Source organism: Somniosus microcephalus, chromosome 7 (assembly GCF_052327205.1).
Source record: "Somniosus microcephalus isolate GS21.2 chromosome 7, FLI_Smic_1.0, whole genome shotgun sequence".
Lineage (NCBI taxonomy): Eukaryota > Metazoa > Chordata > Chondrichthyes > Squaliformes > Somniosidae > Somniosus > Somniosus microcephalus.
The window spans coordinates 145114435-145186523 of NC_140993.1; positions in this window are offsets into that span (position 1 = coordinate 145114435).

The window sequence follows — 72089 nt, forward strand, 5'->3', positions numbered from 1 at the left end:
GCTGGACGGCTGACCATGGAGTTCCACAGGGCGTTCTGGGATGTCTTGGGGGGCGACTACACGCGGGTCCTGGGGGAAAGTCTGGCGACCGGGGAGATGCCTCTCTCGTGGCGCAGGGCGGTCATTGTCCTGCTGCCTAAGAGGGGCGATCTCCGCCTACTTAAGAACTGGCACCCGGTCTCCCTCCTCAGCACGGACTATAACATTTTTGCCAGGGCCATGTCTGCTCGCCTTGGCACTGTGCTGGCCCACATGATCCACCCCGACCAGTCCTACATGGTCCCGGGCCGGAGCATCCATGACAACATCCATCTGGTCCGGGACCTGGTCCACCATTCCCCGAGGGCTGGTCTGTCGGTCGCCTTCCTTTCCCTGGATCAGGAGAAGGCGTTCGACAGGGTGGATCACGAGTATCTCTCCGGGACTCTGCGTGCATTCAGGTTCGGGACGCATTTCGTCGCCCGGATCCGACTTCTGTACGTCGCCACGGTGTGTCTGATTAAAGTTAATGGGTCTTTGACAGCGCCCCTTCGCTTCGGGAGGGGGGTGCATCAGGGATGCCCCATGTCCGGTAAGTTATACGCCGTTTGCGTGGAGCCTTTCTTGCGGCTCTTGCAGAAGAGGTTGATGGGACTGGCTCTGCAAGGGCCGGGCGTGGAGGTGGTCCTCTCGGCTTACGCCGATGACGTGCTCCTCGTGGTCACGGATCCCATCGACTTATGGAGGATGCGGGAATGCCAGCAGATTTACTCGGACGCATCCTCCGCCAAGATCAACTGGGAGAAATGTTCCGGACTCCTGGTGGGTCAGTGGCGGGTGGACTCCCTGCCAGAGGAGTTCAGGCCCTTCGCCTGGAGTACCACGCACCTCCTCTATTTGGGAGTATACCTTAGCCCTGCCGAGGATGCCTGGCCGGCGAACTGGCAACAGCTGGAGGCCAAAGTCACCGCTCGGCTAGGTCGCTGGACAGGACTGCTCCGAGTGTTGTCCTACAGGTGTGGAGCGCTGGTCATAAACCAGCTGGTGGCCGCCATGTTGTGGTGCCGGTTGGTCACTTTGATCCCTCCCCCTGCGTTTGTCGCCAAGATGCAGAAGAAGCTCATCAACTTCTTCTGGGACAAAAGGAAGCACTGGGTGTCTGCCGCGGTTCTGTGTCTGCCGCTTAGGAAGGGCGGTCAGGCGCTGGTGTGCCTTCGCCCCCAGGCTGCGACTTTCCATCTTCAGATGCTGCAGAGATACCTGTACGTCGAGAATCCTCCTAGATGGTGTGGGCTGGCGACGTATTTCTTCCGCCAGCTGCACGGCCTCAACTACGACACGCAACTCCTGTTTGTGAAAGTGGGCGGTTCGCATGCCTGCCTGTGGGAGCTGCCTGTCTTCTACCAGGAACTGCTATGGGTTTCGAATGATGTCGCTTCCAGGCGGAGCACTCCCCTGTCAAGAGTGGCGGCTGTCCTTCGGGAGCCGCTGCTCAGGAATCAGCACCTCCATGACTGTGGGTTCGGGTGGCTGGCGGAGCGCAGAGCTGTGCCTGGCAAGGTGACTAGAGTCAGGGACCTGCTCGATGGTGGGGGAGCGGGCTGGATGGCACTGGAGGAGCTGGCGCAGCGCCTGTCTTGGGCCGACGTCCGGCTCGCGGTCAAAGCCATCGAGTCGCTGAAATTGGCACTGGGCCCCGACTCCACTAGGTCTATCGAGGAGGCTCAAGCACGTGGGGCGATCCCGCCCGAACTGACCCCCGTTCGGACGGAGTTCCTCATCGGTGCCCGGCCCCGAAGTCCCTCTCAGGAACCGGGGCCTCACAACTTGACCCGTCTCAGGGAAATACCCTCCGTGCTTTTTCATTCCGCACGGAGGTGTTTCCTGTACGGGCTGCTCCTGCACACTCTCCACTTTACCATCTTCGCCTGCCATCCGGACACGCCTTGGCGTGCCATCTTGCCGCCCAGCGGAGGCGGAGGTCCCCAATGGAGGGCTCTCTACGCGGGAGTCCTCCCTTGTTCTATTGGGGACTTGGCCTGGAGGGTGTTGTACGGAGCAGTCCCGTGCAATATGGTTTTAAATAGGTTCACGGACTCCCAGGCCGCCTGCCTTTTCTGCGGCCTGGAGGAGTCCGTGTTTCACGTTTATATGGTGCGTGAGAGGTTGCAGCCCCTCTTTCACTACTTGAAGGGGCTGCTCCTCGATTTTTGGCTGCACTTCAGTCCCACGCTCCTGATCTTTGGTCACCCGGTGCGGAGGGGAATGGGCAGATCAGAGGGCCTCCTCATAGGACTGCTCCTGGGCCTGGCCAAAAAAGCCATCAATTGGTCCAGGCAGCGGGCGGTCGAGGGGCTCAATCGGCCCGATTGCCTGCCTCTCTTCCGCGGCCATGTTCGCGCCCGGGTGGCCCTGGAGATGGAGCACGCGACGTCCGCCGGCACGCTTGAGGCATTCCGCGACCGGTGGGTGCCGCGGGGACTGGAGTGCATTATCAATTCGGAGAACCAAATTTTAAGTTGATTTGTTAAGTTTTATTTAATGTTTTATTAATTTACAGTCTTTTTTTAAACACCCCATCAAAAAGAGTACACTCAAAGGGTGGACAGATCTCAGGTGCAGTCTAATTGCAAGTCATGATTGCCACAAGCTTTTTTCAGTAATTAAAGGGGAGGCTCATTGATGATGCAGCACCTCATTCTCAGCATTGCTGGCTGTGCAGCTGCCTCAGCAAGCAAAAGCAGAACAAAGAAAAGGAGCCGGAGGACTGAAGCAGCTGTACTCATGGCAGATCCACGCCCCAGGGAGAGAGCCCGCAGATTCTGCAATGAAGCATTGGAGGCATTGGTTTTCGCTGTGGAGAGATGGAGGGCAGTGCTCTACCCGGCAAGTGGCAGGAGGTCCTCACCACTAATCTTCCACACCATGTGACGCGAGGTAGTGCAGCACGTCTCAGGCAGCACTGTGGTCCACAGGACCCAAACACAGTGTAGGAAGAAATTTAATGACCTCACTCGGGTGGTCAGGGTGAGTCAATGCTTCAACAAATGCTACATACCACCATCTGTATCACATTCTTCACACACTGCCCAAAGCACCACAACCCCAGCACTCACCCACCAACAATCTCTGCCTACCGACACTCACAACCACATTTCACATCTTGCACACAATCACAGCTATTCAACTATGGCAGGCGCATCACCCAAACACATTGCTCCACACTCACTCACACACTTTCCTTTCTCTTGCAGGCCAAGGTGGCTCACAACAGGAGGGAGCAGGAGTGCACAGGCGGGGGACAAGCCGACACACAACCATTGTCTGCACTGGAGATTATTGGCCGGCAGGTGGTGGGCGCCGTGGCCACTGGCAAAATTGACCCCCTTGGGGACAATAATGGTATGTTCATCCCTACTCCTTCTTCTCAAATCCTGCTTCCCCCTGATATACCTATCAATTCATTCCATGAAAAGCGACGAGTTAAGATAGTAACTATAGGTTTTTATTGGCTAAATAACAGAGCCCACCCTCGTGGGTGATCGGTTCCAACAAGGAAGAATACTAGCCAATCAGTCACCTTTATACCTGGGCAAGCAGGCGGAGCCATGGGCGGAGTCAGCTGAGGTATGCCTAGGTATAACAGCGTGCGTGGCAAGAGGCAACCTTGTGTAGTGATAACAACAGTGTAAACAGTGATAACAACAGTGTAACAATAGTGAACGGTTGTGAACGATAACAGTGGTTTACCACACCCCTCACCCCACAAGTGTTTTGCACTTTCCAGCTAATCATGCTGTATGCATGCATTTCTCCCTTCCTGCCCCCTTCCCCTCACCTTAACCCAAATCTTGTGCCTTTATGCTTTCAGATAATGAGCAAGTACTTGAGCAGCCTGTCCGTGAGGGCACCATAGAGAGTGAGGCGGGAGAAGAGGAGGAGGAAGAACACACCGCATCACTGCATGTCTCACCCACAGACACCAGCTCAGATACTGGCACTACGCATTCTTTAGAGGCTAGTATAGTAGCGGGATCTGCACAGGATGAGGCACTGGGGATGAGTGGGCTGCAGCAAGGCCAGGAGGAAAGGATAGCTTGAGGGCCAGCTCCCCGGAGGGCGAGTTCACACGCAATTTCTGCTGCACAGGACTTAAATAAGAACCTTGATAGGGAAGCCTTTAGAAGAAGGGTAATGGGCATGCACACGGAGATGATAGGTGCAGTGGCAACGGTACCCGAAAGCCTGTCAGCAATGGTAAGGAGCATGGAGGAGTCCGCCTCTAACATTGCACAAGACTCTGCGCACACCATGGAGACCATCATTTCCAGTCTGCAAAGGATGGTAGATTCCCAGAGAGACCGTGGCGACCCAGACTTGATGCCGTGTGTGATGGGCGATCTGGCAGTTTCCATTGCAGCACAGGCAGAAGTGACGCAATGTCTTAGTGCTGTAATGCAGTCTATGGTTGGTGGCATCCAATCTCAGACTGCTCTCATGCAGTCTCAGCTTGATGCCACGCAAGCTCTGATTACTGCCATCATGGCTGGGTCTACCACCGTTGACCAGGGCTTTTGTGGTATCGCAGCAGGACAGTAATCTGTGCTGCAACAGACTGCTGGGGATGCTGAGATGCTGTCCCTGGGGAGTGGCAGTGGAGCAGGAACCTGCTGTCCTCTCTCAGGATGATAACATTTCTGCTCCCACCACTGCCACTCCACCATTGCCCTTGTCGTCGCCTGTCATCCAGCCAGCCCAGACTGCTGCCGCCCATGCTGAGGTGGTGCAGACTATAGCTGGGCCTTCCAGGCCCAGAGCTGGTCAAGGCATCCTGCAAGGCCATCTGAAGTCTCCCGCATGGACACTCAGCAGCCTTCCACTAGCCCTGCTGCAGCCAATGGGCCAACACATCATAGGAGCGATAGCAAAATACTGCAGATGCTGGATATCCAAAATAACAACAGAAAATGCTGGAAAAACTCAACAGGCCAGGCAACATCCGTGGAGAGAAAATAGAGTCAACGTTTCGGGTGAAAACCCTTTGTCAAGACTGAAGAAGCACAGGAAATGAAATAGATTAAAAGACCAGTGGGGGCTGGGAGAGAACAAAAGAGAAGTGAAGAGACATTAAGAGGTATTCAAAACGAGAGGAGATGGTGATCGGACTAGTGGAGACAAAAGACGGCTCTAGATTAGGTGTGAAATGCGCTGACAGAATGGGAGACAGCTGCCATGTGGGAGAGAAAAAAAAAAGGAGGGGTGAAAGGCCAAAACAAAGGTGTGGATAAAAAACATAAATAAAAATGTAATAGGGGCCGAGGTCATCATAGGAGCACTAGGGTAGGCAAAGGCACAGTAATGAGAGGCACTAAGGGATTGCACGAAGGTGACTAGTTAATGGGCTGGATATTCCGATCCTTACGGGTGGGTATGCGCTGTGTACCCACCCGTAGGGACATTGGAAATGCCGGTTTCAGGCATGCACAGTGCATGCGCTGGAAACCAACATTTCCGATCTGTCAAGAAAGCTCTTGACAGATCCTCCAGCTGCCCGGGAGAAGGGCCTCTGCGGGTGGAGAGTTCTGCTTTTTGGAGACCCTCCACCCGCAGAAAACACTTACAATTCTTGCGCCTGGTAAAAGCAGGCATAAGGCCTGCTTTTACCAGGATAAGAGTTGAAAAAAGTGAAAAAAAAATTTCCACTGATTTATCATTTAAAAATACTTTAAAAAAAGGTAAGTTTATTTTAGCCCTGTTAAAAATGTTAATTATTTTTTCCAAAAAATTAAATTTTTGTTTAAATTAGTTAATTTATATGATTTCAAGTCATTTTAAAAATATGATGTTTTTAAAAAAATTATTTGAAGTTTTGCTATGTTTTGGGGGCGATCTCCATTCATATATTTGATAGGTCTTCCTGTCAAATGTATGAAGGGAGATTCCCTTCTCTGTTTGGCTTGCAATGGCCCACATGATCCCAGGGATGCTGCGAACTACCTGCGCCTCTGGGATACGTGGGCCCTGCGCACCGGCAGTTTGGAGAGGCCCAGCAGTGGAACTGTGCGCCTCCCAGGAGTCCTCAGGTAAGGGCACAGATTTTTCCACATCGCAGCCCTCCGCCCACGGGAGGCCTGCGATCGGAATATCTGGGCCAATATTTTTGGTGTAAATATGTGTTCACTGGTTTTTGATAAATTTATTAATTCAGGTTGGGTTCTTTTGTCATGTGTTTCATTTCAGCTTTGTGCTGTGATATGGCCTGCGACAGCAATGGGGACCTGGGGTTTAATTCATTCGAACCGCAGTCTGAAGAGGCGTCACGGACTGCCCTTCCAGAAGACTGATTGAATGGCTGCCTCCTCCCTCACTCCTGTTCCTCCTCCTCCTCGTCTGCCTCGTCATCCTCCTTGTCTTCCTCTTCCTCTACGTCCTCCTCCTCCTCCTCCTCCTCTCCCTCTTCCTCCTCCTGAGTTGGTCTCGCAATCCCTGGTGTCAAGGGCTGGGCCCTCATGATGGCCAAGTCGTGGAGCATGGAGCAGACCACCACAAAATGGGACACCCGCTCCGGCGAGTACTGAAGGGTTCCTCCTGAGCGGTCAAGGCAGCGGAACCATTGCTTTAGCACCCCGATGGTCTGCTCGATGATGTTCCTGGTGGCAGCATGGCTCTCATTATATGAGTGCTGGGCAGGAGTGTTGGGGTTACGGAGGGGAGTCATGAGCCAGGTGGAGAGCGGATAGCCCTTGTCTCCGACCAGCCAGTCGTGAGCTTGATGTGGTGGCTGGAAGAGTGCTGGCACACCGATCTGGCACAGGATAAAGGCATTGTGGCTGCTGCCAGGATAGCGGGCATTCACATTGAGGATTTGCTGTCTGTGGTCGCACACCAACTGCACATTAAGTGAGTGGTAGCCTTTGCGGTTACAGATGATCTCAGGATTGTTATGCGATGCCTGCAAAGCCATGTGGGTGCAATCAATGGCACCCTGCACCATGGGGAATCCTGCTATCCTGGCAAAGCCACATGCATGCTCGATACCTGGATCTCTTTGGTGATGGGGAAGGAAATGTAATTCCTTCTCCTACTTGTAAAGAGCCTCTGTGACCTCCTGGATGCAGTGATGGACAGCGAACTGCAAGATGTTAGCTACGTCTCCTGTTGCAAACTGGAAGGATCCACTGGTGAAGAAATTGAGGGTGACGGTGACCTTGACTGCCACTGGGAGAACCATGGTCACCCTGGTCTGAGGCTGGAGGTCTGGTTGCAGGAGGTGGCAGAGTTCTGTGACCACCTCCTTGGTGAAGCGGAGCCTTCCAATACACTGTTTCTCGCTTAATTGGAGGTAGGAGAAGTGCTCTCGGAATACCTTCGGAGGGTAAGGCCTCCTGTTGAGAGCCTTGATGGCCCTCCTCCTCCCTCTGGGCACATGTTCCAGTCTTTCTTGCTACTTCAGCTCCCTCCTCCATAGATCCTGGAGGGCGAGGTCAACTGACAGTACAGCCCCCATTAATGTTACCAAGTGTAGCAGTTTGATTCATATTGAAGAATAAATGTAACTACTTTTAGTTGCCACAACACTCCTGATACAAAGGAACCTTGAAATTACTGAATGAAACTGTTGATGTATGTGTAACTGCCAAGAAACCACTGAAACTGCACTAGACTGACAGCTGCGAGTCATTACTGACGATCCCTTTAAATAACATCCCTGGAGCTGGCTTCCTGCTGCTTCCTGCCAGCTCGCCCTGTCGCTGTTTAGCCAGGCACTAGGGTAGGTGGCAACAATCAATTTAGCAGATTGGGCGGCCAGTGAGTATTGGATTTGCCTCACCCCGGCGATACTGCTCTAGCGCCCCATTAGCGCTGTCTGCTGGCGCTAATGTGAGGTGCTAAACGGATGGATTTTTCCCCCAAAGTTCTTCAGGTCTCAGTGAGGAAGTGTTTTTGTTAGACATTCCGGCCTAGAAATTCAGTTGCGTTCGCCAGCCGTTAACGCCATAAGAGGGGTAGATTTCCAGCGCTAGGCACTTAGCGCCCGGGCACAGAACGAACTGTGCCTACGCCCAACTTCAGTTGTCATTTAGCGCCGGCGCAAAGTGTTTGCGCCCGCTCAGCTGCGCGCGCAGCTTATGACGTCATTTCGTCGTGCAACGCTGTTTGTGCGCCCCAAACCAGAAATTCAGTGGCGCCCGCCCAATGTGGGCGTGGCGCTGTTAAGAACTGTGAAGTGGAACGCAACAGAGGCCCTGCGGGCCTCGGGGAGCGCTAATTAAAGGGCACTTACACTGACCTATAAAGCCCAGCCATTTTGCTGCAATGACTTTAGTGCTTTGGATTTCTGGACAGAGACCAAGGAACAGAGCTTACTGATTTGGGACAACATAGGAGAGGTATTTTTGGCTTCTGGCCAGAGCTTGGAAATTTGATTCATTGTGATTTCACTGTTTGCAAGTTTATTATGGGGGCTGTATGGGGTGGCAACCCTCAGTTGCAGCATTATGTGCGAAGGGCTCGCAGACGCTGTGTGAGAGGGCCAGCCATGCCTAGACACAGAGGGGCCATCAGGCGTCGGCAACGTAGGCCTTACCCACTCAGGGAATACCGGCAGCAGGTGTCCTATCTCACCATGACTGCCGCGCAGTGTGTTAAGAGGCTGCGCTTCAGAAGGGAGGTGGTTGCAGAGATCTGCCAGCTGCTTCACCGAGATCTGCGTCCGCAGCTGATGTGCAGGACTTCTCTCTCGGTGGAAGTGAAGGTCACGGTGGCTCTGAACTTTTATGCAAGCGGCTCCTTCCAAGCCGCTGCTGGGGACATAGCGAACATCTTCCAGTTCGCCGCGCATCGCTGTATCCGGCAGGTCACCGATGCCCTTTTCGCGAGGAGACACCAATTCATCTCCTTCCCCATGACCCTAGAGAGGCAGGAGCAGCATGCAGTCGGATTTGGCAGGATCGCGGACTTCCCCATGGTGCAGGGCGCCATTGACTGCACGCATGTGGCTATGCGGGCACCTATCGACAATGCTGAGGATTACCGCAACCGGAAGGGCTACCATTCCCTCAATGTACAGCTGGTGTGTGACCACAGGCAGCGCATCCTAGCTGTCAATGCCCGCTTTCCAGGAAGCAGCCACGATGCATTTATCCTGCGCCAGACTACTGTGGCTGACATGTTCCAGGCACAGCCTCCACCAAGGGGATGGCTTATTGGGGACAAGGGCTACCCTTTGTGTACATGGCTCATGACCCCGCTCCGCGCGCCCAGGACCCCTGCGGAGGAGGCATACAACGAAAGCCATCAAGCCACAAGGAACATCATAGAGCAAACGATTGGCGTCCTCAAGCAACGGTTCCGCTGCCTGGATCGCTCCGGCGGATCTCTACAGTATTCGCCGGATAGAGTCTCCCAGTTCGTCGTCGTTTGCTGCATGCTGCACAACCTGGCTATCCGCAGGACTCAGGCACTGCCACCTGACGTAGCACCACCACCTCAGGAGGACGCGCAGGAGGACCACGAGGAGGAGGAAGAGGAGGAGGAGTACCAGGCCAGGAGGGTGCCACAAGGTCCAAGGGCCGTCCGCCGGCGGCTTATTGAACAACACTTCTAGGCCCCCTGTCAGGGAATGGCTTGTGGCAATGAACGCACCTGAATGCAGCCGCTCCGCAAGCCCTCAGCCGCTTAACGCAACAACCACTGGAAACATGACACCTGGACAAGCTGAATAAATAAAAAGCTTTATTTAACAAACTCAGGGCCCCTCCCACATGAAACAGAAAAACAGACAACACCCCCCAAAAAACTGTGAAAAGATTATCTCACTCCCACAACCTGGGGAGGAATAACAAAACTTGCCCATCCAATTGGCCTTCCTCCTCGGCCTTACCAAAAGAAGCCCCCCCCACAACAGAACACAAACACCCCCATATAAAAAACCATTGGCCTTCATCCTCGGCCTTACCAAAAGAAGGCCCCCCCACAACACAAACACCCCCATATAAAAAACACCGTTGCCACCATACTCTACTGGGTGTGCCGAGAGGGCGAGTCCTTGTGCAGCCTTGTGCGGCCCCTGCCCGACCTGTTGCTCCGCCTCAACCTGGGCCCTGTGGGTGTTGCAAGGCTGGGGGAAGGCTCCTGAGGGGCAGAATGCGTGACGGCAGATGCCCTTGGGGGTCGGCCTAGACGAGGTCCGGCCCTGGAGGGGCCGGCTGCTGACCGCTGCAGCTGTGGCTGCGCAGCATCAGTCTCTGCAGCAGCTCGTCGCACCTTGGCTGGGGGAGTTGCAGTGGCGGCTGCAGCAATGGGGGCAAGCTGGCTGATGGCACATGCTCGCTGTTCGCCAGAGACACTGGCACTCGGCCGGGCTGGCAGTGCAGCAAGCGCAGCAATCTGGTGGAGGCCAGACCGCTGTGCTGCAGCAGGGCGGCGGGTGCCCTGGCGATGCTTCCGCGACACAGCGAGTGTGGCAGAAGTGAGTGCCCGAACTGCCCTGGTCTGTGCCCGCATCAGATCAGTGAGTGTCTGCACGGCACCACTCATGAACTCGCGACTCGCGTCCTGCGCTGCTGCGAGTTGGTGGACACCCCTGTCCTGCGCTGCCGCGAGTTGGTGGACACCCCTGTCCTGTGCTGCCGCGAGTTGCTCGACAACCCTGTCCTGTGCTGCCGCGAGTTGGTCAACACCCCTGGCGTGTGCTGCCGCGAGTTGCTCAACACCCCTGGCCTGTGATTCCCCGAAAGCGGCCACACTATGAGCCAGGGACTCAATGGCCTGAGGCAACTGTTCCACAACCCCCATGAACTCCTTGTGGCGCCGCTCCGAATCCGCCGACATTTGATCAAGGAGGCGCACCTCCTGGGCGAGGTCCGTCTCCGGACTGGAGGCCGGACTCCCCCTCTGGGGAGAAGGCCACCGTTCTGCCCGACCCTTCCCGCGTGCCTGGACGGCACTGGGCCCAGGAGCTACACCCCCCTGCAACACTTCCCCCTGGCTCTCCTCCAGGCAAGACGTGTCCCCTCCATTGCCATCCCCTGGCGCAGATGATGCTTCCCCCGATGTGCCGCCTTCCTGTTGGTCCTCGTCGTGCTCCTCTTCCGAGGGTCTGGCACTCTCTGCTTCAGGGACCTCCTCCTCACCAGCTGAAAGCAGGAAGGCACAAGAGTAGCTTTAGAGTGAGGACAGGGCGTCAGCGAGGGAGGCATGAGTGGTGGCATTCAGCGCATTGGTCGGACAGTGGCAAAGGATGTAGATCTGATGCGCTAGGGGAACGAGAGAGATCCAAACGGTCATGTCCTTACCATTGGGTCGCAGCACAGGGTCGGCATCTCCAATGGCAACAGGGCCAACCACCCGGCCACGCATGAGTCGAGCCACGCTCTCCTCCAGCTCACTGAGCTCCTGGAACTGGGCACGGCCTCCCCCGGTGACATTCTGGCTCTTCAAATTCTGGGCCATCTTGGCCTGCAAGAGAAAGGACGGCCTCTAAGTACATTGTGGTGGCCTGTTGTTGTGTGCACTGCCTGCCATGGTGGAATAGCTTGGCCAGTGTGGTGGCCTGTTGTTGTGTGCACTGCCTCCCATGGTGGAATAGCTTGGCCAGTGTGGTGGCCTGTTGTTGTGTGCACTGCCTCCCATGGTGGAATAGCTTGGCCAGTGTGGTGCCCTGTTGTTGTGTGCACTGCCTCCCATGGTCGAATAGCTTGGCCAGTGTGTTAAGTGCAGAAAGTGCTATTGAGGATCATGCCAGTGCCATAGCTGCGGGAGGAGGGCTGGCCATTAGGCCTTTGAGGTCCCTTTGCCCATAATGTGAGGTGCACATGCAAGGATGAGGAGGACACTGGAAAGGGTACTCACCTTGACCATCCGAGTGAGGTCGTTGTACTTCTTGCGGCATTGGTCACCAGTCCTGGGGACATCGCTGTTGACTGACACCCTGTGGGCGATTTTCCTCCAGGCTCTCCTGTACTGCCTCCTGGGAGCCTTCTTGCCACTGTCCGGGCACAAGATCTCTTTGTACCTTTCCAACCCCCTAACCAGCACCCTCAAAGCATGCTGGGAGAAGCGCTGCGCTCGTTCACGGGCCTTCTCCATGGCTTCAGGCGCTATTTGGGTCCACCAGCAGTGTTCAGGCCTAGCTGCAGGGCTCCACTATCCAGGGCGTGGCTGCAGACAAAGTCGACCCTTCCCCCTTTAAGAGCTGGCCGGCGTCAGGGTGTCTGCTGTCAATCAAAACATCACTGCACCTGCGCTGCGCCCGGCCTCGGCGTTATCAGTCCGCACCGCCGGCTCAGCGCCTAAAGATAGGAGTGCAACGCCAGTTTCAGCGCTCGCCCAAACTCTTGGCCAGATCTACTGAATTTCGGCGAAGTGACCTGCAGTTTCCGGCGGGCGCTAACTTTAGCGACCGCCCGACTTTACCGCCCCAAAAGTGGCTATACTGAATTTCTAGGCCTCCGTGTGTGCTTGCCTTCTTACAGTTGACTAAAAAGACAGTTTGAGGCAACGTGTTATCAACCTTTCTGACAAAAAGGCCAGTCTTTCACAGCTGAGCTTTCAAGAGATAATTACAGGTGAGGAAGGCTATTTGGCCAATTGTAGTTCATCCATCCAGAAAGTCCCTATCGCGGCCATTGCAGCAATTATTTCTTTAATGATTCCAGGGGCTAAAAATTGAGTAGCGCCTCAATTGGGGCACTAACTTCGCTGGGGCGCTAAAAGTAGCGCCCTGGAAAAATTAGCGTCCTCGCGCCAGAAATTGAGTGGTTGCGCCCCAAGAGGGAAGTGAGGTGCTACTGGAAGCGTCCCGCATCCCTCTTGGGGCGCTGTGAGTCAATATTGCAGCGTTATGTGCCGCAGCACCACACACTGCGGCACGTCACGCCGCGGTATTGCAGGCCTTCCTCCCCTTCTTAAAGGGGAGGGGCCTTGTACAGCGCGACCTAGTGCCCAGCTGGGCCCCCAGGGATCGGGAGTGCAGGCAAAAGAGCCCGGCACTCAAGAGAAGTGCCGGGCTCCTGGAGCGCAGCCACTACTCCGCGGGGGTGTGGGGGGCATTTCAGGAGGTCTGGGACGGGAGCGCAGGCAGGTGCTGGCAGGCGGCCAGCAACAAAAATGGCCGCCCGCACCTTGCCTTTAAATTGCGCCTCCCCAGCCGCAGGTACGCCACCTTGACCCCGTCGGACATAGCGTCCGGCGGTAAGTCAGGGGACACTCCCGAAGATTGTGGCCGGGGCGTGAGCAGGGCACTGCACACACCAATGATGTCATCACCAGAGGCGCAGCGCCGCAGGGCGCTACCGGTTAGCGCCACCACTAACCTCCCGCTGAATTTTGCAGGAGGCGTGGGCAGTGCCGCGCCCAGGCACTAGTTGGTTTGCGTCCCGTTAGCGCCCTCTTAAGGCACTAACGGGAGGCGCAACCAACTGAATTTTTCCTCCCAGAAGTCCATTCCATGTATTGATCACTCTGTGTGTAAAGAAAAATTTCTTGACATCAGTTCTAAATTTACTCTTTACTTATTTGAACCTGGGACTTCTTGTCCTACTCTCAAAATTTAGTTTGAAGTAATTTTACGGATTTATCTTTAGTTATACCATTACAATACTCTATAAAATTATCTTTCAGACACCTCCTTTCTAGGCTGGAAAGCCCTAGATTTCCTCATAACTCAGACATCTAAGACTGCTTTGTTGCTTTTCTCTGCACTGTCTTTGTTGTTTGAATGTCTCCTCTGACTCTCAGTGACCAGCTCTAGACATGGTAAGATGTGGTCTTACCATGGCACTGTACAGTTTATATAGTTTGAGGAAGCCTTGCTCTGATTTTTACTGTACTGTTTGGCTATATTTCAACATCTGTTGATTGCTGCTTGTGCATTGGTTGGACATGTTAAATATTGGGGGGGGGGGGGAATTAGGTGCTGCCTCTTTTGGAGCGTTAATGTCGCCGGGGTGCTAATTTTAGCACCCCGAAAAAGTTTGCGCCCCTCTGCCATAAATTCAGTAGTAGCACCCCAAGCAGGAGGTCAAGTGCTACTGGAAAGCACTCCCCCTCCTGCTTGGGGCGCTACTACTGAAGATTGCGGTGCTACGTGCAATGGGGGCACTAACAAGAGGCGCAGACCAATTTTTCCCCCTGAATCTACTAAGACTCCTAAGTCACTTTCAACTTTGTCCTTAGCTATTTCAACACCATTCATAGACTACATCTGCAACTCATTTTTCCATCCTATTTTCAGTAATTGACATTTTTTGCTTAAAATTTTACCTGTAATTGCTCTGCACCTTTACATATTTTGTCCAACTCATTCTGTAATTTCTGAGCTGCGTCTTCAGATTCCACTGATCCTCCTAATTTGGTATCATCTGCAAATCTAATCAATTTGTATTCAGTTTCTGCATCCAAGTTATTATTGATATAAATTAGAAACAGTAGTAGTCCCAGCATTGATCCCTGGGGCATTCCACTTAGTACTTCCCCTCCACCCCAACATAACTCTTCTAGCAAGTAGTCATTTTCAACCATCAGTTGCTTTCTTATCCAGGGGTTCTACTCTGGTGGTGTTGTCCTTTGTTGGACAGGAGCTCACTGTTGGTTACCCTATAATTGCCATGGAATTTCAGGATCATGCAGAGGCATCGTATGTGCTATCTGTAATGAGCTTCTTTAGTCTGCTAAAAACAAAGTTAGACTTTTTAATATGAAGAGATAGATCATGATCAATTGTGGTGTCACTAGAAAGTGTTCTACTGAAGTATGTGAAATTCTGCAATAAGTTCAACTATGTGTTATTGGCTGTTGTTATCAGATCATGATACTGATAACAGGTGCTGTCTGGTATATAACTTTGATTTTCTTCAGATTGATGATAAGTCCTTGTGGTTTTGCTTTGGGTGCAAACTGGTGTATGATGATGAAGATGAGGTTCTGTGTGAATAAGAGGGGCACAATTGCGAGCAAAAGGGAGTTCATGGCCAATTCTTCCTTGACTTTCATCTCCAAGTTTGCAGACGACAGAAAGCTGGGTGGGTGTGTGTGCTGTGAGGAGGATGCCGAGAAACTCCAGTATGATTTGGACAGGTTTGGTGATTTGGCAGATGCAGTATAATGTGGATAAATGCGAGGTTACCCACTTTGGTGGCAAAAACAGGAAGGCAGATTATTATCTGAATGGCAATAGATTAGGAGAATGGGAAGTGCAATGAGACCTGGGTGTCCTTGTGCACCAGTCGCTGAAGGTAAGCATGCAGGTGCAGCAGGCGGTTAAGAAAGCAAATGCTATGTTGGCCTTCGTAGCGAGAGGGTTTGAGTACAGGAACAAGGATGTCTTGCTGCAGTTGTACAGGGCCTTGGTGAGACCACATCTTGAGTGTTGTGTGCAGTTTTGGTCACCTTATCTGAGGAAGGATGTTCTTGCCATGAAAGGAGTTCAGCGAAGATTCACCAGGCTGATACCTGGGATGGCAGGAATGACGTATGAGGAGAGATTGGATCGATTGGGCTTGTACTCGCTGGAGTTTAGAAGAATGAGAGGGGATCTCATCGAAACTTATAAAATTCTAACAGGACTAGACAGACTTGATGCTGGAAGGATGTTCCCGATGGTCGGGGAGTCCAGAACCAGGGGTCACAGTCTAAGGATAAGGGGTAGGCCATTTAGGACAGAAATTAGGAGGAATTTCTTCACCCAGAGAGTGGTGAACCTGTGGAATTCTCTACCACAGAAGGCCAACCAGTTCTCTATCCAAGTCAGTACCTTGCCCCCAATCCCATGTGCCTTAACTTTACACGCTAATCTCTTATGCGGGACCTTATCGAAAGCCTTCTGAAAGTCCAAATACACCACATCCACTGGTTCTCCCTTATCTATTTTACCAGTTACATCCTCAAAAAATTCCAGTAGATTAGTCAAGCACGATTTACCCTTTGTAAATCCATGTCGACTTTGTCCGATCCTGTCACTGTTTTCCAAGTGCTCTGCTATTACATCTTTTATAATGGCCTATTCCTGCTCCTATCTTCTATGTTTCTATGTTACCAGAAACTGGCAGGTGCCTGAAGTATATATATGTGTATCTATGACCATGATGTCATTGGGACCCCAATTCTAGTTCAACTGGGTGGGACAGAACCAACCCGCTCAGTAAAACCTTGCAGGAGTGGCCTCAGGAACTGACTGATGCAACTGCAAGAACTATTTAAAGGGACACTCACCTGCAGTCATTTGGCTCATACGATCTCTGTGCGTTTGTAATTACTGGATTGCCAAGGCATTTCCGAGTCTGGAGATTGCTTCTTTTTGACTTGATTAATTCACACTGACTAAATATTTCCAGCTTATCATGGATGTAATTTTTGCTTCTTTATTCTGGGTGGAGGAACTGTTGGAGGAAGAGGATCAGCCGCAGCATCAGGCTCAGCTGGAGAGGGGGCTGCTCCTAGAAGGCCTTACTCTCCTGGACATCTCAGAGGAGCAGTGTGTCAGGAGGCTGTGCTTCTCCAGGCAGGCTGTTACAGACTTGTGCAGCCTGCTGCCTGTGGGATCAGTATGTCTTGCTTTGCCAGCAGCTGTCAAAGTCAACAATGCCCTGAATGTTTTTGCCTCAGATTCCTTCTAGGCTGCTATAGAAGACATCATCCAAATTTCTCAGTCTGCAGTGCACAGCTACATTAAGCAGGTAACCAATGTCCTCTTAACCAAAGCCAATCAATATATTAATTTCCCATTGGGTGGCAACAACCAGAATGAGAGAGCTGTGGTATTTGTAGCAATGGCTGGCTTTCCTCGTGTACAGGGCATCATTGACTGTACACATGTAGCTATCAGGCCACCAGAAGACGATCCAGGAGCTTTTCTCAACAGGAGGGCTATCTTTCCATCAAGGTTCAACATGGAGTGTGACCACCGCCAATCGCTCATGCAAGTCTGTGCTAGGTCTGTTGGCAGGGCAGCGAGTATACTGAGAAAACAGTTTGGGCTGTTAAGCAGGTTTGCAACAATTCAACAGTTTCTTGAATATTTGTATGCTTCAACATGTGACTGAGTGGAGAGATCTGCAGGAATTAAGTGAAGAGTAGAGTGCACGGCTAGCTCGCAGCCTGATCAGACCAAAGACAGATTTAAGACATAGAAATACCACTATACTGTACAGTGCATTTTCTTTGTTGCTGAAAAGCCACAAAATAATTTAATTCCTTGTAGGCTGTTTTGTTTAATGAATTAAATTATTTATGAAATCCAGTGCAGGACACTATTAAAAAACAGTGGGCTAGAAATTCATGTACTTACCACCACTCCGTAGCACCATGAAATGGCGAGAAAATGGTGCCGCCGCTCTTTTGCCAGCTGGTGGCAGGTCCCATAGCGGCCGCCATTTTCCTCCTTCTCTTTGCACTGCCGGTAACTGGCAGAGCCAAGAAAAAATAAATGGGGGCATGATGACGTCAATCGGCTGTGCAACGCCGACTAAACGTCACCACTCCGAACTTCGGCCGTTAATCTGGTGCGCAAGCAGGCTGACAGTGGTAATGTCAGCACCTCTTAAAAGGACACACACATCTTTCAGGTAAGTTTGGATTTAAGCTTTTGGACATTTTATTTTATTGAAGTAGTGGCTTGCTGCAATAGATGTTAAAAAATTTTAAGTGTGTAGGGAGTGCTGCTGGATGCTTGCAAGGCCTCAGATGGTAAAGGAAGACCTCTGAGAAGACAGAAAATGCTGCAAATACTCAGCAGGTCAGGCAACATCTGTGGAGAGAGAAATAGAGTTCAGGTCTCAGGTCGAGATGCTGTCTGACCAGCTGAATAATTCCTGCATTTTATGCTGTAATTTCAGATTTACAGCATCCAGTAGCAGAGGGAAGAGGAAGAGACAGAAAAGGAAGAAGCTGTTTTTTGAGGTTCAGAATGGAATTCAGCTTTCAGAGCTGAATAATCACACTTGGGACTTCTTTTTAACGTTAATTTTTTTGAAAGGCATCAAGGGCTGAAAACTGCATTTTTTCACAGCATTTTAATTTGTATTAGTTCTCAGTGCATTGTCCCTTTAATTCATAGCCCTTTTAATTGCCCACAATTCCTTCCGAGTGCCACAGCCTCACTCCCAGAAGCTGTGTGAAGCTCGAACGCCATTTTAGGATGGGAACTTCGTCTCGGAGGTCTCCACTAATCAAATCAAATCAAATCAAATCAAATCAACTTTTATTGTCATTGTTAGTGCACAAGTGCAGTACAACGAAATGTAGGCTTGCGGCTCCCGAGAGTGTACATTTAGATTAAGACATTTAAACATTCAACATACATTTGGCTTGTAATACATTAACATAAACATAACCATAATAAAGTGCATTGGCAGATGTGCAGGCTTTAGAGTTTATTTGTGGAGTTCAGTAGGATGACAGCCCTGGGAAAGAAGCTGTTCCTAAATCTGGTCGTACGGGTGTGAATGCATCTGTAGCGTCTCCCAGATGGCAGGAGGGTGAACAGACTGTGGCTGGGGTGGGTAGGGTCTTTGATGATGGACCGTGACCTCCGTAAACAGCGTTTCTGGTATATGTGCTCTATGGTCGGTAGCCGGGTGCCGGTAATGCGTTGGGCAGTTTTGACTACCCGCTGCAGGGCTTTCCGGTCACAGTAGCTACAGCTGCCATACCATACTGTGATACAGTTCGTCAGGATGCTCTCTATTGTGCAGCGGTAAAAGTTAGAGAGGATCAGGGGTGACAGGTTACATCCCTTCAGCCTCCTTAGGAAATATAGGCGCTGCTGGGCCTTCTTCACCAGAGAGGAGGTATTGAGGGACCAGGAGAGGCATTACACGGAAGGCTAGTGCTGCGCCACCAATCTCCAGCCCTCCAGACGAATTTATTCACAGCGTTGCGGCCATTTTCTGTGGCCGTTAACTCCAGTTGCCGGTGACACCAGCAACTTTCATGGTGAACACGAATTTCTAGGCCAAAGTGCCCTTCTTCCCAGTAAAATCACAAAAACATCATGGTAATTACACAGGAGAATGTAATTTTTTTAGTTCCCATTTTTTCTTTTACTTGAATTGCAAGATTTGAGATTTTATTTGGGTTTTTTATGTTGAGAGTTTGTGACCAAGGCCCTCTTATGGTTCAGTGAGTTCATTCAGTGAGTGTCTCAGTCAGCAATTGGAATGCATTGCTGGACAGAGTTATCGAGCTGTGAACCCTGGTATCATTGAAGAAACAGTTACATGCAGCAATGAGTGTAGGGTCTTTCCTGATGGATGAATTAAGATGGACCGAAAGGATTTCCTAATCTGTAAGTATCTTGTAATCATATAGACCAGGTCCGATTTATCTCATCACAGTTCTGGGTAGTACGGATGCCACAATAAGCTTTAGATACCTCAGGTTAGGGATAAGAAAAGTGGCCAGGGATCCTACTTGCTATCTAAGAACCCTGTTGGATGTGTGTATCTATTGACATTGGGTGAAGACAGGGTTGCGCTTGGCTGTTATGCTCCTGCAGTCCAATAGCCTGTTGGCACTAACTCTCAAGGTTTATACATGGAAATGATGACCACCAGGCAAGATAGTGAAGGGGTACTGGCATTCATGAAATTGTGTCCCAGCAAGGCATCAACATCTTCAGGAGTGGAGGGGAATGGGGAGACAAGAATTGGCAGAGGAAATTGGCGTGAAATTTCTTTTTTTTAAAAAGACGATTTGCAGGCAGTGGAACGAAGTGGCACCATAGAGAGGTAGGGCATGAATTTGCGTCTGTAGTTCCACTCGCTGTGATCTTATCATTACAACTGAGTTGGCTGGGGTGGCATTCATTGAAGGTCAAGTATTTTCCCAAAAGAAGTAAGTGAAAATTGTTGGGCGAGTCACCCTGAATTGTTCTTGAGTGATGTCTGATAGCTAGTTTCAGAGCAACATTTACAGAGGCCCAGGAACAAATTGGCTGTTCTCTCTGCCAGCTGAACTGTGATGGATAGCGCACAAATACTTAAAGAAAGGGTAAAAATAGCTATAAAAAAAAGTGTAATGAATAATTAGGGCTTGAATAATCACATTAACATTGAGTTCCAATATTAATAAGGTACATTGTCCTCTAAAGTTATTTTGGTCATGTTGCCTTTCCTTCAAAAGTCGTTTAAACTGAATACAGGAAACTACTAAAAAATCTGGAATCAAAGGTCAATCATAAATACAGAGAAGCTGGAAAATGGTACTGCCGCTCCAATGCTTCCATTATTCTTCAAACTTGCTGGAAATGCAACGCTCTGAAAAAGATTTACTCTTGAATAGAGTGGCACCAGCGGCTGATGGAACCAATACCAACCCAAAGGAAATAAATGCATAGCAGGAAAATTACCTCATGTCACCATAACAACCAGCTGCCATGTTTTCCACTACAATTCCCACTATTCGCACTACAAATTCTCAAAACAGTGGTGTGACTGAGTTGATGCAATCCTGCCAGTAGAGGGCCTCGTTGATTTTAATACTGTAAAACTGGAATGTGAATCATATCGCTACAGGGGCGGGGGGGGGGGGTGTCACAAGCTGTTTTTTAAAATGAGGGTGATAAGCATTTGGAAATCCTCTGTTGTACGCACAGTATGAGGTTTTCTGTGGGTTTGGTATGCACTGTCTTCCAAGCAGTGCCAACATTTGTTAGATCTATCTCTGGCATCAAACAACTGTGAGAATTTCTAATTGTTATCTGTAGTAAATAATTGATAACATTGTTAGAGAAAATGTTTTTTTATTGTCACTCAGTTTTCAAGGACTTCAAATGTTTGTAGTCTTGTAGCTGTAGGTAATTTAATCTGCAGGCATTTCCGTCACACATTTAATATTCATTTTGTAGTATTCTGCATTTTTTTTTCACAGTGATAAATAAATTCTGCATTTAAAAATAAATCTGTATACTGGCTTAATTATTGAAAGATTGAATAATAGCTGCACCCCCACCATGTACGTATATCTTGTGTCCATCTGTTCATCTCAGTAGCAGCAAATGATGGATAATTAACTCAATGGCTTTGTCTTTCCCTTGCTAAATGTCCGACACCTTTTTATTTTCAGAGCGAGAAAGAAATGAATGATGCTTCATAACTGAGCAAGAAGCTGGTACAAAGCTATTAACATCAAAACAGGCACAACAGACGCACTGGACTTGCGAAGGAAATGCATTAAGTGCTATACATACTGAAGGAAACTGGAGGGTGACTATGGACAATAGCAGCCTGAGTCTTGCTGAGCATTGCTCACAAAGCCCCAAGGTCAAGGTCAATAAGCATTACAGACGAAGCTCTTCAAATCAATTAGCAGCTGTTTGGCTATTTCTGATAAAAGTTGATGACAAAGGAAACATAGGACAGAATTTAGGAAGAGAATTTCTTAGGTAGTAGTGCAAATTCACAGTGTATTACCTTTAGATATATTGGGGGTGAATTTCCTCTCCCAACCCCCACTGGGCAAGTGAATAGTACAGGACCTTGAGGTGCTCTGCACTTGCAATGGGAGAAGGATGCATAATGTTCCTGGCCCAGGCCACTTACAGTCTTGAACAATGTTCCCTCTAATTTTGTTTGGGCCCGCGCGGCCCCTTTAACGGGCTGTGCGGGCCATTCAAAATTCTACACATGCGTGTTTTTTTCTATTTTAAGCCAGCTCACCGACTGCATGGGACCTACAGACACTCTGTGACCATGTGGCCGCACAGCTTAAAGGGGATGTTGGTGTTGATGCAGGCCTGCCCCTTGGCATCCCAAGGATACATAAATGCAACTTATGAGTGTGATTCAAAGGATGGCCCATCAAAGCTCAACGTATTAGTACCCAGACTCTTCTTTTCAAGCATCCTGCCTCATTTTGAACAGCTTGGCTCAGTTAGTGCTGCCTCTGAGTCAGAAAGTTGTGGGTTCAAACCCCTCTCCAGGACTTAAGCACATAACATACTCTTAACACTTCACTGCAATACTGAGGAAGTGCTGCATTGTTGGAGGTGCAGTCTTTTGGATGAGATGTTAAACTGAGACATAAAGGCCTAGACATCAGAGAGTGCAAAAAGCCTGCTGGTGTCACCACTGTAGTGTATGTGCCTTTAAGAGCCCCATGTGTACTGTAATGCCGGTAATGGCCACTCGGGCTATATAAGCCTGTATATTGTGTTGTATCAGTTAGTTCCCCTCCAGATTTTGTTTAGTAAACACCTATGAAACCAACTCCTGTCTTCAGTGTCTCTATCAACACACAGACACAACAACCACGGGCCGGAGTTAACGGCCGCCAAAAATAATGGCGCTGGCAGGACCAGGATATTGGCTCGGGTTGCTAATTAACATTAGCCCAGTGCTTAACTTACTGTGCAAGGTCATTTTTGTAGCGGTAGTCCTGGAAGGAGGCCCAATATAGTGTGGCCGTAGCGTCATTGCAGCAAGAACAGCCTTCTCTTAAAGCAAAGCTGTCATTTCAGAAAGCAGTGCCGTCCCTTAAAGGGAAACTGCCTTCTAAAATGAAAAGAAAAATTTAAAAATTGGCAGCTTTTAGCCTTTACAAGTCAACTGCCTTCTGAAAAAAAAACTAGCATTAAAAAGAATTCCCAAATAGGAGTTTTAAAGCTGAATTGCCTTCCGTACCTCAAAAAATGGGAAAAGTGCTTCAGCACTAACACAAATGGCTTTGCAAGCCAGGGAAGGAGCACCGAGGGTCTTGGATGCTGCACTCCAGCTTTGTGAAGGGGGGTCAATAGTGCAAGAGAGGTCCTCTACCCCCAGGGACCAGGGGCCCTCCAGAAAGAATGATGTGGGACCAGATTACCGAGGCCATCACTGCCAGTAGTGTCATCCCCACGATCTGGCTCCAGTACCCAAAGAAGCTTCATGACCTCAGACCAGTGGTCAAGGTCAGTGAATGCATCTTCAAAAGCCGCCTCCTACCAACTGCACCACTAGCCTCACACACTTCTCCATGCATGACTCCCGCCCTCTACCCCGCCAATCACTCGCCTACCAACAATCTGTCCCAAACACGAGGCACACCTTACATTTCTAGCTTCGCCTCACCCCCCCCTGGAGGAGATGGTGCTGGCCATTCTTGGCAGGGGCATTGCTGAGCCTTTGGCCAGCAGCGGGGCTGAAAGGATACAAGATGCTTGTATCCTCATACATTATCCTCCTTCTCGCATGCACCTGTTACTTTCCCACCCTCCCCTCACCACAACTCCACCCTTGTGCCTTCCTCATTTCACACCCAAGAAATGCAGCCTGCCCAGCCAGTGGTTGACCAAGAAGAGAGAGAGGACAGTGAAGCAGAAAAAGAAGAAGAGAAGAAGAAAGTTTGTCACTCGATGTCACACTCCCAGCCACCAGCTCTTCAAGGTCAACCAGAAAGGCCATCTGCAGTGTCCCCCACTGAAAGTCAGCAGCCTTCCACCAGCCATGCTGCAGCCGCTGGGGTAGCACTGCGTGACATCAGTAGGATAGGCAAAGGCACACACAAGACAGTCACTAAGGGAATGCACAAGGGTGATGAATTGATTTCTTGATATCATATTGGATGGATAGATGTATAAAGTTGGATTGGAAAGTTTGTTTTGTGGTGGCTTTTATTTCAGCATTGTGGCCAAGAGGACGTTGTGATGGTCAATAACAGAGGGAAGGTAAGGTGTCGGACAAATATTGAGAGGGGAATTGGGGTTGTGTAGAATTCGCAAAATTGAACATTGTCCTATAAGGGTCTATTGGCAGAATTGGCCTCAACTTTTAAAAACTGTTTTAAAAGAAGCCCAGAAAAAGGGGCACACAAAATGGCCGCCAGACCCCGTGACCAGCTTTTGGGACACTTTAAAATGGTTCCTGCAGTCCCCAGACAGCTTTTGTGGATTCAGCCCACAGTAGGTTCTGGAAGGCAGTTTCAGGGAAAACGAAACCAGACAGAGCCCCATACATATAGATTGGATGCAGATCCGATCAGATCGGCCTGTAGATAAAGGCCATCTAAATGTTTACCCAGACAAAGGGGAACAGATTCAAGTTCGAAGAGGGACATTAAAGACAATACAGGGTCATTCCAGATCAGAGATGGCAGTTACCGGCCATCCCGAAGATACTTTAAAAACAAAGACTACCCCGCTGTGCTACAAGCCCGCCAAAAGTTAAACAAAGACTAACCTTGATTTGGCAGGAGATAAGGGCCTCCATGGAAAAGTATAACTGGAGTCCCGGGGTAGCCATCGGTAGCTTTTGGGAGCTTTTGCAGCTTTTGGAGCTTGGTGGAGAGCTTTGGCAGCGTTCGCAGTTTTCGGTACGCTTCTTAGCCTTGGGAAGGCTTGACATTGGAGAAGGTGGTTTGAAGAAGAAGACGAGACCCGGGGTAGTCATCGGGAGATCATCGACAAAAACCCCAGGCCATTGACGAGAAGAAGAGAAGACGAAACGCCTTACAGCGACGTGTGTAGGAGTACAGAGAAAAATGAGCTGCGGGCGAAATTATGGTCAGAGCGTCTTGCTGAAGAGAGAGACACCATCAGCCTGGACAGCCCGCTGCACCTACAGTCCACTGACCACGTGGAGACAGGACGCCTGAGGGGACCAAAACGCAGACTTCAAAACCTCTATGTTTCTAACTGGGATTGGTGAGCATGTTTCTGGCCCCTCATAATCTAATCTAGCTAGGCTTAGGGGGTGGGCATTTTGGGTATAATTTAACAATGAGTTGTTGTCCCTCGATGTGCCGTGTGTTTCCCTATTTCAGGATGAACCTTGTAAAACATAATGGGCTAGATTTTCAGTTGCTTGCGCCAGCAGTTAGCGCCTTAAGAGAAGTGATTTTCGGGCGCTATGCGTGTAGCGCCTGGGCGCAGCGCAGTTTGTGCCCCGCCCCAAATTAAGTTGCCCGTTAGCGCTGGCGCAAAGTTTAGCGGCCGCCCGGATGCGCGCGCAGAAAATGACGTCACATCCTCGTGCAACGCCCTTTGGCCGCCCCGAATCCAAACTTCAGTCGGACCGCCCCATTGTGCGGCTGGCGTCCAGAGCGTTTGTAAAATGGAACGCAACACACCCTGGGGAGCGCAAATTAAAGGGCACTCGTTCAAAAGGGACTCTGCATGTGTTGTGTGGAAGTAAGCAGGGTGTTGTTGTGAACGGTCCATTTATGTTTCCGGCCACCAATAATTATTATTATTCCTCCTCCTCCTCCTCCTCCTCCTCCTCCTCCTCCTCCTCCTCCTCCTCCTCCTCCTCATCCTCCTCCTCCTCCTCCTCCTCCTCCTCCTCCTCCTCCTCCTCCTCCTCCTCCTCCTCCTCCTCCTCCACCTCCTCGTTCCCCCCAGACTTTGCATTTGAAAAAAATACATGCACCCTTCCCCTTTAAGAGCTCACTGGCACCAGAGTGTCTGCCGTGCGCTGCGCCCAAGCTCGGGTGTTGCGCTCTCCACCGCCGGCTTAGCGCCTAAAGATACTAGTGGAACGCCTCTTTTAGCGCTCCTCCAACCTCTTAGGGCGAAGCCACTGAATTTCCGGCAACGGGGCGCTACTTTGGGGCGGGCGATAACTTCGGGCGGGCGCTAAGCTTAGCGCCCCAAAACTGTCTATACTGAAAATCTAGCCCCATATGCCTGTAGATATGTTGGTTAGTACTGTATAGAGGATTGGGAAAACTTAAAAAGACAGCAAAAAATAACAAAAAGATTAATTAAGAAAGGGAAGATAGATTATGAAAGTAAATTAGCAAAAAATACAAAAACAGATAGTAAGAGTTTTTATAGTTATATAAAAAGAAAAAGGGTGGCTAAAGTAAATGTTGGTCCCTTAGAGGATGAGGCCGGGAAATTAATGGTGGGAAATATGGAGATGGCAAAAACACTGAATGAATACTTTGTATCAGTCTTTACAGTAGAGGACACTAAGAATATCCCAACACTGGACAAACAGGGGGCTATGGGGGGGAGGAGCTAAACATGATCAAAATCACTAAGGAAGTGGTACTCGGTAAAATAATGGGACTCAAGGCGAATAAATCACCTGGACCTGATGGCTTACATCCTAGGGTCTTGAGGGAAGAGGCGGTAGGGATTGTGGATGCATTGGTAATAATTTTCCAAAACTCCTGGACTCGGCAAAGGTCCCGGCAGACTGGAAAACTGCTAATGTAACACCCTTATTTAAAAAGGGCAGTAGACAGAAGGCTGGAAACTATAGACCGGTTAGCCTAACATCTGTGGTAGGTAAAATTTTGGAGTCCATTATTAAGGAGACAGTAACAGGACATTTGGATAATCATAATTTAATAGGACAAAGTCAGCATGGTTTTATGAAGGGGAAGTCATGTTTGACAAATTTGCTGGAGTTCTTTGCGGAAGCAACATATAGGGCGGATAAAGGGGAACCAGTGGACGTAGTGTATTTAGACTTCCAAAAGGCATTTGACAAGGTGCCACACAAAAGATTATTGCTTAAGATAAAAATCACGGGATTGGGGGTAATATTCTGGTATGGATACAGGATTGGCTATCTAACAGAAGGCAGAGAGTTGGGATAAATGGTTCATTCTCAGACTGGCAATCAGTAACTAGTGGTGTTCCACAGGGGTCAGTGCTGGGTCCCCAACTCTTTACAATCTATATTAACAATTTGGAGGAGGGGACCGAGTGTAACATATCAAAGTTTGCAGATGATACTAAGATGGGGGGAAAGTAGTGAGTGAGGAGGACATAAAAAACCTGCAAGGGGACATAGACAGGCTAAGTAAGTGGGCAGAGATTTGGCAGATGGAATACAATACTGGAAAGTGTGAGGTTATGCACTTTGGCAGGAAAAATCGTAGAGCAAGTTATTATCTTAATGGCAAGAAACTGGAAAGTACTGAAGTACAAAGGGATCTGGGGGTCCTGGTGCACGAAACTCAAAAGGTTAGTATGCAGGTGCAGCAAGTGATTAAGAAGGCCAATGGAATGTTGGCTTTCATTGCTAGGGGGATAGAATATAAAAATAGGGAGGTATTGCTTCAGTTGTACAAGGTATTGGTGAGACCGCACCTGGAATACTGCGTACAATTTTGGTGTCCATACTTAAGAAAAGACATACTTGCTCTCGAGTCAGTACAAAGAAGGTTCACTCGGTTAATCCCGGGGATGAGGGGATGGACATATGAGGAGAGGTTGAGTAGATTGGGACTCTACTCATTGGAGTTCAGAAGAATGAGAGGCGATCTTATTGAAACATATAAGATTGTGAAGGGGTTGGATCGGGTGGATGCGGGGAGGATGTTCCCGATGATGGGCGAAACTAGAACTAGGGGGCATAGTCTTAGAATAAGGGGCTGCTCTTTCAAAACTGAGATGAGGAGGAACTACTTCACTCAGAGGCTGGTAGGTCCATGGAATATGCTGCCCCAAAAAGCTGTAGAAGCTACATCATTACATAAATTTAAAACAGAGATAGACAGTTTCCTAGAAGTAAAGGGAATTAAGGGTTACGGGGAGCGGGCAGGAATTTGGACATGAGTCTAGGTTCGGATTGGTCATGGCCCTGCGGGTAGCGGAGCGGGCCCAGGGGCCGTGTAGCCTGATCCTGCTCCTATTTCATGTGTCTAATTCTGTTAGATTCAGGAGATGGTTCTGTGATAGTAGATTGGCGGTTAGGATCAGATCAGCCATGATCTTATTGAATGGCGGAGCAGGCTCGAGGGGCTGATTGGCCTACTCCTGCTCCTATTTCTTATGTTCTTATGTTCTTATAATGATTTGTTTTTCCCTCCCATGTACCTTATTTGCTGATATTCAATTTTTCCTTTGTGCAATAAAATTTCATTTCGTTTCATTAAACTTTGGTCTATAGAGTATTCTCTGCATTGCAGTTCCTGCCTCAAAGTCCAGTGTATAGAACTTAAGGGGTGAGTGGGTCGAACCACTCGGTGAATTACTGTGCAAGAGAGCGAGGCCTCTAGAGCGAGAGAGACCTCGGCGATCGAAAACCCCTTACAGTTGTGGTCACTGGTACCGCAGGCAGATGATTCCATCCTGGATATCCCGGCAGAAAGGGGCTGTCCAGGTTGCATCCTTCCTTCTTCTTCCTCCTCTTCTGATTCCTTCATCTTCTGCTTCTTCCTCTGCTGCATCTTCCTCTTCTGCATCTTCCTCTCCTACGTCTTCCTCTTCCTTTTGCGAGCGGATGCTGTAAATCTGAAATAATAGTATAAACTGCTGGAAATACTCAGCAGGTTAGGCAGCATCTCAACCTGAGAAGTGAACTCTGTTTCTCTCTCCATGGATGCTGCCTGACCTGCTGAGTATTTCCAGCATTTTCTGTCTGCTCAGAGACCTTCCTTTACCATCCAAGGCCGTGCAAGTGTCCAGCAGCACTCCCTGCACTCTCTGCACACTTTAAAACTTTTAACATGTAATGCACCAAGCCATTACTTCAATAAAATATTTTAAAATCCAGTCTAAAAGCTTAAATGCAAACTTATCTGAAAGATGTGTGCGTCCCTTTAAGAAGTGCTGACAGCGTCTCTCTCAGTCTGCTGTCTGCTCGCTTTGCAGAGCAAGCTTAGGACGCAGCACTGATTTCAATGCTCAGTTCCAGGTTCGCAGAGCATTTTGTTAAGTCGGTGTTGCATGCTGACTGATGTCGTGCTCTCCTCATTTGCATCTCCAGAACCAGCACTGCTATTGGCAGCACTAAGGCCCTCACCAAAATGGATGCTGCTGAGTCCAGCGCCAGGGGCTGGCATTAGAGTGGCGGTCCCCATTTTTTCCAAGATTGCGGTGCAAATGGGTGGTGCTAAGTAGCCCAATTTCCTGGCCAAAATATCAGTAGAGCAGGGAATCCTCTCAGTGCCCTGGCAACATGTTTCCTTCAACCAACAACAACAAAAAACGATTAGCTGGTCAGTCATCTAATTTGTTGTTTGGGGGATCCTGCTATGAACAAATTGACTGCCACATTTGCCTACATAAGAATGATTGAATTTCAAAAGTTGAGGAGTAAGAAAATGTTAAGGTGCCATAGCAATGTAAGTTATTTCTTTATCCCTATGTTTCTGCTTCTATATGTTAACTTCCTACTTCCTAACAAAATTCTTCTAAGCATTGAACGCTCTTTGAGTGGGGGCGATTTTAATCCTACTCACTCAGCAGAAACCTGGCGGGAGGGTAGTTAAAATCGCCCTGGCTCTTACCTGTTCGAAAGCCGCCGCGATTGCAACATCGGCAATTTTAACCTGCTCTTCTGAGCAGGCAGCAAGGACACTTGCCCGGAGCCAACAGGGTCCTGCTTTACATATGAATGTTGTGGCCCAAATGACATCATTGAGACCCGACTGTAATTTTAACTCAGGCCTGAGTGGGGAATTCACCTGGAGTTAAAATTGGGGCCAGCGGGAATTTAAACCGAATAAAATGGGTGGGTTCGGGTCATGTGGGAAGTTAAAGTACTAAAAATACGAATCCCTACCAGAGCCCGCATCCAACCTGTCCACTTCCAGTTTTAATGGAGGCAGGATGGGGCGGGCAGCCAACCCGCTCCCAGGAGGGGGGGGGTCATCCATTTAAATATTATCATGAGGCTGGAGATTCTGATTTAACCTTCATTTTGAATTTAACTTTAGCTGGTCAGGTTTTGCAGGCCTCGTGAAACCCGCCAGCTAAAGTAAGGCGAGGACTGCTGGATCCAGGTGGTAACTGCCTTTACATCCCATCGTTCCTGAACACCCCATCCCGCCCCTCCCCCACCCCACCACTCCTCCAGCTCACCCTGTGCTCCTCCGGCAATCCCCCAGCACCTACGCGATCCCTCCTTCCCTCCTCTCTGCGGCCTAATGCCACAGGTCTACCCGCCCGCAGGCAGCCAGCCTCTCAATGTGCTGGCTGCAGCTGGGAAACAGAGGTTTCCCATGCAAATCAGGCCCTGCCATTAAATTCGGCAGGGCCTGCGGTAAACCTGTTCTCCCGGGCTTCATGACTGCTTCAGAGCCACCCACCTCCCCATTAAAATTCAGGCCTCAGTTTCTTGCCTCCACATATTTATCTCATTGGGCTAGAAATTCAGTAGGCTTTGCGCCCAGTTTTCACCCAAAGAGGGCTTTTGCGCCACTTGCTGAGATTGCGCCGATATTCAGCGCTGCGGTAATGGCGGCGTTAGCCATTAGCGCTGCGCCGCCACCGATGATGCCATCGGTGTGCGCAGTGCCCCGCTACCGCCCCGCTACCGGCCCGACCACCATATTTAGTTGCGGCCGCCTCTTCCGCAGCGGCCGCAAACAGCGATCTGAAAACGGGGCCGTCCTGCAGCCTTAGTGGGGCGAGTTAAGGCGGAGGTGCGGCCGGCCGCTTTTTCGGCGGCCGCCTGCCCGCACCTCCTTCCCCGGCCTCCTCCACCACCCCCCCCACGGCATTGCCGGTTGTTTTCCGGGAGCCCGGCACTTCTCCGTGGTGCCGGGCTCATTTGCCGGCACGAGCGAGTGGCGATCTCGCTGTTGCAGGCACCTCCCCCTTAAGAGAGGGAGGAAGGCCTGCAGTACCGCAGCCTGCCGCTCCACAGCGGGTGGCGCTGCGGCACCTAGCGCGCCGAAATTCAGTTTCAGCGCCCCAAGCGGGGGCGGCCACACCCTTGAATAGCGGCCGGCTTCGACTTGGGGCGCTGAAACTGAATTTCCGGCGGGCGCAAGTGGCTCCGCGCGCAGCGGTAACTTCCGGGCGCAAGCGAGCTGGCGGGCCCAAACTGAATTTCTAGGCCATTGTGTTTACCAGTCATTTTTTCATGCAAACCGTGTTGCAATGGCTGAAATATACATTACCAATATTTTTGCGCTGTGAAATGTGGCCACTTATGTTTAATTTTGCCCATGAGCCCTCAACTCTCTATGGGCTCCTTACGCGCTGTTTCCTGCCCCCTTTCTGGTATGGATCCACTGCCTGGCCAATATGGACTGAGAGGAGCTGCTTCCACAAAACCAGGGAGGATCAACATGTTAACGGTCAGATGTAATAACGCATTGCCTGACTAACACCTGATTGGAAGCCTGATCAGAAACTCAGGCTAATGAGTCCTTTATTAAAACAATATCCTCTCTTTTTAGATGTATTTATATGTAACTCATTACAACTATCAGTATTAACTAAATCTAAATCTAAATGACTAGGTTACTTTATGTTGTTGCTGAGATACTGCACTTTATACTTTCTAAGATGAGAATGGTATGAAACCAACTATTAGTCCAGTGAATGAATTGTTTTTGTGCTGCAAAATGAAAATGTAAAATTACAGTTTTATTTTAGAATAAAATAATGAAAATATCACTATATATAGGTTGCCTGTTATCAAAGGTCCCTTACTGTTTGATGTTTAGCTCTATCTTTATCACTTGCCTAAGACCTGAATAAAGCTGCATCTGTGCCATTGGTACATTGAGCAAGGGAACTTAAGTTTTACTTAATTCAACCTGCTGTTTACTGATCGTTATAAGCAAAGTGGCTCAGTGTCACTTGTACTCTGACTTTCCTTTTTCTGAGGAAGCACCCAAAAGGAAAGATTTGCTGGGCTATGGAGGAGTGGGGGAGTGGAACTAATTGGATAATCCTTTCAATTAGCTGGCACAGGCACGATGGGCTGAATGGCCTCCTTCTGTGCTGTAAGATGCTATGATTGCATTGTTAACTTAGCCTCTCCTCCCCTCCCCCTGTAAGTTTTGTTGTTTGAGTTTGGCTCAGTTGAGAGCACTGTTGCCTTTGAGTGCGAAGGTTTTGTGTTCAAACCCACTTCAGAATTTAAGTCGGTAATGTAGGCCGATGCTCCAGTGCAAAAGGAAATGCTGTATTGCTGGAGCTGCTGTCTTTTGGGTGAAATATTAAACTGAGTTATCATCTGCCTGTTCAGGTGGATGTAAAAGATCCTATGCCACTATTTGAAATAGAGCAGGGATTCTCCTAATGTCCGAACCAACATTTATCCCTCAACCAACAACACCATTAAAGAATAACTGGTCATTTGTTTAATTTGCCACTTGTGGGACCTTGCTGTGCACAAGATGGCTGGCACGTTTGCTTACATAACAAAAGTAACTGCAGTTCAAAACTCAATGGTTGTAAAGCATTTTTGTGGACATCTGCAGACGTGAAAGATGTTAGCTAAATGCAAGTTTGTTCTTTCTTTCTCTCCCTGCGCCTTCCCTCAGCAACAGCAAAAGAATTGACTGGGTGAAGAATCTTAAACAGCCAGTAGCCACCACCAGCCCTTGAAATGCTGTAGAGATCAATTTGTTATTTTGTGGATTCTTTGTATCAAAAAGGAAAATATTGAAATACCCTGGAAAGCTGTTGTGAAACTTAACAATAATTAGAAAATATTTTGTAGTAATTGAATGTGCTTTGAAAATTGAAAAGGCATCTTGGTCAACTGTATTACAGTATTGATTCAGCAAGCAACAATTGCTGACAGGTTAATTTGAAATGTATGGAATTGACAGGCAAATCACTGGGAAACAAGGATACTGCAGCTTTTAAATGTTAATTGATTGCACTTTAACTGATTTATTTTGGTGTCATTAGTTCACATCTAGAGCCGGGTCTGCCTGAAAATTTTGCACACAAATCCTTAAGTGCAGCATCCATTTTTACTGTATGTTTTTTGAATTGTATTTTCGGTTGGCAATTACTTTTTATGTGCCCTCTTGGGCTTGTTTCCTGCTATGTTTTACTGAAGTTTGTTATACCATGTTGATCGCAACTGTAAGCAATCGGTTCGCTTATCTGCTGTGGCAGGTTCTGTACCTTTGTCCCTTTTTACATCGTCACGCTGACCCCATGCTCATTCCCTCTCCCCATAATAGAGGGGCCCCTTGCCCTAATAGGTCTCAGCTGGGATATATGATCAGCCATCCTGATGTGTGGAAAGTTATCACAATTACATGTCTGTCCCCAAGCCCTTGGATTTCCCTAATGATTTAGTTGGATGAAGAGCACCCTGACAGCCTAACAATTAATGCGTCCCAACTAGATTAATGTCTAATCTTCACATCACAGTATTGTGAATTGAGATATATTTATTTCAGAATTGACTTACGTTATTATATTTCAAATCATTTTTTGTACTTTTGAATTATAGAAAATGTAGAGCTTGTCATATATAAGCATCCACAATAATACTACACCTTTATCATTCCCGCATTCTTTGAACATTAGTTGTTATTGGTGTCCATTTTAAATGAATAGGGCAATTCCTATTCATTTCTGCAAGTAAGAAATTATGTAACAATAGATTAGAACTTGAATAGCTTCATTCATGGTGCTGTTTTAAGTTTTTTTATGTGCTCATCAAGGTGAAAGATGCTAGGTCTAAGGAATAAACATTCTCCATTTTGGCCATCCAAAGTCAGCATCAATCACCTCCAGGTCAGGTAGAGCAGACTTGAATAGACAGAAAGAACTTGCCTCTTATCACGTCTCTCAGAAGCATCTCAGAATACTTCAAATGCAATGAATTATTTTTGAAGTGGAGTCAATGTTGTTAGCTAGTAAACCTGCCTCTACTTTGCCTCAACAATGTGTCTCAGCCCTAGTCTCTGAAAAGCACGCCCCGCTGCATGAGTGTGACCATTTCTGATTTCTTTCATCAGTCATTCTTTGATCCTCTGAGAGATTGCCAAGTTAGTGCTAATTTAGGGACAGGTTTCTGCTGTGGGTCCTTGACTGCTAGGGACTGGTTGAGACTACCTAAATTCATTGCATGTAATCCTAATTTTTGATAAATAGAACTAGCAATACTGGGCAACTTGGATTTTTTCAGATTATCTTTCAAAGGGAAATAAAATTTTGAAGATTAGACCTGAAAACATTAGTGTGAAATGTGAAAAGGCCATTTGGCCCATTAAGGTTTTTCCTTGCACAATGTGTACAGTCATGTACTCTCCACAAAGTAGTGGGTTTCCCTAATGTGCTGTTTAATTGTTTTGATTAACACCTGTAACATAATGCTGGATAAATGGGATTGAAGGGGTTATGAGGAGAGAGACAGATGATCAAATGCTCAATAGTACAAGAAGGTTCGTGCACTATTGGGACCATTGAATTGATATTCTGATAGTTTGCTTGATTATTTTTGGAGATCAGTGAGAAATTTCACAAAGCTTTAATCTCTTCGAATTTACCTTTGTTTAGTCGCCTTCCTCAGGATACTGAGTAAGTTGGACAATGTCCATTATAGGACAAATTGAGTGGAACTTCCAATTTTGACTAGGGGGTTAATATGGGCAGTTGTGGATCAGTTGTCATTGTACACCCCACCATCCCAGGCAGGATGTATAACAGGCATCTGATTCGCTACTGGCCATTTTAGGCCGCCACCAAATTTGAAAGTTTCCGCCATTGTAAACAGTTTGTGAAAGGAATGGGACTGATGGGCTAAATGGCCTTTTTGTTAATCCACACTTTCCTACATTCGTATTTAATCCCCCTTAGTGTTAGGGGGATTAAATACGTGGGGTTACGGGGATAGGGTTGGATATGTGTTCGTGCAGGGGTTACGGGGATCGGGTGGGATATGTGTCGGTGCAGGCTCGATGGGCCGAAATGGCCTCTATCTGCACTGTGGGGTTTCTGTGATTCTGTGATTCTGTGATAACCAAAGACAAGACCTCAAAGAAGATAAAAGAGTGACATTGCTCTTTGACCCTTCAATACAATCTCCTAGTTAACAATATCAGCCTAAGCTTGTAATCTACACTGTTCAGCACTACCTATTTGTATTAGAGAAGTGGCATTCCCATGAAGCTATCACAGAACGAATGCCATGGTAAAATATTTGATCATCAATGTACATTTTTATCTTCATAATCTTCAGTGCCTTTCATAGATATTCATCCAACTTTGAAAGATTAACATAATTTTGAAAGGGCTTTGGACTCCATATTTGTGGGTATAGGGAGAATGGAAATAAATTACATAAGAGTTTGGTGGCAATTAACCAAATAATTTCAACATTTAAAAAATTCATTCTCAGGATGTTGGTGTCACTAACAAGGCCAGCATTTATTGCCCATCCCTAGTCGCTCTTGAGAAGGTGATGGAGGGAGTTCTTCAACTGCTGCATTGTAGCGATTTGATACAACTGGGTGGCTTGCTCGGCCACATCAGTGGGCAGTTAAGAGTCAACCGTTTGGTATGACAGTGATGTCACATACAGGCATAAAGGTCGTCGACCTGAAACATTACCCTACGTTTCTCTCTCAACAGATGCTGTTGAGTGTTTCCAGCATTTCTGTTTTTATTTCAGATTTCCAGCATCCGCAGTATTTTGCTTTTGTCCGGTTGAGTTACTCTGTGATAAATACTGAGATTTGTCATAAAGAGGTTGAATTGAATTTGATACTTAAGCCGCAATTTTGCCGGCGCTCAGAGGGCAGGTTTGGTGGTGGGTCAGAGGTTAAATTAATTTTGATTGACGGCGGGTTCTGATCCCGCCGTCAACCCACCTCCAAACAGCTTTCCCAAGTGTCGGGTCCCCAATTTGTGAATGGACCCGACACCTAGCGGCGGGAAGCAGATTAAAGGCAATTACCTTCCTATTAACAGGTACTTGCCAGTAGTTTACAGCCTGTTTTTGGAATTTGTCGCTTCTGGCTTGGGTTTCCTGACACCCGGACACCACGCCAGGTAAGTGTGGCGTGTTGTGAGTCTGCTGTAATGTTTGTGGAATGATGACAGCTGCAGAAGTGGTGTGAAGGACCTAATGTTGCACATGGTGAGTTTCAGAGGAAAGAAAATGTTGGGTACTGCATTTTTAATACATTTACAGATTTCTTTAGCTTACATTTTTTAAATCCATGTCCAGTGCCACCTCATTGGGAGAACCTCTCTCACCAGTGCCAGATTGCTTCTGTCACCTCATCTGCAGCTGCCCTCTATTCCAGCCTATGGAGGGAGTCATTGGAGAGCCTGGGTGCAAGAGATCACCTTTGTGCAGTGATTGTCAGTGTTTTCAGCACCTCAATGCTGTCAAACACTGAGAAATCAACTGTCAAAATAAAATTGTGCATTGTGCCTTTAAGGAAACCAACATCTGACCCGTCATCAAATTACGTCATCAGACCGGCATCCTGTTAATTGGCCGGCAAGCCCACAGGGCGGGCTTTACAAGGTCAGTCAAGGCAAAATCACGTCTGTGGACCGGATGCAGCTGGGGGCAGGACTGGAAGCTGGAAACCAGCTGTCCCGCACTCAACCCGCCTCCATTAATAAAATTGCGGCCTTAATCTTGTCAGTTAGCTGATCTCAGACAGGGTAATGATAGAGGGCCACAATTAGCTTTAGTGCCTTGGTTAGGTAGGGGAAAATCCACCAGGGTGACTACTATCGTGCAACCCCTGCCAGAAAGTGCACTTGTGTGGACATCAGGTGAGGACAGGGTCAAGCCTTGTTATGATGCTTTCTGCAGTTGAATAGCCTGCTGACATCCACAGCTAAGGTTCACACATAAATACTAACCACTTAAGCAAAGTATTGGAGGGGGATCCAGCATTTGTGGAATTGAATCCCACGATGCCTTGAAGGGACAGGGGAACTGGTGGGACACAATTGGTGGAGAAACAAACTATATTTACATCGATCAATAAAACATATATATTGTACATATGTCTACCCATACATATGACCAAGGTATTCACTCTCTCCTCTTGCAATATAGCTTGTGGAGTAAAGATACACTTCTTTGAAACACGTTAATGCATTAAGGGCTGCAGGAAATGAAAGCCTTCATCCACACCCCTCTTGTCACATTCAGTAGAAATAATTGACTGCATTTTGCTGTCATGGCTCTGTTCCACAACCTTCAGTTCAACATATTGGACACAATGATCTTTTATTTCCCTCATCAGTGCATGTTCATACAGCAAATCTTTTGATGTGATTTCTTACACTTCGTGCTACAATAAACTGCAGCTACATTCCTGAAAAGACTCTCACCCAGCACTGCAGTCCCAGCCAAATCACTATGCATATAACCTACTCAGGCTAATGAAATAAAAGATCAACCAAATGTTGTGCTTTATTATAAAATCATTTTCTAATCCTTCTTCTGAATTATTAAACAGGCCTTGTCAGGCTTTGTCTGAGTATCTTGCCATCCATGTGACTCAACATTGACCTTTTATGTAACATCAAAATGACTGCAGTGATCGATTGGGCCAATCACAGCTGCTTACAACTTCTGGAAACCCAGCAGCGGCCTCAAAACTCAAGCACCTTCTGCAGATGTTTACACTTCAATGTTCCAGCCAATGAACCTTATGTCAAGCTTTTCTTTTAAAAAAGGCACTAACAGTTCAAAATATTGCATGAGTAAATCAGCATGTCAGTATAAGCCCCCTTTGCTGGCTTACATTTACCTTTTCTAACTATGAAACATGCTTTGATACTACATTCCAGATCTAAAACATCACCATTTTCAAAGTGGCCTTAAACAACATTTAAATTTGGAAGGTGAAGATAAAAATAAAAACGGAAAAAGCTGGAAATACACAGCATTACAACGAGAAAATATAGGAGTAACCCTTTACTGGAGCTCTGATGAAGACTCGCATCCAAAATATTTGCCTATGCTGTGTCTTCCCAATTTTCTGCTTTTATTTTAGATTTCAAACATTTGCGGTATTCTTTTAAAAGAAGAATTCTGGTTTTGGTACATGATGTTAAAGGAAAGCAACAAATCACTTATACATATGTTAAAATTTTTTATTTCATTTCTGACTGAAAGTGTAATCTTAAACAAAGGCAGTTGCAAAGTTCCAGTTCGCTAATTCTTGTCATGAGTACCAGTGTAAGAGATTACACTCTTCTCCAGGTAACTGATCTCTCATACATTTTAGAAATTATTCTAATTACTTTATCTAAGACAGTTTTATTTCCTTCAACAATCCTGGCTGCAAGCAATTTAACAGTTTATAATTTGAACTGAATAAAATGAGATAGATACGGGTGTCCCGATATTAACGCAAAGGCGGGTTCTGAGCGGAGGATGGATAAAGGGGGCAAACCTGGAAGAAAACATAACAGGTCAGATTCTCCGATTTCAACTTGATTGGCTAATTTTTCCTCCGGATTTCGCGTCTCACAGCGGGCATGATGTGCATCTGTTTGACGCAATGATGCAATGCCAAGTCGACTATTTAAAGGGCCAATGCAGAAATGGAATTTGGAGAAATCAGGAGGTATTTAGGATGGATTCATGAAGAGTGAGGGCAGTGCCCAGATTTAATGATGCTTCCCTGGAATTATTGCTGGGTGCAGTCAGCAGCAGGAGGGACATACATTTCCCCAGCAATGGGAGGAAGAAACCTGCTGCTGTCACCAAGAAGGCGTGGTTGGAGGTGACTGAGGAGGTGAGCAGCAGGAGCACCATGCCTCGGTCTTGGATGCAGTGCAGAAAGCATCTTAATGACCTAACCAGGTCAGGAAAAGTGATTACATTTGCTGATTCACCTACATCGTGTGGTGTACAACACCCCCCAGCCCCACTAGCACATCTGCGTCCCTCTCAGTCAGAGATGGAGAGACAGGGAACTTGCAGATGGCTGGTGACAGAATTACAAATATCTCTGATACGCATATGCTGACTTTATTTCATCTGTAACTGAACTATGAGAAGAATGAGTACGGTGCTTGTCAAGATTGTTAGTTTGCCACGGCTAAATCATATCCCTTTCTTTTGTTTTCCAGAGCCTTCATGCGTAGTGCAAGTGTCTGTGGACATGCATGATGACAATTCCTCAGAGGACCTCATTACTTCTGAGGGTGCATCGTCACAGGACGTACAGCCATGCACCAGCACAAATACTCGCACTTCAGTGGGTCCCATTAGAGAGTTAGTTGAGTTTACGCCTGGTGCTTCACAACTCACGATGAGCATGAGCAGACACCAGTGTCAGGGACAGTTGTGGAGAGTCCATGTTGGGGACGCAATCCTCTCCAAGCTCTGCTCAGCTGGACACAGATGCTGAACTCTGGGGGCCATCATCGAGAAGGAGAATCATAGAGGTACAGCAGCAACTCGAGGTACTAACAGACTGATCGGTAGTGGTGGGTGCAGGCCGGATGATTTCATTTTTCATTCTTTCCTGTGTGAGTCACTACTAGCTGAACCTTCAAGTTATTAGGGCATCCCTGGCATCTTGGGCAGCAATATATCTGGCTGGTCTGGCGATGGTACCCTATCTTCATATTGCTCGTCATCCTCCTCCTCCTCTTCTTCAATGTTCTAGTCGTCAGAAGATGATTGATGAGTGCCTTGGCCATCCTCCATCTCTAAGCCTCTCTGCTGCGCAATGTTGAGCAGGACTGAAGGGCACCTCCAGACCTATCTAGGCACCTGAAGCGCACCTTCAACATTCTGATGGCTTGCTCGACACACCTGGTGATCACATGGCTCTCGTTGTAACACTCCAGTGCCTCTTTGGTGGGTTCCTCACAGGTTTCATGAGCGAAGTTTGAAGGGGGTATCCCTTGTCTCCTACGAGTCAACCCTTAAGTCTGCTTCCTGGTATGAAGAGGTCTGGAATGTCAGACTGCCACAGTATAACAGCTCCCAGGGAATCTGGTGCACACCTGAATTAACCTCTTCTTGTGTTTGCACACCAGCTGCACATTGATGGAATGAAATCCCTTGCAGTTGATAAAACCTCTTGGTTGATCTGGTGGTCCTCAGATTGACACGTGTGTGCAATCGATGGCACCTTGTACCTAAGAGCATAAGAACATAAGAAATAGGAGCAGGAGTAGGCCATTTGACCCTTCGAGCCTGCTCCGCCATTCAATAAGATCATGGCTAATCTTCATATAGACCTCCAAACAGTAAGGCGGAGGTTGGGGATGGCATTAAAAGGGAAATTAAAGAAGCGTGCAATAAGGGCACAGCAGTCATCATGGGTGACTTTAATCTACATATAGATTGGGCCAACCAAATTAGTAACAATACTGTGGAGGAGGAATTCCTGGAGTGTTTACGGGATGGTTTCCTGGACCAATATGTCGAGGAACCAACCAGAGATCAGGCCATCTTAGACTGGGTATTATGTAACGAGAAAGGATTAATTAGCAATCTTGTTGTACGAGGCCCCTTGGGTCGGAGCGATCATAATATGATCGAATTCTTCATTAAGATGGAGAATGAAGTAGTTGACTCAGAGACAAGGGTCCTCAATTTAAATAAAGGAAACTACGATGGTCTGAGGAGCGAGTTGGGTAGGATTGATTGAGGAATGGCACTCAAAGGGTTGACAGTGGATAGGCAATGGCAAACATTCAAAGACCGAATGGATGAACTACAGAATTTGTTCACCCCAGTTTGGCATAAAAATAAAACAAAAAAGGTGACCCAACCATGGCTAACAAGGGAAATTAGGGATAGCATAAGGTCCAAGGAGAGGGCATATAAATTGACCAGAAAAAGCAATAATCCTGAGGATTGGGAGCAGTTTAGAATTCAACAGAGGACAAAGGGATTAATTAAGAAAGGAAAAATAGAATATGAGAGTAAGCTTGCAGGCAACATAAAAACTGACTGTAAAAGCTTTTACAGATATGTGAAGAGAAAAAGATTGGTGAAGTCAAGCGTAGGTCCCTTGCAGTCAGAATCGGGGGAATTTATAATGGGGAACAAAGAAATGGCAGACCAACGAAATACATATTTGGTTCTGTCTTCACAAAGGAGGACACAAATAACCTCCCAGAGATGCCAGGGAACATAGGGTCTGATGAAAGGGTGGAACTGAAAGAAATCAGTATTTGTAGGGAAATGGTGTTAGGGAAATTGATGGGACTGAAGGCCGATAAATCCCCAGGGCCTGATAATCTACATCCCAGGGTACTTAAGGAAGTGGCCCTAGAAATAGTAGATGCATTGCTGGTCATCTTCCAGAACTCAATAGACTCTGGAACAGTACCCATGGATTGGAGGGTAGCTAATGTTACCCCACTATTCAACTAAGGTGGCAGAGAAAAAGTGGGGAATTATAGACCGGTAAGCTTGACATCAGTAGTGGGGAAAATGCTAGAGTCCATTATAAAAGATATAATAGCAGAGCACTTGGAAAGCAGTGACTGGATCGGACAAAGTCAACATGGATTTACAAAAGGTAAATCATGCTTGACTAATCTACTGGAATTTTTTGAGGATGTAACTGGTAAAATAGATAAGGGAGAACCAGTGGATGTGGTGTATTTGGACTTTCAGAAGGCTTTCGATAAGGTCCCGCATAAAAGATTAGCTTGCAAAATTAAGGCACATGGGATTGGGGGCAAGACAGAGAACTGGTTGGCGGACAGAAAGCAAAGAGTTGGAATAAACGGGTCGTTTTCCGAGTGGCAGGCAGTGACTAGTGGGGTACCGCAAGGATCGGTCCTAGGACCCCAGCTGTTCACAATATCTGGACGAGGGAATTGGATGTAATATCTCCAAATTTGCAGACGACACAAAGCTGGGTGGGAGGGTATGCTGTGAGGAGGATGTCGTGAAACTCCAGTACGATTTGGACAGGTTGGGTGATTGGGCAGAAACATGGCAAATGCACTATAATGTGGATAAATGTGAGGTTATCCACTTTGGTGGCAAAAACAGGAAGGCAGATTATTATTTGAATGGCAATAGATTCAGAGAAGGGAAAGTGCAAAGAGACCTGGGTGTTCTTGTGCACCAGTCGCTGAAGGTAAGCATGCAGGTGCAGCAGGCGGTTAAGAAGGCAAATGGTGTGTTGGCCTTCGTAGCAAGAGGGTTCGAGTACAAGAACAAGGATGTCTTGCTGCAGTTGTACAGGGCCTTGGTGAGACCACACCTTGAGTATTGTGTGCAGTTTTGGTCACCTTACCTGAGGAAGGACGTTCTTGCCATGGAAGGAGTGCAGCGAAGATTCACCAGGCTGATACCTGGGATGGCAGGAATGACGTATGAGGAGAGATTGTGTCGATTGGGCTTATACTCACTGGAGTTTAGAAGATTGAGAGGGGATCTCATCGAAACCTATAAAATTCTGTCAGGCCTGGACAGACTAGATGCAGGAAGGATGTTTCTGATGGCCGGGGAGTCCAGAACCAGGGGCCATAGTCTAAGGATAAGGGGTAAGCCATTTAGGATTGAAATGAGGAGGAATTTCTTCACCCAGAGAGTGGTGAACCTGTGGAATTCTCTGCCACAGAGGGCGGTGGAGGCCAGTTCATTAAGTATATTCAAGAAAGAGTTGGATATATTTCTTAAGGCTAAAGGGATCAAGGGATATGGGGAGAAAGCAGGGACAGGGTACTGAATTTGGATGATCAGCCATGATCTCATTGAATGGCGGAGCAGGCTCGAAGGGCCGAATGGCCTACTCCTGCTCCTATCTTCTATGTTTCTATGTTTCTATGTTTCTGCCACATCTCCACTTTCCTGTACTATCCCCATATCCCTTGATTCCCTTAATATTCAAAAATCTATCACTCTATCTTGAATATACTCAATGACTGAGCCTCCACAGCCCTCTGGGGTAGAGAATTCCAAAGATTCACCACCCTCTGAGTGAAGAAATTTCTCCTCATCTCAGTCCTAAATGGCCGACCCCTTATTCTGAGACTGTGACCCCTGGTTCTAGACTCCCCAGCCAGGGGAAACATTCTCCCTGCATCTACCCTGTCAAGCCCTGTAAGAATTTTGTATGTTTCAATGCGATCACCTCTCATTCTTCTAAACTCCAGAGAATATAGGCCGAGTGAACGCCCTGGCAAGCAACCCACCTGTGGCCTGCCTTATACATTTATGTGCAGCCTACTGAGAGACCCTCGAGATGTCTCCGGTGGCAGACTGGAAGGAGCCAGAGACAAAGAAATTGAGGGCAGTAGTGACTTTCATAGCGACTGGCAATGTGTGGCCACCAGGTCCAGCAGGGAGCAGCTCTTCTTGAAGGATGCTGCAGGTGTCTGCGACCACCTGCCATGTCAATCCAAGCCTGCAGAAGGGCTGTTCTTCAGATAGGTCAAGGAAGTTGAGCCTTTGTCTGTAGACCCTGTCACTTGGGTAGTGCCTCCTGTGACCTCAGCCCCTCTGTTGCTCTCCTCTCTGCTGTTTTCCACTCTATTCTCCTCTCTGCTGTTCTCCACTTTGCTCTCCAGATGTGTGTTTTGCAGCCCTCTGTTGTGCATGTCTCTCTTGTGCATCTCTCTCTTTTGCGCCTCTCTGTTGTGCACCTTTCTCTTGTGCACCTGCAGATCCCACCACAGTACCACGAGGTGCCATGGATGATGATTGTCTTCCTCATCCGCTGTCCTATCGAAAACATCCATAGCGCCCCCCCGTCCTGATGTTGTCCATTTGAAAGCCTTCAGCTTCTCAAAAACGTCTGTGAGCGCAAGAACTCTCTGCAAAACGTTTGCAAAAGTGAACTGACATAGCGACTGTAAACACTGAGGCCTAGAAATTCAGTTGGGCGCGCCAGCCGTTAGCGCCTTAGGAGGAGTAGATCTCGAGCACTAGGCGCTTATCGCCCGGGCGCAGCGCGATCTGCGCCTCTCCCCAACTTCAGGACACATTTAGCGCCGGCGCAAAGTCTTAGCGCGCGCCCTGCTGCGCGCGCAGATCATGACGTCATTTAATAGTGCAACGCCCTTTGTGCGCCCCAAACCGGAACTTCACTCGCGCCGGCCCATTGTGCGCCGGGCGGCCCGAGCGACTGTGAAGTGGAACGGTACACAGGCCAGCCGGGCTGCGGGGAGCGCAAATTAAAGGGCACTTACCCAGCAGTATAAAGGCCAGCCATTTTGCAGCATTCACTCTTGAGCAACGGTTTTTTGGACAGAGACCAAGGAGGAGAGTTTACTGGTTTGGACCAACACTTGGACAGGTATTTTTGGCTCAGGCCAGAGCTTACCAATTATCTTTGCCTTCATTCAGAGCTCAGTGTTTGCCAGCATATAATGGGGGTTGCATTGGGTGGCAACGCTGAATTTCAGCCTTATGCCAGAAGGGCTTACAGACGCCGTGAGAGAGTGGCAGCCCTGGCTAGACGCAGAGGGGGCAACAGGCGTCGCCAACTGAGGCCTTACCCACGCAGGGTATACCACCAGCAGACCTCCTATCTGACCATGTCTGCCGCGATGTGTGTTAGGAGGCTGCGATTCTGAAGGGAGGTGGTTACAGACATCTGCCGGCTGCTTCAGAGAGATCTGCAGCCACAGCTGATGCGCAGGACGTCTCTGTCGGTGGCAGTGAAGGTGACGGTGGCTCTCAACTTCTATGCCTCCGGCTCCTTCCAATCCGCTACTGGGGACATCGCTAACATCTCCCAGTTCGCCGTGCATTGCTGCATCCGCCAGGTGACCGAAGCCCTTTTCAGAAGGAGACATCAATTCATCTCCTTCCCCATGACCCTGGACAAGCAGCAGCAGCGTGCAGTGGGGTTTGCAAGATTAGCGGGCTTCCCCATGGTGCAGGGCGCCATTGACTGCACGCATGTGGCTTTGCGGGCACTTCTTGAGCATGCCGAGGAGTACCGCAACCGGAAGGGCTACCATTCCCTCAATGTACAGCTGGTGTGTGACCACAGGCAGCGCATCCTAGCTGTCAATGCCCGCTTTCCAGGCAGCAGCCACGATGCCTTTATCCTGCGACAGACAACTGTGGCTGACATGTTCCAGGCACAGCCTCCCCCAAGAGGATGGCTTATCGGGGACAAAGGCTATCCTTTGTGTACCTGGCTCATGACCCCGCTCCGCGCGCCCACGACCCCTGCTGAAGAGGCATACAACGAGAGCCATCAAGCGACGAGGAACCTCATAGAACAAACAATCGGCGTGCTCAAGCAATGGTTCCGCTGTCTCGATCGCTCCGGGGGAGCCCTCCAGTATTCGCAGGATCGAGTCTCCCAATTCGTCGTCGTTTGCTGCATGCTGCACAACCTAGCTATCCGCAGGACTCAGGCACTGCCACCTCACGTTGGACCACCACCTCAGGAGGAGGAGCAGGAGGAGCATGAGGACGACGAGGATGAGGAGTACCAGCCCAGGAGGGACGCACAAGGTCCAAGGGCCGCCCGTCGGCGGCTTATTGAACGTCACTTCTAGGCCCCCTGTCAGGGAATGGCTTGTGCCAATGATAGAACATGATTGCAGCCGCTCCGCAAGCCCTCAGCCGGTTAAGGCAACAAACACTTCAAAGATCAAACATGGACAATGTGAATAAATAAAATGCTTTATTGTACAAACTCTGGGCCCTTCCCACATGAAAACCAAAAACAGACGAAACCCCCAAAAAACACTCAAACACATTACTCGCTCCCACAACCTGGAGAGGATTAACAAAATAGGGCAACTAAAATGGCCGTCATTCTCGGCCTTCGTCAAAAACAAACATCACATCATCGGCCTTCAAAAAACAAACATCCAATTCTCGGCCTCAAGAAACAAACACAAATGGCCACACATTCGACTATTTGGCCCGCTAGGGCGATGCCTTGGCCATCTTTGGGTGGCCCCTGCCCGCCCTGCTGCTCCGCCTCAAAGTAAGGCCATTGGCTGCTGCAAGGCTGGGGGCAGGCTCCTGAGGGGCACATGTTGTGACGGCAGATGCCCTTGGGGGTCGGCCTAGTCGAGGTCTGGCTGTCGAGCGGGCGGCTGTTGATTGCTGCAGTCACTGCAGCAGCTCCTGGCAGCTCCACTGGGGGAGTGGCAGTGGCGGCTGGAGGAATGGCGGCAAGCTGGCGGATGGCAGGCACTCGCTGGTCGCCTGAGACTCTGGCACTCGCCCGGGCCAGCACCGCAGCATGCGCACCAATCTGCCGAGGGATAGACCGCTGTGCTGCTGCAGCGCGCCGGATGCCCTGGCGATGCCTGGCTGACACAGCGAGTGTGGCAGCAGTGAGTGCCCGTGTTGACCTGTTCACTGACCGCAGCAGAGCAGCCAGTGACTGGACGGCACCACTGATCACCTGGCCAGTCGCTGACAGATCTGCCCGGTATTCCACCCGACTGGTGGCCTCTAAGGGCCCGAACTCGGACACACTCTGAGAGAGGGAATCGATGGACTCAGGCAACCGTCCCACTGCCGCCATGAGCTCCGTGTGCCGGCGCTCCGAGTCCGCGGACAAGTCTTCGAGGCGCTCCATCTCCTCGGCGAAGAGCATCTCCTGACTGGAGGCCGGACTCTTCCTCTGGGGAGAAGGCCGCCGAGCTGGCCGACCCTTCCTGCGTTGCTGGAGGCCGCTGGGCCCAGCAATTGGACTCCCCTCCGACGCATCCCCCCTCTGGGGAGAAGGCCGCCGAGCTTCCACCCCCCTCCCGCCTTTCTGCAGCACGCAGGTCCCAGGAGCTCCCCTCCCCTTCGACACTTCCGCCACGCTGCCCTCCAGGGAAGACGTGTCCCCTACATTGGCCTGGGTGGCCGCAGCTGAGGGTTCCCCTGATGGGCCGCCTTCCTCTTGCTCCTCCTCCTGCTCCTCCTCGGAGGGTCTGTCACTGGCAAGTTGAGGGACCTCCTCTTGACCATCTGAAAGCAGGAAGGCACAAGAGTAGCTTTAGAGTGAGGAGAGGGCGTCAGTGCGGGATGTAGATCTGATGCGCAAGTGGGACGAGAGAGGTGCAAAAGGTGATGTCCTTACCATTGCTGCCCAGAACAGGGTCGGCATCTCCACATGCAATGGGCCCAATCACCCGGCCACCCATGAGGCGCTCCACACGATGTTGCAGGTCGGTGAGTGGCTGGATATGGGGTCGGCCTCCCCCGGTCGCAGTCCGGCTCTTGCGATTATTCGCCAGCTTGGCCTGCAAGAGAAAGGACGGCCTCTAAGTACAGTGTGTCGCCGTGATCTTGTGTGCACTGCCTCCAATGGTGGAATAGCCTGGCCAGTGTGTCGCCATGATCTGGTGTGCACTGCCTCCCATGGTGGAATAGCCTGGCCAGTGTGTCGCCATGATCTGGTGTGCACTGCCTCCCATGGTGGAATAGCCTGGCCAGTGTGTCGCCATGATCTGGTGTGCAATGCCTCCCATGGTGGAATAGCTTGGCCAGTGTGTTAAGTGCAGAATGTGCAATTGATGCTCATGCCTGTCCCATAGCTGCTGGATGAAGGCTGGCCATTAGAGCTTTCAGGTCCCTTTGCCCATAATGTGAGGTGCACATGCAAGGATGAGGAGGTCACTGGAAAGGGTACTCACCCTGACAATGCGTGTGAGGTCATTTAACTTTTTGCGGCATTGGGCACCGGTCCTGGGGACGTCGCTGTTGGCTGACAGCTTGCTGGCGACATGCCTCCAGGCTCTCCTGTAGACGCGGACCGTCGCCTTCTTGCCATTGTCCGGGTACAAAACATGGTGCCTCTTCTCCACAGCAGCAAGCAGCACACTCAGATCACGCTCTGAGAAGCGCTGCGCACGTTCACGGGCCTTCTCCATGTCTTCAGGCGCTATTTGGGTCCAGCAGCAGTGTTCAGGCCTAGCTGGAGGGCTCCACTATCCAGGGCACGGCAGCAGACACAGTCGACCCTTCCCCCTTAAGAGCTGGCCGGCGCCAGGGTGTCTGCTGTCAATCACGAGATGGCCGCACCTGCGCTGCGCCCGGCCTCGGCGCTATCGATCACCACCTCCGGCTTAGCGCCCAAAGAGAGGCGTCCAGCAGCAGTTTTAGCGCTCGCCCGAACTAGTAGGGCGAAGCTAATGAATATCGGAGAAGTGGCCTAGATTTGGGGGCGGCCGCAAACTTTAGCGGACGCCCCACTTTAGCGCCCCAAAAGTGGCGTCAATGAATTTCTAGGCCTGAGACTTTATTCAAATCGGGCAATCAGAACTTTAAACACCCCTATGAAGTGATGCTCAATCTTGCCTTCATTTCACTGGCCCCGGGAAACCCACGCTAGAGGCATTAAATTCAAATCCCTGTTGAAATCATTTGAAAATCGCCTCATTATCATCTGGTATTGTCCGAAACATCTGTGCTAATGATCACGCCACCACCGGCAAACAGGTTACTCACACACAGCCAACGTACCTCTGTTAACCCTGGATGTGGACATGTTGGAAGCGAATTGCAGTCACGCTTGAAATTTTTACAATTTTAACTTTCCACCTGCCCCCAATCCACCCATTTTTGGAGGTTAAAATTCCCATCTGTTTAGAAACTTGAGCGGTCCTTTTCGAACTTGGTGGGGAGTCACTGCTGATAGTCTGATCACTGAAGTGAATGATTAGGAAATCGCCCACAGCTGTGGCTCAGTTTCCAATGTGCACTCTTGGTGGGCAAGGCTCTCCACTGGTAGTATAAAGTCAGAAAATTACTCCCTGAATGGGTGTGAATTTGACATGGAGATGAGTGTCAAGCTCGCCTGGCCATGCCGGAGGGAGGCCCAAGCCACCTTAACACTCGGGCCTCATTGTCATCTCTCAGGTGAGTCTCCTGCACGATCCTGACAGGAATCAGTACCTGGCGGTAGTCGGGAGCAGGTTTTTGGGTGGCAGGAGGCTACTACTGGAATGGTCCTGGGCAGTCAGGTATGTGCACAGTGGAGGGTCCAGAAACGAACGTGAGAAAGCCCAGGGTAGGGGAACCCCAAGGTTTCCTTGTTGGCCCTGGAGGAGAACCCTTGCGCTCCCGACTCACAAGGAAACCTTTAAAAACGTCTTTTCTCAGCCCTTACTGGGCCTGCTCATCCTTAGCGCCAGGTTTCCTTGGCCCACACTCAGCAGCAAACACATGATTGCCAGTTAAGTTCACAGCGGGGACCGAGTTATGTCATGGGACTCCAACTTTTGAAAATTTATGAGACGGGCCTCTCACGGTTCCCCAAACACGTGGAAGAATGGAGCAGGTGTGAGTTCAGCGACCTTCCTGAAGAATGTTGCCTCCAACTTATTGGCCTAGAAATTCCAGAACGGGGCTTGCAGCGCGTGCAAGCCCCGTATTTACACTTACCCCGCGCTACTGACGATCAGCTCCAGGGACGCCTGGACTTGGTGAATGAAAAAGAAGAATCCCGGGCAGCGTATGACGTCACGCCGCCCAGGAGTGCAGCCAGCGCGAAGCCAGGAGCATGCAGTGTAAGTGAGACACGCCCCTTGAGGTCTCAGTTTCACTGGACACGCCCCCAATGTTTCTGTCAAGCTGCTAAGGATTTTTACATGCAAAGCAGCAGTTTAAATAGGTTTTTGGAAGTTTTCTGAAGATTTTGGTAACTTTTATAAACTTTTTTAAATGTTTACATTATTTTGAGTAATCTGAAGTAGTTTTAAAGAGAATTAAAGCAATTTAAAGACTTTTAAAAGCCCTAAAATAATTTTTTTAATTCCATTTATTTATTTAGCAATGTCGTCGTCATACGTGTCTTCACACTGTTCCCTTTGGGGAACTGTATGAAGTGGTGGAAGGATTTATGGCCGTGATTAACGCTCATTCCGTGACCGTAACCATCTTTGAACCAGCCATTAGGGCGGTTAGTCCTATGGCGGGAGGGTTTTACGGGCTCCCACAAGCTATACAAGGAGGGGGGGCCACCCACACCCACGGACGCAAATATCCCACTGGATGTCAACCCAGAATTTAGAGCCGGAGCTCCGACTCCACTTGCCGGGACTGTCTGGAGCGGGGTTCGAAACCCTACCCTGATCTGGCCCAGCGGCGGGGATCCTACCGCTATGACAAAGGCCCAATCCGATTAGCAACGTGAAATGGCAGCATAGGGCTCCAGTCACGGGGAGGGAAAAGGCGCAGGAAACGTATGGGTGTCACCTTTTGTGCGGAGTGGGCCTTTTGCGTAGCAGTAAGCATCCCCGCCGCTGGGCCAGAAGGAGTAGGGTTTTGAACCCCACTCCAGACAGTCCCGGCAAGTGGAGTCGGAGTTCCAACTTTAAATTCTGGGTGGACATCCAGCGGGATACTTGCGTCCGTGGGTGTTGGTGGCGCCCCCCCCCCTCAGATGGGTTGTGGGAGCCCGTAAAACCCTCCCGCCATAGGACTAACCACCCTAATGGCTGGTTCAAAGATGGTTATGGTCACGGAATGAGCGTTAATCACGGCCATAAATCCTTCCACCACTTCATACAGTTCCCCAAAGGGAACAGTGTGAGGATACGTACGATGATGACCTCTTGCGCAATGCACCTCCTTGGACCCTCAGTCGCAGATGCAAGGGGGCAAGTCGTGCAATTGTTAAATTTTCCATTTTATTGACATGTAAAATGTTGGCCCAGTAATTCCCTTCCAACTGCGCGAGTACGGTCGGGGTACTTATGCATCTGGCCGGATGAAATGCCGGTTTTCAGCATGCACAGTGCTTTTGGGGAAAACCGGCATTTCCTGTCCTCTGAACGAAGGGGTTCAGAGGCAGAACGCGTGCGACTGCACAGGCAGCGCATGCGCAGTATAATTCGCCGCTTTCATTAATGCTTTCAGTGAGGTCAAGTCCTTCCAACTTACACATGAAAAAAGCATGGGTACAGTTGCTCCAGAGGCTGCGGAGCAAGATATTTCTTATCGTGGAGCTTCTGAAAGTATGTATGTCTGTATATATTCCTTTGCGTGTTATGTGTATATTCCTTTACTTATGTGTATGAATGTATTATTTAATTATGACTTTCAGAGAAAGTAACTTATTTAAAAATCATAATTAAAAACATACATTCATACACATTAGTAAAGGAATATAAAACATACATACATATACGTAAAGGAATATATGTGGACATACATACATAACTCATTCTCACATTCCATTCACACAGCCACAATTGCTCCTTCTACCTACCGTTCTGAAAACCCTTTAAAAAAAAAAAATTTTAACTTTAAAACTTACTTAAAATTTCTTAAAATAACTTCCCTCCCTTTCCCAAACAAAAATATTGCATTTCAGAAGCTCCACGATAAAATGTTTCTTCCTCCGCAGCCAATGAACCACTTTACACTTGCTTTTTTCAAGTGTAACTTCTGAGGACTTACCCTCACGGATTTCATGAATGAAATCTACGAAGTTCACTGCGCAAGCGCTGCCTGTGCAGTCGCACGCGCTCGAGGTCTGGAAATGCCGGCGTTCCCCGCATGCGCTGTTCATGCTGAACGCCGGCATTTCCAACGGCCAGATGCGTGAGTACCCCGAGCGCACTCACGCCTTTGGCCGCGAATTTCTGGCCCAATGTCACTCATGCCTATTTCTTGTGGGGCATGAGAGGTTAAACTTGGGCCTTCACTATTTGTTCTCTTATTAACCTAGAGATTATTGAAGGTGATATTAGCAGATCAAAACTTCAAGGTATGACAATACTGTATCTGCTGTTTGAATGCTACTTTATTTAAATTGGTAATAACTCTGTTAAAATAATGGACAGGGAAATGATGTACGAGTGCTTTAAGTGTTCATCTGCTAATACCAGCAAGTCATTTCTAAGCTACAATGTCACATTTTAACCAGCATTAAGTAATCTGACTGGCTAGTTCTCCTGCAACAAACTATTCACCTTTTCTACTTTCTGTGCTACATCAGCTGCCTCAGCTCTCTGCCCCCACTCCCTCCTGATCTCTAGGTTCTTTGAGTCATCCACTCCCTCCCCTTCCCTCCCCGCCCCCATCTCATTGGGCTCTACTTGCAGGTCCCTTGCGCTTGAGTATGACAGGGAGATGGAGTGGAGGCAGCGAAAAAGAGGACAAGATGCTTGCAGAGGGAGGAGGAGGATGGGCAGGAGGGCTCACAGCAGGAGGCCTTACCCGCCTCGTGTCTTCAGGGAGCACTTCTGCTACGTGCACCTAAGTCAGGAGCCGTTTCACCAAGGAGGTGTTCACAGAATTTTGCCACCTCCTGCAAATAGACCTACAGCCTCAGAGCAGAGTGATGACAGCTCTCCCAGTGACCATCTCCCAGTTCGCCATCCATTGCTGCATCCGGGAGGTCACAGAGGCTCTCTACTCCAGGAGAAGGGACTTCATTGAATTCTCTCTGAACAGAGAGAAGCAGGACGAGCGCGCATGTGGCTTTGCCAGGATAGTGGGCTTCTCCATGGTGCAGGGCGCCATCGACTGCACACACGTGGCTTTGTGGGCACCGCATAACAATCCTGAGTTGTTCCGTAACAGCAAAGGCTACCACTCACTTAATGTGCAGTTGTTGTGTGACCACACACATTGTGATGGTGAATGCCAGGTATCCTGGTGGCAGTCATGATGCCTTCATCAAGCGCCAGTCCGATGTACCAGCAATCTTCCAGCCACCATGTCAAACCTGAGGGTGGCTGCTCGGAGACAAGGGTTATCTGCTCTGCATCTGGCTCATGACTCCCCTCCGCAACCACACCACTTGTGCCCAGCACTCGTATAATGACAGCCATGCTGCCTTGAGGAACGTCATTGAGCAGACCATCGGGGTGCTCAAGCAATGGTCCACTGTCTTGACCGCTCGGGAGGAGCCCTCCAGTACTCGGCTGAGTGGGTGTCCCATTTTGTGGTGGTCTGCTGCATGCTCCACAACTTGGCCATCGTGAACACGCAGCCCTTGCCAGCAGGCATTGCAGGACCAACTCAGGAAGAGGAGAAGGAAGAGGAAGAGGAAAAGGAGGAGGAGGAATAGAAAGAGGAGGAGGAGAAAGGGAGGTGGTAGGCAGCATCCCCATTCTGGATGGGCTGTCCATGAGCGACTCATCAGACTCCGGTTCCAGTGAATGAAATCCCAGATCCCCGTTGTTCACCACTTCCCCAACATACCATCCCTCTGTCACGGAACATCACAGTGTCCTCCTGGGCACAAAGCTGAAATGAGAGCCACCACACTTTACATATAATTTATATAAATTTATCAAATTCAAATCAAAATACCAAAGTCAACTAATCACCCTTGTGCATTCCCTTAGTGTCTGTCTTTCGTGTGCCTTTTCCTACTCAAGTGATCCTACGAAGTGCTCCCCCAGTGGTTGCAGCATGGCTGGTGGAAAGCTGCTGAGTTTACGTGGGGAAGACTTCAGATGGCCTTGCAGGACAACCTCCAGCAGTTCTGGCCCTAGAAGGCCCATTTGTAGGCTGCATCACCTTGGCATGGGCAGAATGACAGGCAGCAGCAAGGGCACTGGCAGAGTGGCAGTGCTGAGAGTAGGAATGCTGTCATCCTAAGAGAGGACAGCAGGTTCTTGCTCCACGAAGCCACTGCCACTCCCCCGGGGTGGCGCCTCAACATTCCCAGCCATCTGTTGGAGGACAGATTGCTGGACTGCTGTGAGACCCTGCAAGCCCTTTTCCACCCAGCCACGATGGCAGCAATCGGAGCTTGCGTGTTAGCTAGCCGAGACTGCAAGAGAGCAGTCTGTGCTTCCACTGCAGCACTGAGATGTTGGGTCACTTCCGCCTGTGCTGCAATGGAAGCCACGACATCGCTCATCACACACAGCACCATGTTTGGTTCCACAATTTCTCTAATAGAGTTGTCCATCATTACCATCCTGGAAATCATGGGCTCTAGTCTCTGCGCAAAACCCTGTGCAATGTTGGAGCTGGACTCCTCCGTACTCCTTGAGACTGACAAGAGGCTCTCTGGCAGGCATGTCATTGCACCAAGCATTTTTGTGCATGTCCATCACCCTCCTTCTGAAGGCTGCCCCATCGAGGTCATCATCTGAGTCCTGTGCAGCAGAACTCGTGCACAAACTCACCCTCCAGGAAGCTGGCACCCGAGCTACCCTTTCCCTAGCTGCAGCCCACTCATGCCCAGTGACTCACCACGTGCAGTTCCTGCCTTTATACTACCCTCTAAAGTACGAGCACTGCCATTTACTGAGCTGGTGTTTGTGAGTGTCAGATCGAGTGACGGTGCCTCTTCTTCTTAACTCTCCTCCACTACAATGTTGGGGACAGGCTGGGCTGCTTGCAGTTCTTGGGCATCTGAAAGGAGACATGCACAAGGGTTGGGTCGTGGTGAGGGGAGGGAGGGGGGAAGCAAGATATCTATGCATACACTATCAGCAGCTTGTAAGTGAGAAGAGATTGTGGGATGCGGGAGAGGTGGGATGTGAGAAGAAGGATTAGATATGAGCATACTGTCATCAGAAGCAATGCTTTCCGCTTCCCCGCTCACCACAAACTCTGTCACTGCCCCTCCAATTACTACTCCAGGTCCGTGAAGTTCTCAATTCTGGCTTGCCCCCCACCCATCTGCTGGTGCTCCCGGCAGTTGTGCCCCACCTTGGCCTGCAGGTGAAAGGGAAGTATGTCAGTGAGTGTGGTGCAATGTGTTAGGGTGATGTGCCTGCCATCACCAGGTTGAATAGCTGGCAGTGTGTGCAAGGTGTGAGATGTGGGTGTGGGTGTGGGATGCCAGGAATGACATATGAGGAGAGATTGGGTCGATTGGGCTTATACTCGCTGGAGTTTAGAAGAATGAGAGGGGATCTCATTGAAACTTATAAAATTCTAACAGGACTAGACAGACTAGATGCAGGAAGGATGTTCCCGATGGCGGGGCAGTCCAGAACCAGGGGCCACAGTCTAAAGATAAGGGGTAAGCCATTTTGGACACAGATGAAGAGGAATTTCTTCACCCAGAGAGTGGTGAACCTGTGGAATTCTCTACCACAGAAGGCAGTTGAGGCCAATTCATTAAGTATATTCAAGAAGGAGTTAGATATATTTCTTAAGGCTAAAGAGATCAAGGGATATGGGGAGAAGACAGGGACAGGGTACTGAGTTTGGATGATCAGCCATGATCTCATTGAATGGTGGAGCAGGCTCAAGGGGCCGAATGGCCTACTCCTGCTCCTATCTTCTATGTTTCTATGTTGCAGAAGTGGTAAGTGTGTGAGGATGAAGTGAAGATATGATTGTGAGATATGAGTGGTGATAGGTAGAGATTGTCGGCAGGTGAGTGATGGGGGGTGTCATGCATTGAGCAGTGTGTAAGGCAGATGGTGGGGTATGGTATTTAATGATGCATTCACTCACCTTGACCACTCGTGTGAGGTCATTAAACTTTTTGCAGCAATGGGTTCAGGTCCTGGGGACACTTGTCGCAGTAGCAACTTGAGCAATCTCCTCCCAGCACCTTCTTGTGTTCAGCCTTGAAGGCCACCTGTCCCCCTGTGGGTAGAGGATCTCATGACATCTTAGGACCCCAAGGAACATGGCCTCCAGTGCCACATCAGAAAATCTTTTAGGCCTTTTCTTCGGCTGTTGGATCATGGCTTTGTTTAGACTGACAATGAGGTGCTTCTACTTTAAGTAGTGCAGAAAGCCCAGGCCATATTTTATTGGCCAGTGGACTGTACCGATATTGGCCCCCCTTTTGAGCGCTAAGCCAATCAGCAGCGCGTTTAGCGCTGAGCTCAGTGCTGCAATCATGTAAATGAGCAGGCAGTATTAATTTTGTGTGCTGCCTGCACCACTTTGAGCAGGCACAGGCAAATAGAGCTTGGCAGTAGCCCTGCCTGTTTTCGGGCCTTATCCAATTTCTAGGCCACTATAGCTAAATGTGCAAAGCATTCACAACAAAATCGATGAATTAATAGGACAGATAGAAATAAATGGGTTTAATCTAATAGCCATTACAGAGACATGGTTGCAGAGTGACCAAGGTTGGGAACAAAATATTCCAGGATACTTGACTATTAGAAGAGACAGGCATAATGGAAAAGGAGGGTGGAGGTGAGTGCATGGGGTAGCCCTGATAATAAAGGATGGGATAAAGACAGTATAGAGAAAGGATCTTAGATCTGAAAATCAAGATGTAGAATCAGTTTGGGTGGAGCGAAGAAATAACAAGCAGCAGAAAACACTGGTGGGAGGAGTTTATAGGCCCCTTAACAGCAGTTGTGGTGCCAGAAAGGGTATAAATGAGGAAATCAGGGGTACACGTAACAAAGGTAATACAGTAATCATGGGAGACTTTAATCTTCATAGAGACTGGGCAAACCAAATTTGCTGTAATAATGTGGAAGACGAGTTCATGGAATGTATTCAAGGTAGTTTTCTAGATCAGTATGTCAAGGAACCAACTGGGGAACAGGTGATTTTATATCTAATATTGTGCAATGAGATAGGGTTAATTAATAACGTTGTAGTAAAGGAGCCTTTGGAGAAGAGTGATCATAATATAATCGAATTTTGTGTTGAGTTTGAGAGTGATTTAGCCATGTCCAAAATTAGGGCCTTAAATCTGAACAAAGCAAACTATGTAGGTATGAGGGGCAAGCTGGCTAAGGTAAATTGAGAAACTAGGTTAAAAGATATGACAGTAGCTAAGCAATGGCAAACATTTAAAGAAATAAATCATAATTCTCAATAAATATACATTCCCTTAAAGAATAAAAAAAACAATGGGTTAAGTGGTCCAATTGTGGCTACAAGGGAAGTTAAAGATATTATAGATTAAAGGAAGAGGCTTATAATGTTGCTAATAACAGTATTAAGCTGAGGATTGGGAGGATTTTAGAATTCAACAAAGGGTGACTAAAAATTGATGAAGAGAGAAACAATGGAATATGAAAGTAAACTAGCAAGAGGTGCAAAAACAGTTTGTAAAAAGGAAGAAATTAGCAAAAGAAAATGTTGGTCCCTTAGAGGCAGAGACAGGCAAAATTATAATGGGGAATAAGGAAATGGCAGATACAATAAACAAATACGTTTTATCTGTCTTCATGGTAGAAATCACAAAAAACATTTCGGAACTGGTGGGGAACCAGGGGTCTAGTGAGAATGAGGAACTTAAAGAAATTAGTATTCGTAAAGAAATAGTACTGGAGAAATTAATGGGACTAAAAGCCAACAAATCCCATTGACCTGATGACTTACATACTAGGGTTTTAAAAGAGGTAGCTACAGAGATAGTGGATGGATTGGTTTTGATCTTTCAGAATTCCTCAGATTTTAGAGTGGTCCCTGGGGCTAGGAAGGTAGCTAACATAACCCCGCTATTCAAGAAAAGAGGGTGAAAGGAAACAGGGCCAGTTAGCCTGATATCAGTAGTCAGGGTAATGCTAGAATCTATTATTAGGGACGTGGTAACATGGCACTTAGAAAATTATAATATGATTAGGCAGAGTCAACACAGGTTTATGAAGGGGAAATTGTGTTTGGCAAATCTGTTAGTGGTTTTTGAGGTTGTAACTAGCAGAATAGATAAGGGGGAACCAGTGGATGTGGTGTATTTAGATTTTAAAAAACATTTGATAACGCACCACACAAGAATTATTATACAAGATTAGGACTCATGGGATTGGGAGTAATATATTAGCATGCATTGAAAATTGGTTAATGGACAGAAAACAGAGTGTAGGAATAAACTAGTTATTTCCAGGTTGGCAGGCTGTGGCTAGTGGGGTGCCGCAAGGATCAGTGCTTGGGCCTCAGCTATTTACAATTATATTAATGATTAGATGAGGGGATTGAGTGTAATGTATCCAAGGGTGCTGACGATACAAAGCTAGGTCAGAAAGTAAGTTGTTAGGAAGATGCAAAGAGGCTGCAAAGAAATATAGAGTGGGAAACAAAGTGGCATATGGAATATAATGTGGAGAAATGTGAAGTTATCCATTTTGGTAGGAAAAATAGAAAAACAGAATATTTTTTAAAAGGGGAGATATTGTGAAATGTTAATATTTAGAGGGACCTCCTGGGTGTTCTTGTACATGAATCACAGAAGGTTAACATGCAGGTACAGCAAGCAATTTTTTTTATTCATTCATGGGATGTGGGCATCGCTGGCAAGGCCAGTATTTATTGCCCATCTCTAATTGCCCTTGCGAAGGTGGTGGTGAGCTGCTTTCTTGAACCGCTGCAGCTCGTGTGGCGAAGGTACTCCCACAGTGTTGTTATGGAGGGAGTTCCAGGACTTTGACCCAGCAATGATGAAGGATCAGCGACATACTTCTAAGTCAGGATGGTGTGTGACTTGGAGAGGAACTTGGAAGTGGTGGTGTTCCCATGTGCCTGCTGCCCTTGTCCTTCTAGGTGGAAGAGGTTGAGGGTAATGGAAGTGCTTCTGAAGAAGCCTTGGCAAGTTGCTGCAGTGCATCTTCTAGATGGGACATACTGCAGCCAGGGTAAGTCGATGGTGCAGGGAGTGAATGTTTAAGGTGGCGGATATGTGAAGGAATAAGCCATATAACCTATTTAGAAAAATACACCATTCTATGAAAGAATTCTGGCCTTATTAAAACATGACAAACTGGGTCTGGAAATCTAAAAACCTAATGATGAAAAAGCTGCGATAGCATTCTGGCTATTGAGATAAGACATGTTGTTGACACTGAATAAATAACCTTATTGAAACAGAAGGTTAAAGGCTCCTGAAGTCTGAACCTTTGGGAACATGACAATAGTTACCCAGTACAAGGTGTTCTAATTTACACCTCGTAAAGAAGCACAAAAAAGTAACAAACTCCTGCCTTCATAAAAATGATACCAAGCAAAGCACACCTGCTGTTACGCTGTTTTTTATGATAAATTTAGAACACCTAGTGAAGAGACATAGGCCTAGAAATTCAGTGCCCTTAGCGCCGATTTTGCGGCGCTAGAGGGCCTAGCGCTGCAATTGGCGCCGGTTCCTAAATTGCCTGGGGCCCTTCTGCGGCAGTAGACCGGTAGCGCTGCGCCGGCACCGATGACGTCATCGGTGTGCGCAGCGTCCCGGTTGCCGTGGTAACCCGGCCCCAAGCCGAAATTCAGTTGCGCCCGCCTCGCCCGTGGCAGGCGCAACTAAGACTCTGGCAACAGAGTCTTCCCCCAGTGTGCGCCGGCGCATAAAGGTGGAGCGGCGGCCGGCCACGTTCCCGGCGGCCGCCTGCCCGCACCTCCCTTCCCGGGCTCCTGCATTCCCCCCCCCGCGGCCCTGATCAGTGTCTCATGCGAGCCCGGCACTTCCCCGAGGTGCCGGGCTCAGATGTCAGGTCAATCCGCCGGACAGTTGTCGGCTGCAGGCAGCTCCTCCTTAACAGGAGGAGGAGGCCTGCAGTTCCCCCGCCTGCCGCACCGCATCGGGTGCCGCAGCGGGGGATTAGCACCGGGAAACCCAAGTTCACGCCCGTTTTGAGGCGCTAAAGGAGGGTTTTAGCGCCCGCCACCATCTGGGCCCGGCGCACCTGAATTTTCGTCGGGCGCTGCCGCATTACCGCTGGTGCAAACTTTCTGGCGCTACAGCCCTGGCAAGACCAGAACCCAATTTCTAGGCCATAATTCTGTCGTGCTACCAGCTGAGGTGACTGTAAGAACTGCAGGGGTCAGCAGAAAAATGACTAGAGATAATTAGCTTACATCAGCAGAAAACCTTAACGGAAACACCACTGGAAAAGGGTATAAATATTGAACTCTCAAATGGGATAATAGACTCGCTTAAAGGGGCAAAGCGATTCTCAGCTTCAGAGCTACCTCTGTAAGTTTACAACTCTTTGTACCTCGGGGATCAAGGTACTTTATTTGATTTTGGTGGATATCCTGAATAAACTTTAAGAACTGTAAAACTGTAGCGAAGTTAAGATTTGAGAGTAAGGATCTCTGATAAGATTGTAAAGCTTTCTCTTTTTGGAACTGTTAATGTTGCGATTGACTCACCAACTGTAAATTATATGTCGGTTCTTTAATAAATCTATATATTTTTAGAATTGTCTCACATAATACTTCTGTATCAAACTCGCAAACTCAATCTCTGCACACTCTTTGGTGTGGAGTTGCAGAATTCTGGGGGAGTTTTCCAGACCCTCATAATATCCGGAATGTTACAGTCTAGCTAAACTTATTAAAAGTGCTCTCTGGAGGACGGTAACATTTTCAGGTTGTTCCTTTCCTTTAGGGAGTGATAGTCCGGACCTTTAGACCCAATTAAGCATCTTTAGGATTCGGCTACCTCAAACTTTAGTTGAAAGTGAACGTCTGAGGAACACGCCTGATCCGGGGTAGCCCTAATGGGGCTAGGACTAGTAATTATCCTTTCAGTTGACACCCAACATGTGTGTTAACGTGTTGATACAGAACCCTATACTTATATTTATATCTACATCGATCTTGTAGATTGTTAAGTATAGAAGGAGTGTTTTACCGGCAGTGGTACTATGGCCCAGATTTAAGTCTCTAGAGATGACAAATCTCTGATCAGGCCTTGTAGAACTTATATCAGAAGTCCCTCAATATCCCATTGAGGCCAAGAAATTTCTTATAAAGTTCATATTAAACCCTAATCGAGGTTAGGCCCTGACGAAATGGTAAACCCTGTCGGAATTGGCCAAGTCTTTTTATTAGGAAATTCAAACGATTGCTTTATTAGGGGAAATAATCCTATCCCTGTGCCTCCACAAGACCAAGTGATAATTTTTGAAATGGAAAGCTTTGATGCCGACGGAGCCGTTAGAACTCATAGTATGATTGATGTTGATCCCCCGAACCAGGGGATACAGAATATCCAGTGGGATAATCAAACAAATACACCAATTCCACTAAATTCCTTAATGATAAGGTGCACACCTGCATAATTGGGAGGCCTAATGAACGGTGCCCAACAAGGCGGTGGCAACCATGGCCCAATAGTAGGACCCGGAGCATTCTGGGGGCCATGGATTCCGGTTAAGGTGGCACGCTCATGATGAAATAAACGACCAGAATCTTCGAGAAAACTATAGACAGCTTAGAATTCATTATAATCAATGCCGACAGGCACTAGCTCAATCTTATCTAAATGCTGGAGGCGCAAGGATTGCTGGTCCAGTAAACCAACTCCAGCAACCACACATTGCTGCCCTAGGTCAAGTAAACCTGAGCTCTATCTACACAATGTGTGGTAGACGGGAAACACCAGCCAGGAAAAAACCAGCTGGATTCTAACTAACCTTGATAAATTGGAAACCTGTTGCCAAGATTGGAATGCACAACACCTGAGGCAACTACTACAAATCATGAAATAACAACAGAAAATGCTGGAAAAACTCAGCAGGCCAGGCAACATCCGTAGAGAGAGAAATAAAGTCAACGTTTCGGGTCGAAACCCTTCTACAGAACAGTTCTGTAGAAGGGTTTCGACCCGAAACGTTGACTCTATTTCTCTCTCCATGGATGTTGCCTGGTCTGCTGAGTTTTTCCAGCATTTTCTGTTGTTATTTCGGATTTCCAGCATCCGCAGTATTTTGCTATCGTACTACAAATGATGCTAAGTTCAGACTTAATTCCCCCATTAAACCAGTGTAACAACTGGGTTCAAATATACGCCTATGTTCTCACAGCAACTCAGGGAGGGCATGTAATGGGTTCCATCAAGGAAATATTCACTAATACAGCCACAACTAAAGGGCTGGTAGCTGCCTACAGAATAGGCAAAGTACTCAAACAGGATAACTGATACATCGTCCATGGTTACCTGGCCAATCAATACCAAAATACAGCCCTCAAACTTGCCTGTGAGGGTGCTCTAAATGATTATCGAGATAGCCAACAAAGATGGGATAATGTCAATCGCATTATCCAATTAAATCATGAACTCTTAGGTCTACCCCAAACTAAACCTATAATGAGACCAGAAACTAGGGATAAAAAAAACGGAGAAGGTACCTTTGGTACTCAGAAACAAGGACTGTATAGATCCAAGTCTCAAGTCCACCCTGCCCAGACACAAACTCATGGCTCGGGACCCCCAAGAGGGTATTCCAGATGGTTTACACCTCCAACTCGCCCACTACACGAGAAAGATTTCTCCCTGGAAAGATTAGATAGACAAGGGGCTAGACCTCGAAAGGAAAGTGAAGGACAGTGGACTCCCTATGGGGACAGCTTTTACACTGGCCAAAACTATCAGAGAGCCATGGGAGGATACCGGGAAAACCGAAATGGGGATCAAAAAGATTCCCAACAGAACCAACGTCCACCCCAACAGGAGGACCGTAGAGATAATAAACAGTCCGACAAACCCCCTAAGGGATCTGGAAAGCATGATACCCCCAAGAGTGAGGAACAAAAAATAATTAAAATGATTAAAGACAAGGCAGCAAGTGAAACTCAGGATCCTGAGGATGAACAATCCCAGGATTGAAGGCCTGGCACCCAGCCAGGGCCTCTTGAATCCCCCTAAGTCCTGGCAACCTTGCCCACAAACACACAAGTGAAGGCCCTGTTTGATACGGGAGCTGATTACACTGTAATAGTTGCTGCAATTATAAAAACTAAGTGGACAGATTTGGGGAGCCCAATTTGTAAAAGGCCATTCGGGGAATTCACACAAGATAAAACCCAAATAATTAATTTTTACAAAATACCTATTACTATATATGGAATTACGGTGAACCTAGATGTAGGACTGGTGCCACAATTGGCCTGTTCCCTCATTATAGGACAACCAGACATGAAACATTAACTTTAAATTTTAACCAGACCTGTAGAAGCATCCACAGACCAGGATGACAGGGAAAAACATGTTCGGACACAGCTTGATCGAACTTGTCTAGAGGGGGGAGGCAAAGACATCTTCGAGCAACTCATTAATAGATACTACCCTTATCTACAATGCCATCCAAATCAATATGGAAAGATAGACATCAAACCCCACCCACTTGATGCTGACTGGCACAAACCTAAAAAAATGGCCTATTCAAGACCACAAGTGAAAAATAGATCTCCTAACAATGCTCAAAGAACTAACAGAACAAGGTGTCTTAATCAAAATGGCATCTAGAACTAATTCACCATTGTTTGGTGTTGCTAAACCAGATGGGAGGTGGAGATTAGTGGATGATTTTACAGCCTTAAATAGGGCAACGGCCCCACATACTGCACAACAGCAAAATTCCACAGCCCTTCTCTCTGGAATTACAAGGGAAAAATATAAACCTTGTATTGAACTAGCAAACAGCTTCTGGTCCCATCCAATCGAAAAAGCTGATTGGCCAAAAACAGCAATGACTGGACCCGATGGTTATCAGTACTGCTGGACCAGATTGCCCCAGGGATTTCAAAACAGTCCCGTTCTCTTTTCAGCCCATATCATTGATCTTTTAAAAGACCTACCTAATGTCAATTCTTATGTGGACGATGTATATTTGTCACATGACAATCTCCACGAGCACTTGAAAGCCATTGATAGTGTTTTATCCAGACTTACAATTGCTGGGTACTTAATTAACATAAAACACAAGTCATTGTGGGAAGACATTCTCCGTTCGACAATGGAGAAACAGAATTGTCAGGTGATTCATGTAAACAGGCATACCACTGGGACAGTACACTCAAATGGAAACATTCTTACAGACGAACAAGCAAAACGTTCGGTCTGCATGACACCCCCTCGAGAGGGGCCTGCCAATATTAGTATAATCACTAGGGCAGAATGGGCAGCTAATCAGGATGACAAATTGATTCAGCTATTAGACCCAACAAAATAAAATCCGCCAGGATATCCACCAAAGTACTTTTACTCGGAAACCCCTACGGTAAGTTGCCCAAGGGAAACCAAGAAGTACCCCCGAGACATAAACGAGAACAGTTTGTAAAAGAAGCTCACGAAGGCATAGGTCAAGCACATTGTGGTGCCAGAACAACATTCTGCAAATTGACTCCCTTATATTGGTGGTCAGGCATGCTTATGGCCTGTAAAACATACGTGGCAAATTGTGAGCCATGCTATTTAACCAATAAGCCATCACTAATTAAGCCACCACCATTGGCTCCTGTGAAAGCTGATGAGCTAATGGGAAAATTCTTTATTGAATTTATTGGACCTCTTCTCCCATCTTTGGGATGCAGACATGTTCTTGTTTGTGTAGATGAATGCACTTCCTTCTCCTGGCTGGTCCCCACAAAAACTGTTTCAGAAAACGCACTCGCCAATGCTATTACTGACATAATTACTGTAGCTGGTGCACCCAAAATCTTACACTCCATTAAGGGCGGAGCCTTTGTCTCCAAGATCTTCAAAGACTACTGCGAACAAAGGGGGATTGTGTTAGAGCACAGCACGCCACGTCATCCGTAATCAGCAGGGCTGGTGGAACGTAAAAACTGGGAAGTAAAAAAGCTATTGGTCAAACTGTTGAGAATCAGGGGAAACATTCCGGAGGTGCAGCTATCACTTAATGGCCCAGAAATTTGGGTCTCCATGGGTGAGTATCCATGGGGTACTCACCCGTAAGCCCAATGGAAGTGCCGGTTTCGTGCATGCACTGCGCATGCGCGGGAAACCGGCACTTCCATTTCCCTGAAAGAAGGGGTTCAGAGGTGGAACGCGTGCGCCGGAGAGGCAGCGCGTGCGCATTGAACTTACGTTTTTTTCCAGGTTTCTCCGGGAGGGTAAGTCTCCAGGAGTTACACATATAAAAAGCAGGTGCAAGGCCTGCTTTTAACAAGGTAAGTGGTGAATTAATTAAAATTAAAACATTTTTTCCACAGGTTTATTATTTTTAAATACTTTAAAGAAAGGTAAGTTTATTTTTAGCCCCGTTAGAAAATGTAATAAATTTTTTCAAAAATGTAAATTATTGTTTAAAATAGTTATTTTATATAATTTATAGTTATTTTTAAAATGAGAATTTTTTAAAAATTTATTTGAAGTTTTAGTGATGTTTTGGGGCTTATAGTATTTATAGGTTTGACAGCTCTTCCTGTCAAACTTATGAATGAAGCATTCCCTGCTACCATTGGCTCTCCATGGCCCACATGATCCCAGGGGACGCATCAAACTAACTGCGCCCCTGGGATACGCAAGCACTGCGCGCCGTCAGTTGGAGGAGGCCCAGGATCGGAATTCCAGGTGGGCCCACAGCTCAACGGCCGGCGCGCTAGGTAAGTGCAGGTTGGAGGCTTGCACCTGCGGGAAGCCTCCGACTCGAATTTCTGGGCCAATAATGTGCCCACATCTGTATCAGGGACAGTGTCCCCTAAAACTCCATATTATCTGATGTATGGGGATGAGATGCATACACCGCTTACCCATGGTTCTTTTATTGCCTCTACACTCTCTGATTCCTTGACTCGACAGCGACAGTTAGATTTTAAAAAAGAAGTAACAGAGGAGATTCATCAAATTGATCAGAGGATAAGGGAGGCAAATAGACAGAAAAAATTGACAAACAAAGCATGGCAACCCCTAGCAGCAGAATGGGTACAGGAAAAGAAGTTCGACCAAAAACCTGGTTTAAGACCGAAGTGGAAAAAACCTGTTCAAATACATTCTGTTATTAACGAAAGAACAGTTAAAATACATATTAACCAGCCAAATAGCAAGCATATTCTTAAAAATTGTCTCCATAGACAATCTCAAAAGATGTCCTGTGGGATACCGAAATGGAGGAACAATACAAGGTGCAGTCGTACACTGTCTTTCAAGACCCAGCTTGGAGCACGACACAGGAAATGGATGTGATCGAACTACTGACAATGGTCAGCCAGATGGTGTCGCTGACTCCTCTACATGATGCTTGGCAACGCCTCAGGAATTGGATTCACAAAAAGCCACAACCAAAACAAGTAAAGATCAATGAGTTACTTCAATGAAGGTGGAAAACACTGTGGATGGAGAAGGAATCAACTGAGCTCCTGGCAAGGCCTTTTCTAAAACAAGAATCTGTCCTCACGCTGGATCAATGGAACAGCGTGTCAAGCATCAGCTAGTTCCAAATGACGTCTGATGTAAGAAAAGGAGTCCTACACATCAAGTAACTTTAAGGTAAGCTTTAAGCAACTTACAAACACACTATATACAAGAGAGGTCTTTACCATGCCTCTGGTAGAAGCCTCTTACAATACTGAACAGTCCAGTATTTATACCAGTCCAACAGGAAGTGACATATGACAGGAAGTGAGGTATGTACACAGTTCATAGTTCATAGTTCACAGTTCACAGGAAGTGACGACATAACTTCCCGGAAGTTATTATTATTATCACATTCTTCCCTCCTGCAGGATTAGGAGGCTGTGGTCTACCTTTTGTTCCGCAGCCGCCGAACGAGGAAGAGTCGCACCCATTTGGGTTCCCGTCGTAGAGGGTCGCTGGTCCGCTTACATGCGGTTGGCCATTGGTCAGAGTCTGTGTGGCCTGGATTACCCTGTGAAGGGTCGGGGAGATCATGGCTCCGTGTACGAGCCCCAATAGCTTCAAAGTCGGACTGTCTCTGTTCAGAGGGAGGTGCAGAGCTGGTCTGTGGCAGATCAGTACTTTCATGCGCGGTACTGGGAGGGTCGCAACTTTGAGTACGGGGTTCAACCAGCACCAAGCTAGTTGGTGTCCGATCAGGATCCTGGAGAGGGGTACCCGATAGGTCCCAAGAGTTTCCTGGTGAAATGCCATCACCCGATGTCCCACTAGGTCCTGGTGGGCAGGGAGCCAGATCCCGTAATGATACGGTAGATTCTCGGTCGTCGGAATATCGTATGTTTGCATAGGTGGGGTTGGCATCGGTTAGTTCGACCTCGTCTACGAGAGGGTCATTTTTAGACGTCCGAACGTATCTTCGGAGTAATACAGGTCCAGGAGTAGTTAGCCACGACGGGAGTGATGTCCCATGAGATGAGCGACGCTGGAATCCAAAGAACCGCTCATGAGGTGTAGTATTTGTGGCTGTAGAAAGCAGGGACCGTATAGAGTGCAATGCATCCGGAAGCACTGTTTCCCATTGCTGGTCTGGTAGGCCCCGAGATCTTAAAGCGAGATGTACGGAATTCCAGATGATACCGTTATACCTCTCTACCTGCCCATTTCCGATGGGATGGTATGGTGTTGTTTTGCTTGTAGCAATTCCCCGTTCTGAGAGGTAGTCCTTGAGTTCCCTTGACATAAAGGATGGACCCTAATCTGAGTGAATATAAGCCGGCATGCCACAGAGAGAAAATACCTGCTCAAGGCAGCAGATTACTGTGGACGCCAGCATATTGGAGCAGGGGAAGGCAAATGGAAAATGTGAATATTCGTCGATCATGGTGAGCAAATATGTGTTCCGAGTTGAAGAGGGCACTGGGCCCTTAAAATCGATGCTAAGTCGTTGCATCGGTTGGGTTGCATGTATGAGTATACCATCTGAGGGGCGGAAGAACTGAGGTTTTAATTCCGCACAAAGCCAGCATTCTGAGCATATTTTCTTTACATCTCCAGTGGAAAAAGGGAGATTCCGTGATCGTGTGAAATGTAGCATGCGCGTAACGCCAGGATGACACAATCCATTGTGGACATCCATGAGAGTCGAGGACGACATCGTGGAGCAGAATGCCCGTGTGAGGGTGTCCGGGGCCACATTCTCCTTGCCTGGCCGATAGAGAATGGTATAACCAAAAGAGGCCAGTTCCATCCTCCAAAGTTGTATTTTATTATTCTTAATTTTGGTTCGTTTTCGATTATCGAGCATGAAGGCGACTGATCGTTGGTCCGTGATTAATGTAAAGTGCTGGCGAGCTAGAAAATGGTTCCACTTCCGTACTGCCTCTATGATGGCTGTGGCTTCCTTCTCAACCGGAGGATAATGTAGCTCGGCACCTTGTAAGGTCCTGGACATAAATGCTACAGGACGACCTTCCTGATTCAGAGTAGCCGAGATCGCCACCTCCGAGGCATCACATTCAACCACGAAAGGGAGATTCTCATCGATGGAGTGAAGAGCCGCTTTCTCCAACTGTTTTTTGAGAAGGTTAAAGGCTGCAACAGCTGCTGTTCCCAGTGGAAATGATCTAGCATGCAGCAAGGATTGGATTTTGTCTGAAAAATGAGGAATCCATTTAGCGTAGTATGCAAACAGACCGAGAGCCCGACGTAAAGAAGCCGGATTCTTAGGTGACGGGAGCTCTTGGAGCGGGTGAAGTCTTTCTGGGTCTGGCTTAATGATACCATTGCCTACGCAGTAACCAAGGATGTTGATGGTCGGTTGCGACTCAACAGATTTGGATTCATTCAGGGTTAAATTACGGCGATGGAGGGCATCCTGAAATTGTTGGAGGTTGGCGTCGTGTTCCTGTTGATCGTGACCTGCGATGGTAATGTTATCAAGATAGGGAAAAGTATCCCTTAGGTTTTCCTGTTTAACCAGGCCATCCATTGCCCGTTGGAAGACAGCCACTCCATTAGTAACCCCGAATGGGAGGCAACGAAATTGGTACAGCCGTCCATTAGCCTCAAAGGCCGTGTACTGCTATTCTGAGACCTTCAAGGGTACCTGATGATAGGCACTTTTTAAGTCGTAAGTTGAGAACACTTTGTATTCGGCCAGTTTATTAACCATATCATCAATGCGTGGCAATGGGTAGGCGTCCAAGTCGGTATATTGATTGATGGTTTGCGAATAATCAATGCATAGTCGCTGTTTGTGAGGTTTTAGAGGGTTCTTGACAATGACGACTTGAGCCCGCCAGGGCGATGCACATGGTTCAATGATATCCTCTGCTAGAAGTCGAGAGATTTCAGCCTCAATAAAAGATTGGTCTTCCTGATTAAAGTGCCGCGATTTCGTTATTATTGGTTTGCATCGAGGCGGAATACTGGCAAATAATGAGGGTTCATCCAGTGAAGCTGCTGATAATGCACAAAACGGTAATTTAGACGGTATATTAGAAATAGTAAGACCAGGTTTGGATCCGCCGAACTCAATAGTGAGTTTCTTATGCTGTTTCTGGAAATCCAGCCCTAAGAGGAGATCACTACATAAGTCCTTGAGTACCGAAAGTCGGGTGGAGGGATACATACGACCATTAAGTGTCATATCAACAATACAAAAGCCGGAGATTCTGGTATTCAGTGATGACTGAGCCATCGCAATTGCCTGGTCCGATGGGAAGACATGTAGTTTCAATTTCGCAACAATCTGTTCCTTAATGAAACTATCAGTACTTCCTGAGTCAATTAAGGCATCTAAGGTATGCCCTTTAATTGAAACTTTTGTAGCTGCATGAGACAGGTTCTGTGGGCAAGCAGCTGTAATTGGTGTCGTTGCACAGAGAGTGGCTAAAACTCTCGGTGTGCTTCTTCGGGAGAGAGCTCGAGAGGAAGCTTGATAGGTCCTAGCTGGAGCATCCTGATAGGCCCTAATTGGGGCAGTTCAGTAGGCCTTAGCTGGATTGGCCCTCGTAGAGGCCCTTGATAGGCAAACTTTAGCAAAGTGTCCTTTTTTTTTGCAATAACTGCAGATTGCATTGCGAGCAGGGCAGGTTTTCCTAGGGTGAAAAGCATCTCCACAAAAGAAGCATTCCCTCCTAGATTGCCAAGAGGCTGCTAAAGTGGGGTCATCCTCCTCTTCTTCATCAGAATTATCAGAATTAGATTCCCCCATGATAGGGTTCACCTGAGACCGCTTGAATTGTCTGGTTGCAGTTACAGCAGCAGATCGAGATCTGGGCAGCTGATAGAGGTCTGCATTTCTCTTTGCCAAATCCAGACAACAAGCTAGGTCAACAGCTTTTTGTAGCTCAAGTGTTTTACTTTCTAGTAGACGCTGGCGTATAAATGGAGAGGCAATCCCGCAGATGAAAGCATCACGAATCATTTCTTCGCGGTACAGCTCAGCTGAGGCTGCCTGAAAGTTACAATCTATGCTGAGCCTGCGAAGTTCTTGAAGGAATTCGTTAATCGATTCCCCTGGCCCTTGTTGGGCTGTGGCCAGTAGATGTCTAGCATAGACCTCATTTGGAGTCTTGGCATACAGTTTCTTAAGTGCCCAAATCACCTCATCGTAATTATCCCATTCATCAACATATTCGAACACTTTTGGGGTCACATAGTTGATAAGTATCCTCAATCTAGTAGGAGCATCCGCTTCACATTCATCCAGAAAATTCTCAAAAGTACGGTACCAATGCTTCCATACCTTGCCAGCTGCTGGTGTATTCGGGTCCAAGTCCAGACGAATATGTCTAAGGATTCTCTCCATGATGGGTGGTTCCCTGGATCCTTAACTCCGAGTTTGTCCGAAGGTCTAGTATTTGTGAGTGTAAATATTAAGTTGCTTAAATTGATGTAAGAAAAGGAGTCTTACACATCAAGTAACTTTAAGGTAAACTTTAAGCAACTTACAAACACACTATATACAAGAGAGGTCTTTACCATGCCTCTGGTAGAAGCCTCTTACAATACTGAACAGTCCAGTATTTATACCAGTCCAACAGGAAGTGACATATGACAGGAAGTGAGGTATGTACACAGTTCATAGTTCATAGTTCACAGTTCACAGGAAGTGACGACATAACTTCCCGGAAGTTATTATTATTATCACAACGTCTCCTTGACTCATATGAATAACTCACCTCTGCGGAATGTACATATGCCAATTGTTTCACTAATTGCATGACAGTGTACCTATCATCCTTTTAATTTGTGTTCAATTTAAAATAAGGCAAAACATTGTCCTGGGATGACTTAAAAGGAATTTTCATGTAGCACATGATTTGGCCCTTGTGAATTTCATGAAATTAATATGCTATTGTAAACTTATTAGTAACATTGACCAAACTCTGTCTTGATGCTCCAGTTCATTTTTTAGTCAAGAGGGGGGTGTGAAGCAATAAGCCATATAACCTATTTAGAAAAATACACCATTCTATGAAAGAATTCTGGCCTTATTAAAACATGACAAACTGGGTCTGGAAATCTAGAAACCTAACGATGAAAAAGCTGTGAGAGCATTCTGGCTATTGAGATAAGATAAGTTGTTGACACTGAATCAATAACCTTATTGAAACAGAAGGTTAAAGGCTCCTGAAGTCTGAACCTTTGGGAACAAGACAATAGTTACCCAGTACAAGGTGCTCTAATTTACACCTTGTAAAGAAGCACATAAAATAACAAACATCTGCCTTCATAAAAATGATACCAAGTGAAGCATACCTGTTGTTATGCTGTTTTTTATGATAAATTTAGCTAGAGAAGAGACTATGGCCTAGAAATTGGGTTGGGATGCCAAAGTGGCGCAAAAGTCGCCTGAGCACAGGATTTAGCGCAGCGATCGGAGTAATACCGATCGCCAGAAATTCAGTTTCAGTGCCCCTCGAGGGACACGGGGCGAGGCTCGAGGTGCTCCGCGTCCCTCTTAGGGCGCTGAAACTGATTATCGCAGCACAACGTGCCGCAGCACCACACGCTGCGGCACGGCACACTGTGGTACTGCAGGCCTTCCTCCCACTCTTAAGGGGGAGGTGCCTGCAACAGCGCGATCCCCGCTCGCGAGTGCCGGCAAATGAGCCCGGCACCAAGGAGAAGTGCCGGGCTCTCGGGAAACAGCCGGCAATGCCGCGGGGGAGGTGGTTTAGGAGGCCGGGGACGGAGGTGCTGGCAGGCGGCCGCCGAAAAAGTGGCCGCCCCGCACCTCCACCTTAACTTGCGCCGCTGCCGGCACAGTAAGGCCCTGTGAACCGGGCGCGGGTAGCGAACGGCACAACTGCGGCGGTCGCTACCAAATATCGCGAACGGGGCGCGAATGGGGCGCTGCGCACACCGATGACATCATCGGTGGCGGCGCAGCGCAACAGGCTAATGCCACCATTAGCGCCCCTCCTGAATATCACGGGAGGTGCAGCCAGTGGCGCTACAGCCACTGCCTGCCTCTTTAGGCGCTAACAGGCGGCGCTACTCACCCAATTTCTTCCCCATAATTCTGTAGTGCTACCAGCTGAGGTGACTGTAAGAACTGCAGTGATCAGCAGAAAATGACTAGAGATAATTAGCTTACATCAGCAGAAAACCTTAAAGGAAACACCACTGGAAAAGGGTATAAATATTGAACTCTCAAATGGAATAATAGACTCGCTTAAAGGGGCAAAATGATTCTTGGCTTCAGAGCTAGCTCTCTAAGTCTACAACTCTTTGTGCCTCGGGGATCAAGGTACTGTATTTGATTTTGGTGGATATCCTGAATAAACTTTAAGAACTGTAAAACTGTAACGAAGTTAAGATTTGAGAATAAGGATCTCTGATAAGATTGTAAAGCGTTCTCTTTTTGGAATTGTTAATGTTGCGATTGACTCACCAACTGTAAATTATATGTCGGTTCTTTAATAAATCTATATATTTTTAGAATTGTCTCACATAGTATCAAACTCGCGAACTCAATCTCTTTGGTGAGGAGTTGCAGAATTCTGGGGGAGTTTTCCGGACCCTCATAATATCCGGAATGTTACAGTCTAGCTAAACTTATTAAAAGTGCTCTCTGGAGGGCGGTAACATTTTCAGGTTGTTCCTTTCCTTTAGGGAGAGATAATCCAGACCTTTAGACCCAATTAAGCATCTTTAGG